At 44.7% G+C, this 70682-nt stretch overlaps 1 protein-coding gene, 1 long non-coding RNA gene and 1 pseudogene across 2 annotated transcripts; 1 reads left to right on the top strand and 2 right to left on the bottom strand.

Annotated features, from left to right (window-relative positions):
* The first annotated feature begins 31255 nt into the window (after positions 1 to 31255).
* On the top strand, positions 31256 to 32010 carry LOC124680374 (metallothionein-like protein 1). The gene is made up of 2 exons (XM_047215446.1): positions 31256 to 31401; positions 31577 to 32010. Exons 1-2 carry the CDS (start codon positions 31349 to 31351, stop codon positions 31749 to 31751), a joined length of 228 nt encoding a protein of 75 aa, XP_047071402.1. The 5' UTR covers positions 31256 to 31348; the 3' UTR covers positions 31752 to 32010.
* Positions 32011 to 38823: 6813 nt separating this feature from the next.
* Positions 38824 to 41582, bottom strand: LOC124680376 (annotated as a pseudogene).
* LOC124680377 lies at positions 41583 to 42778 on the bottom strand. Its single transcript, XR_006995506.1, has 3 exons — positions 42665 to 42778; positions 42076 to 42162; positions 41583 to 41667 (listed from the first exon to the last, which is right to left on the bottom strand). It is a non-coding gene; the product is annotated as an uncharacterized LOC124680377 (long non-coding RNA).
* Between the last annotated feature and the right edge of the window lie 27904 nt (positions 42779 to 70682).

Here is a 70682-nt window from a genome sequence, read left to right on the forward strand (position 1 = left end):
ACAGCAACTCACAAGGGTAAGAACACCAAGAACAACTAGAACAGGAAGAACATCCAGAGCTGTTCAATCCATTCCATAAATCACCAGAAACAAATCAAGCATCACAAGTCAGCAGGAGGAGCAGGGCAAGTTTCACACATCATCCAGAAGCAAACCCTCTACACCAACACATTTCTAGGAGCTGGAGTGAGGTATACCCAAAGAATCATGGGCAAACATCTGTTTTGCTCATAAACAAGCATGTGCATCAATCACACATAAGCCATAGGGTGTGAGTACCCTGTTTGTGTCATCATATGGCTACCAAGTCAGTGGTGCAAGCAAATATGGGTGAAGCAAATAGGAAATCACCAAGGGAACACTGGTTAACCAAAACAGTGGTTTAACCAAAGAAATCCATCAAGGAAATGATCCTATCCATTCAACCAAAGTCACTCAGCACCTAAGGCCTAGCACACCATCAGACAGATAGACAACTTGTGCCTATTCTTGTTTGTCAACAGCAAAGACCACTGGAAATCCAACAAGGAATTGTCTAGTGATGCATTCCCTAAGCCACAGCAAACCAACAAAGGTGGGAGCTACCTAAACAGCAATAAATTGCTGTCAAGGTCACCTCAACCACTTAACCAGTCCAAACTAATAAGCCATGCACAGTTACCATCACCCAGTAGGGTTCAAAAGGAAGGCTAGGGTACACAACCAAGTGTTGGCATCCATCTAGCCCTGCCAAACTCAATGAAATGATCATTACTGCAGAGCAGTTCACATAAATTATCCATGTGATCAAGCCAAACTAGATAGATAATTGAAATACACAAGCAACCAGTGGTATAGACACTTGCAAATAACCCAGAGGATCACTGCAAGCAACAGCAGACACTTGATCAGGCAAGGCCTGCACCAGCACAAGGCATGGTGATACACAATCACCAGGACAAGCACTAGACAGTCACAGGCAGTAAGTTAAGCAAGCAATAAACAAGCAGATGATGATCACTTGATCACCAGAGCTTGCTAAAGCATGCTAAAGCCTGTTAGAATTAATTCTAGCATCCACACATGGACCAGATAATTAAATGAGCCACAGGACATGAACAAATGTATCACAGATAAGCAAATGAGCTAATTATAATTGTATCCAGAAGCACACCACCACTGGATGGTGTTGCCTAGCCAACAGCAATGCTCAATTGAGCATGTCCATGAATTAAAGCACAAATAATATCACATCAAGAGCACTCGCACTTGCCAAAGGCAAGGATCATGCAGCATGATCAAGCCAGGGGCAAGCAATTGCATATACAGGAGAGGCATGGTATACAGAGCAACAGCAGGAGCCACTAAATTAAACAAAGCACCACAGTATGCTCATGAGCAAGAGCTCATGAGTTATAACAGCAAGCTATAGAGAAGAACAACACACACAGAAGAAGTAGATGCACATCAGCAGCCTATGCATAGCACAGCAGCTAAAATCCATGGCCACAGCAAAGAGCACAGCAGCATACGCGCATCCATAGCAAGCACAGCGCAGAGCACATAGGCGCAGGAGCAGCAACATCACAATCAGACGGATGCCAGGGCATCCAGAGGAAGGAGAAGAGGTAGAACAGGTTGCTGAGGAGGAAGGAGGAAGAGAGAACACTTACAGGCGAAGCGGAAGAGCGCGGCCACGGCGGCACACGCCGGGGGCACGGCGGCACACGCCGGGGGCACGGCGGCGCCAGGCCAAGCCAGGCCACGGCAGCGCCGCAGCAATGCCCGCGCAACCACGGCGAGGCACACAGCAGCGCCTCAGCGCCAGGAGCGTCGGCGGCGACGAAATCGCCGCAGCACACCACGGCAGGCGTGCGGAGGCGATGGGGACAAGTCGAGGAGACGGCGAAACACGGATCGGCGCGGTGGATCTGAAGCACCTTCGAACGACGGTTCAGATGCACCACATCCGCCGGCGGAGACGGCCGGAGTTGGCCGGAATAATTCGGCGGAAGCGCAGGCGACCACGGCGTCGCGGGAGCGAGAGAGCTAGGGTTCGCGAGGAAGAGAAGGGAAGGGGACGGGTGCGTCCGACCGAGCCCAACGTGCGGCTCGGGTTAGGGTTAACCCGCTGGGCCACCCTGACAGATGGGCCCAGGGGCATTTTTGGTATTTCATATTTCCAGTTAAAACAGAAACTTTGAAAATGCATAGAAAATGTTAAATAGCTCTAAAAAATAATTAAAAATATGAAAACCACTCAGAATAAAATTCTCTATCATAATAAAACATGAAATGGAATTTTTGAAGACAAACATGATTAAGCCCAAATTTAATGATTAAAATAATCATTAAGATCACACCTTATATTTTTCAATAATGGAAATAAGTCCATTAATGCTTTTGGACTCTAAAAACACCTTGACAACATTTCAAGGTTATATTTTACCATAAAAAAAGTATCCCTAAATCATTCTTAGTACCAACCTCTCACATGAAATGATAAAAACACCGGAAGGGGGGAAACAACCCTAAAAGCTGAATCATGCATAATTGCTTCTTTAACCATTGCCCTTATCGGACAATGATGCTATTTTTCAGCAACAGAGGACAAGGGTCAGTCCACACCATCCAACTGCAACACTTTGCGGTGTTCAGGCAAGTTCATCACTTGCTCATGTCATTTGAGTATTTTTACCAAATTACTTGCAAAGTACTATGTTTATCACTATCGCATGAAAAGCAAAAACCACTATTTTCATAACTATGAATATGACTAAGTGGTGGGCAATGGAACCATGGATTGTGTTGATATGGTGGAGGTTCCATTGCAAGGGTTTATATCCATCTAGGATTAAGCAACAAATGTCGTCCAGTGATTCTTGTGCCGTAACAACCGTGTTAACCATAAGATCCGGAGTGGGACGGAGTAGTCAAAAGTGTTTCCACCTCTCGTTCATCAACGGACGCGCTTACCGTAGTACACTTGTAATCCAAGGGGGCAAGCGGTGAGGCTGGGGAGTCCTAAGTCCCCACGGCATTGTCCGTAGTACACTTGTCGCCCGAAGGAGCAAGCGGTGAGGCTGGGGAGTCCTAAGTCCCCACGGTATTGCGGTCTATGATGGGTTGCAACGACCGTTGAAGGTATCAGTCCGTCGTGCCTGGTATTAGTCGAGGACGGATGGTATCCTTGGATACGCTGATCGGCGAGGACCCAAGGTCGGAATTGCAACAAAGGGTGGGTGTTCGAGGTAGCGGAGGAACATGATTGGCTAGACCTTATACCGAGCCTCACACCGAAGGAAGTGTGGACAGGAAAGCTGCCCGGTTGGCACCAAGGTTAAGATCTCTTATGGGTAAAGCAACACACCTCTGCAGAGTGTAATGAATCGTGACCTGTCACTCCCTGTTCCGGGATTTGGAACTGCGAACGCTGCCGGAAAGGAACTCCATGAAGTTCTAGTAAACCAGTGAAGGCTGACGGACATAGTTCTTTGGAATAAAAGCAACCTCTTGAAGAAATGTTTATCAAAACCTGCATTGGTATTAGACTTTCTGGTCTAATATCGTAGCTAGTGCATTAAACACCTCTTTTCTATAATGAACTTGTTGAGTACGCTCGTACTCATACCACTCTTAAATCTCTTGCTTAGATTGTCTGAACCATCTGGAAGAGGACAACGACAACCCTGAAGGAGCCGAAGTCATCGGCTATGAAGAACCAGACCTCTCTAGAGGTGTTGAAGGTATAGACTACCTCATAGTCTACGGAACCGGGGAGGGTTCCGGAGGAGAGCAAGCTTAGACCGATCAAGTAGTAGTAGTATTCGAGCAGTATGAACTCTAAGTACTTAACTGCTCGAGGGAATAAATGTATAATCTAGTAAGACTCTTATATTGTAAGTTAAGTTGGGTTCGCCTCGAACCCAGGAGTATCCCTCTTAGGACCCAAGAGGAGCTCCGAGATGATATGTACATGATGCTTGTAATAATAAATGAATGAGTTATGGACCTGCTATGTTCTGTTGTACTACTCTGAGGGATGTAATATTTGCGGATTGGTACTTCGTGAATGTTATATCAACGACCGGCATACTACAACATGCAGTGGTATGCAGGGTCACCACAGTTGGTATCAGAGCAAAAGCTTTGACCTTAGGTTGGAACCTAGTAAACGGGACAGAACGTTAGGATTCAAATAGGATTAGTAAAGAATTCTCTAAAAATATGGTGTATATTCACTTGTGAATAAAACGATCATATCCTTTAGTGCGATAATTGTTTATTATCTCTATTATGATGCATTATTACTAATATTATATTCTTTCTTATCTACAACCAACTATGGCAAGTTCACGTTCGGGACGTAACGTGAAAGTGAAGCCGTCAAACTTGAGTGAATACGATGGAGGACTCGCAGACATTCTTCGTGCTATGTTACTTGAATTTGGGTGCGATCCCCAAATCCAAGTAATGAAATACTGGTACTACGACGGTCCAGTATTGGCGAAGTGTAGGGTAGGACTAAGACTTCCAGAATCCCTAGGAATGAGTGTAGTGATGCCAGCAGGTGAGGCGAGAACCATCAACACAACCTACCACATAGCCATAATGAGAGCCATCACTGATATTCGGGAGCATAAGACGAAGGAGCTTATGGGTTCCGAATTCGCTTATATTCCTCATATGGAGGAGGAAGATGATCCTATGCTTAACCACTTCAAGCTTGCAAAACGCACACCAGCAGAAGCCGCTAAGTACATGGATAAAAGCCGCAACCTACTGTCATTGTTCTTTCAGTTGAACCGACATTTGTCGGGAGCAATTGACACAATGCTGGAAGAGTTCACTGAGCCCAAGGAGGAGACTAAGGGGAAAGAACCAATGGAGGGTGAGGTACACACACCAGTTTATTCAGCTGGTGATTACATTAGTATTGACCATCCCGAACAACAAACCACACCCATTACACCTAGGTATTTTCCTAGTAGTTCCCATGGAGGATATGAGGGTGGAGAGGAATCCGAAAACAATCAGCGTTCCGAGACTCCTATAGAAAACTCCACAGGTTGGCGTTGGGGATCAGATACTGGAACCCATAGTGATTCAATTAGATATAATCCTGAGATGAATGAGGACGCCACAACCCAGAACCAGAACTATCAGGTTAATAGGGGAGACGATGAGGAGTATCCGATACTGATCGAGTCGGATACAGATGGTGGAAATACCTATGGCGGAGTCACAGGGGAGTACACCCGATGGGTGGATTATGATGCATTGAATGACCAGTTCATGAACACAGATTTCTCCCTGGGATCATCCTCTGATTCCGACTACCAGCCGACGGGAAGACCCTATGTTCCAGATTCTGTCAGGAGGACTACACGTTCGACCGGATGGAAGCCTGGGATGTACCGGGAGTAAAGTACGACTAGAGACCACCAAGGGAGGCGAGACTACAATACAGTAGTACCACATGTATTGTAGTATGTAATATTTTGTAGAAATTTGTACATATACTTCAATAAGTGAGTTTGCATACTCACATCGCTACTAGGTATTGTAATAAACCACTTAAGTATGTATATACATGGTATATGTTTTGTATGATTTGGATTTGCTTCTTGATTTCCATTGCGTGACTAGTTCTATGCACAAAGTTGAGGTCAGAAAACTTGCGCATGGAGTAACTATGAGTACCACTTTGTGTTGCAGAAGTAGGGGATATGTCGGGATTTACGGGTGAGGAGAGTGAAGCACAGCGCCTCGAGCGCGAGGCCAAGCAGAAGGAAGAGGCTGATGAAGCAGCCAGAAACCAGTTTCCACCACCACCACCACCCATGACGCAGCAGAATTTCCTCCAGTACATGCAAAAGTTGGAGGAAAGGCAACGTATGACTATGGAGCAGCAAAACAAGTTCTTCCAGGAGCTGCTTCAGCAGAACAGGGTGGAGAGGCCAGAAAACCAGGGAGTCACTTTGTCAGACTTCCAGAACACAAAGCCAATATCCTTCGCATACGCGCCCGAACCAATGGACGCGGAGGATTGGTTGATGGATACTGAGCGGAAGCTCAATACTGTAGGATGCAACGACCTGGAGAAGGTCAGGTATGCAACACACTTGTTGTGTGGACCCGCCGCATCGTGGTGGGATAACATAGTAGCCATTTATCCGGCTGAGAAAGTATTCACCTGGGAGGAGTTCAAGAGGAAGTTCAGGGAATCCAATGTCCCTGAGAGTATAGTGGAGTTGAAGCGTCGAGAATTTGAAAGTCTCGAGCAAAAAGATAAGGCCATCCTGACTTATGTCAGGGAGTTTTCCAAACTGTCTCGGTATGCCGTGGAGGAGGTCAACACCGAGGACAAGAAAAAGAAGAGGTTCTTGCGGGGATTAAGTCCCCAGTTCAAGGTACAACTCAGAATGATGAGAGCGACAGAGTTCCAGGAGTTGGTGGATGCAGCCATCACTCTTGAAGATGATTTCAAGCAGCTGCAGGAGGAAAAGAGAAAGAAATCTAAATTTGAGCCTAAGAGATATATCAGCAACAAGCCCAATACCAGCTTGAGTTTCAAGCCAAGGTACAACAACAACAACAACAACCAGAGGAGGAACCAAGGATTTCAGCCTGGAAACCAGATTGTTTGCCGTAGCTGTGGAGGCAAGGGACACTTTTCCAAGGATTGCAAGAGGCCAAGGATAATATGCTTTGATTGTCGCGAGGAAGGACACATGCTTAGGGATTGCCCTAAGAAGAAGAATGGAGGAGGCCAGTCAGGAGGAGGAGGAAGCCGAGGAGGAAACACCGGAGGGAACTGGAAGAACAAGAAAACCTTCGGCAAGTTGAACTGCACCAGCTTGGAGGAGGTGGTGAACTCCGATCAGGCAGTGATAGGTACGCTTCAAATACTTACTCATCCTGGCAAAGTACTTTTTGATACTGGTGCAACTACATCATTCATTTCTCAACAATTCATCATCAAACATGGGATTAGTTGCACTAAGTTAGACACACCTATAACCATACTTTCTGCGGGGGGAACGATAATAGTAACCCATACCAAACAAGGACAAGTCATTATAATCAATAAATGCGCGTTTGACGCAGACCTGTTCATTTTACCGATGAAGGACATTGATGTCATTCTTGGTATGAACTGGTTAGAGGCAAATTGAGCCTTGATAGACTGTGTGAACAAGACAGTGTCTTTGAAAAGCCCCGATGGAAGTAGAATGATCTACCAAGGAGATAAGCATACACAGATTGAAGTAGAGCTACAGTTGAATAGCATGAAGGAAGTAAAGTCTGGAGGATATACCGTAGTGAATGAATTCCAGAATGTTTTTCCTAAGGAATTACCCGGAATGCCACCAGATAGGGAGATAGAGTTTACTATCGACCTAATTCCAGGAACAGCTCCGATTTCTAAAGCACCATACAAGATGGGGCCTAAGGAGTTGAAAGAACTCAAGGAACAGTTGGATGACCTGGAACAGAAAGGATTTCTTCAGGAGAGTATATCACCATGGGGATCACCTGTGATATTCGTGGATAAAAGAGATGGAGGCTGAAGGATGTGCGGAGACTACAGGAATCTGAATAATGTTACTATAAGAACAAGTACCCACTTCCTAGAATAGAAGATCTATTTGATCAAGTTAGAGGCTCGGGAGTCTTTTCCAAGATTGATCTAAGATCCGGTTATCATCAGATAAAGATCAAGAAGGAAGACGTTCCGAAAACAGCCTTTGTCTCGAGGTATGGACATCATGAATACCTAGTAGTACCTTTTGGATTAACCAATGCCCCAGCAATCTTCATGAATCTTATGAATAAGATCTTCATGCCATGCCTAGACAACTTTGTCATCGTATTCATCGATGATATCTTGATATACTCCAAAGATAAAGCTGAACATGCTGAACATCTGAGGATAGTGTTGCAAACACTAAGAGAACATCAACTCTATGCCAAATTCAGCAAGTGTGAATTTTGGCTAGATCAAGTAGAATTTCTTGGTCATGTTATTAGCAAAGATGGAATAGCTGTTAACCCGAGCAAGGTAGCAGCAGTTTTAGATTGGGAAGCACCCAAGACTGTCAAAGAAATCCGAGGATTCTTAGGAATGGCAGGATACTATCGGAGATTCATTGAAGGATTCTCTAAGATAGCAGGACCAATGACTAAGCCGTTAAGGAAGAATACACCATTCGTGTGGTCTGATGAGTGTGAGAAGAGTTTTCAGACTCTGAAAGAGAAACTCACCACAACACCGGTGTTAGCAGTCCCGAAAGTTGGCAAGGATTACACCGTGTATTGTGACGCATCCAAACATGGATTGGGTTGCGTACTCATGCAAGATCGGAAAGTAATATCTTATGGATCGAGGCAACTCAGACCTCATGAAGTGAACTATCCAACACATGATTTAGAGTTAGCAGCAGTAGTTTTTGCACTTAAAACTTGGAGACATTTTCTATATGGAGCCAAGTGTGAGCTCTATACGGATCATAAGAGTCTCAAGTACTTCTTCACTCAGAAGGAACTCAATATGAGGCAGAAAAGATGGCTTGAACTAATCAAGGATTATGATTTGACCATCAATTATACTCCAGGAAAGGCTAATGTTGTAGCAGACGCCTTGAGTAGAAAGAGCACTGGAGGAGTGGAACAAGAATTATCACCGGAGTTGAGGAAGGAAATAAGTCAAGCCCAGATACAACTTTGGGAGAAAGAAGCTCATGAAGGACTATCGACTTTACAAGTAGCCGATGAGCTAAGTGTTAACTTAAAGAATGAGATAATTATGGGTCAATTGGACGATCCATTCATCGTGGAGGAGATGAGAAGGATTGACGAGGGTAGACCATCAGAATTTCACCGAGGAGAGTCGGGATCATTATGGTTCCAGAAAAGGATTTGCGTTCCGGATATTGATGAGATCAAGGAAGTTATACTCCGGGAAGCACATCAAACACCATACTCTATACATCCGGGAAGTACAAAGATGTACATGGATCTCAAGGAATTATTCTGGTGGAATAACATGAAGAGAGAGATAGCACAATACGTGGCAGAATGCCATACCTGCCAAAGAGTGAAAGCTGAACACCAAAGTCCGACAGGAAAGTTACAACCTTTACCAATTCCAGAATGGAAATGGGAGGAGATAGGAATGGATTTCATCACCGGACTACCCATGACTAATAAAAAGAAGGACATGATATGGGTAATCGTGGACCGGTTGACGAAAAGTGCACACTTCTTAGCAGTAAACCAGCAGGATAAAGGAGAGAAACTCATCGATCTTTACATCAAAGAGATTGTGAGTAAACATGGAGTACCCAAGAAGATAGTGTCAGATCGAGGATCCGTGTTTACATCAGCATTTTGGAAACAACTCCATGAAGCTTTAGGATCCAAGTTAGACTATAGCACCGCCTATCATCCTCAGACATGTGGACAAACAGAGAGAACAAACCAGATATTGGAAGATATGCTTAGGGCTTGTGCCCTAGATTTCGGAGGATCATGGGAGGAGCACTTACCACTAGCAGAGTTTTCCTACAATAATAGCTATCAAAGCAGCATCAAGATGGCACCATTCGAAGCTCTGTATGGAAGGAAGTGTAGATCACCGATATGTTGGTATGAAGCAGGATCAAGCAAGGAGTTTAATCCAGATTATGTTAAGGAAAAGCAGCAGATCATCGACATTATAAGAGATAGGCTGAAGATAGCCCAAAGTCGACAGAAGAGCTATGCAGACCAAAAGAGAAGGACATGGGAGCCACAAGTTGGAGACATGGTATACCTTAAGGTAAGTCCGATGAAAGGTCTTCAGAGATTCGGAGTAAAGGGAAAGCTGAGCCCTAGATACATCGGACCTTTCAAGATACTGAGTCAGAACCGAGGGTTAGCCTTTGAATTGGATCTACCGGGAAGGTTAGCTCAGGTACACAATGTATTCCATGTGTCTCAACTCCGGAAATGTTTAAAGACCCCAGATGAGCCAGTATCACATGATGAGCTCGAGTTACAACCAGACTTGACCTACATCGAGAAGCCAGCTAAGATTCTCGAAGAGAATTGGAAACAACTCAGGAATAGAGCCATTAAGTACTGGAAGATTCAATGGAAGCACCACCCCGAGAGGGAAGCCACCTGGGAAAAGGAAGAAGACCTGAGGAAATCATACCCCGAACTCTTCAGGTATTACAACCACAACTTCGGGACGAAGTTTTCTTTAAGGGGGAAAGGCTGTAATGTCCCAGGTTTAGATACAATCGAGGGGTAGATTTTAGAAAGGGATGTGCACTGCATCGTAAATTCTGGGGAAATTTCGCGCTTTTAAAAGAAAACTGCATCGAAGGGGGACAAGTTTCTCTCTCGACACCTTACAGGGTTAGGGTTTCGAGAGTGCGACAAACTTGCTTCTCATTCAACTAAGTTAGGGTTTTGAGAAGAGAGGAGAGTAGTGCATTACAACTTAAGTTGCATGATTGAATTCAAACACAAGTTATATTTGAATTTCAAATTCAAACATCATATGAACATCTCATAATTCAAATTTGAGGTAATTCATTAAACAAATTATAAATAATAAAGAATATAAATAGTACAATTGATATATAAAGCTCATTAGAGAAAATTGGAGCTTTATTGATAATCACACAAGATACATTGTCTTTACAATATTCAGATTTGGAATATAAAATATTACAACACATTACAAGAATTGACAAAATGGAAAAAGAAAGAAAATTACAATGAAATGATCTATCCTAAACTACTAGTTGATCTTCATAAGATCTTGGATCAAGATGATCTTGCACTTCATCTTGATCATCACCTTGATCCCTGCAAACACACACAAAGCAAACACAAGTTATGCCAAGTGGCATTGCCACTTGGCGGGTTAGCAAAGAAATAATGAACTTGAGAGGATATTATCAAGATCAGCCGAGCTGATCCACCAAATGGACCAAGTCCCAACAGGGAACCACACATGCAGCTCACAAGGCTATGTGCATGCACAACAGCACACACAAGCCAGGGGAGTCACCAAAATGGTGCCAGGCTCAGCTGTCGACCAAGAGAGCCAAGTGAGGGCCATATAAAACCTTTTCCACCGCCAGAACTCAATCAGTTCATCAACAGCAACTCACAAGGGTAAGAACACCAAGAACAGCTAGAACAGGAAGAACAGCCAGAGCTGTTCAATCCATTCCATAAATCACCAGAAACAAATCAAGCATCACAAGTCAGCAGGAGGAGCAGGGCAAGTTTCACACATCATCCAGAAGCAAACCCTCTAAACCAACACATTTCTAGGAGCTGGAGTGAGGTATACCCAAAGAATCATGGGCAAACATCTGTTTTGCTCATAAACAAGCATGTGCATCAATCACACATAAGCCATAGGGTGTGAGTACCCTGTTTGTGTCATCATATGGCTACCAAGTCAGTGGTGCAAGAAAATATGGGTGAAGCAAATAGGAAATCACCAAGGGAACACTGGTTAACCAAAACAGTGGTTTAACCAAAGAAATCCATCAAGGAAATGATCCTATCCATTCAACCAAAGTCACTCAGCACCTAAGGCCTAGCACACCATCAGACAGATAGACAACTTGTGCCTCTATTCTTGTTTGTCAACAACAAAGACCACTGGAAATCCAACAAGGAATTGTCTAGTGATGCATTCCCTAAGCCACAGCAAACCAACAAAGGTGGGAGCTACCTAAACAGCAATAAATTGTTGTCAAGGTCACCTCAACCACTTAACCAGTCCAAACTAATAAGCCATGCACAGTTATCATCACCCAGTAGGGTTCAAAAGGAAGGCTAGGGTACACAACCAAGTGTTGGCATCCATCTAGCCCTGCCAAACTCAATGAAATGATCATTACTGCAGAGCAGTTCACATCAATTATCCATGTGATCAAGCCAAACTAGATAGTTAATTGAAATACACAAGCAACCAGTGGTATAGACACTTGCAAATAACCCAGAGGATCACTGCAAGCAACAACAGACACTTGATCAGGCAAGGCCTGCACCAGCACAAGGCATGGTGATACACAATCACCAGGACAAGCACCAGACAGTCACAGGCAGTAAGTTAAGCAAGCAATAAACAAGCAGATGATGATCACTTGATCACCAGAGCTTGCTAAAGCATGCTAAAGCCTGTTAGAATTAATTCTAGCATCAACACATGGACCAGATAATTAAATTAGCCACATGACATGAACAATGTATCACAGATAAGCAAATGAGCTAATTATAATTGTATCCAGAAGCACACCACCACTGGATGGTGTTGCCTAGCCAACAACAATGCTCAATTGAGCATGTCCATGAATTAAAGCACAGCCAAAGGCAAGGATCATGCAGCATGATCAAGCCAGGGGCAAGCAATTGCATATACAGGAGAGGCATGGTATACAGAGCAACAGCAGGAGCCACTAAATTAAAAAAAGCACCACAGTATGCTCATGAGCAAGAGCTCATGAGTTATAACAGCAAGCTTAGAGAAGAACAACATACACAGAAGCAGTAGATGCACATCAGCAGCCTATGCATAGCAGCAGCACAGCACAGTAGCTAAAATCCATGGCCACAGCAAAGAGCACAGCAGCATACGCGCATCCATAGCAAGCACAACGCAGAGCACATAGGCGCAAGAGCAGCAACAGCATAATCAGACGGATGCCAGAGCATCCATAGGAAGGAGAAGAGGTAGAACAGGTTGCAGAGGAGGAAGGAGGAAGAGAGAACACTTACAGGCGAAGTGGAAGAGCGCGGTCATGGCGGCCACGGCGGCATACGCCGGGGGCACGGCGGCGCCAGGCCAAGCCAGGCCACGGCAGCACCGTAGCAACGCCCGCGCAATCACGGCGAGGCACATAGCAGCGCCTCGGCGCCAGGAGCATCGGCGACGACGAAATCGCCGCGGCACACCTCGGCAGGCGTGCGGAGGCGATGGGGACGATACGAGGAGACGGCGAAACACGGATCAGCGTGGTGGATCTGAAGCACCGTCGAACGGCGGTTCAGATGCACCACATCCAGCCGGCGGAGACGGTCGGAGTTGGCCGAAATAATTCGGCGGAAGCGCAGGCGACCACGGCGTCGCGGGAGCGAGATAGCTAGGGTTCGCGAGGAAGAGAAGGGAAAGGGACGGGTGCGTCCGACCGAGCCCAACGTGCGGCTCGGGTTAGGTTAACCCGCTGGGCCACCCTGACAGATGGGCCCAGGGGCATTTTTGGTATTTCATATTTCCAATTAAAACAGAAACTTTGAAAATGCATAGAAAATGTTAAATAGCTCTAAAAAGATAATTAAAATATGAAAACCACTCAGAATAAAATTCTCTATCATAATAAAATATGAAATGGAATTTTTGAAGACAAACATGATTAAGCCCAAATTTAATGATTAAAATAATCATTAAGATCACACCTTATATTTTTCAATAATGAAAATAAGTCCATTAATGCTTTTGGACTCTAAAAACACCTTGACAACATTTCAAGGTTATATTTTACCATAAACAAAGTATCCCTAAATCATTCTTAGTACCAACCTCTCACATGAAATGATAAAAACACTGGAAGGGGGGAAACAACCCTAAAAGCTGAATCATGCATAATTGCTTCTTTAACCATTGCCCTTATCGGACAATGATGCTATTTTTCAGCAACAGAGGACAAGGGTCAGTCCACACCATCCAACTGCAACACTTTGCAGTGTTCAGGCAAGTTCATCACTTGCTCATGTCATTTGAGTATTTTTACCAAATTACTTGCAAAGTACTATGTTTATCACTATCGCATGAAAAGCAAAAACCACTATTTTCATAACTATGAATATGACTAAGTGGTGGGCAATGGAACCATGGATTGTGTTGATATGGTGGAGGTTCCATTGCAAGGGTTTATATTCATCTAGGATTAAACAACAAATGTCGTCCAGTGATTCTTGTGCCATAACAACCGTGTTAACCATAAGATCCGGAGTGGGACAGAGTAGTCAAAAGTGTTTCCACCTCTCGTTCATCAACGGACGCGCTTACCGTAGTACACTTGTAATCCAAGGGGGCAAGCGGTGAGGCTGGGGAGTCCTAAGTCCCCACGGCATTGTCCGTAGTACACTTGTCGCCCGAAGGAGCAAGCGGTGAGGCTGGGGAGTCCTAAGTCCCCACGGTATTGCGGTCTATGATGGGTTGCAACGACCGGCGAAGGTATCAGGCCGTCGTGCCTAGTATTAGTCGAGGTCGGATGGTATCCTTGGATACGCTGACCGGCGAGGACCCAAGGTCGGAATTGCAACAAAGGGTAGGTGTTCGAGGTAGCGGAGGAACATGATTGGCTAGACCTTATACCGGGCCTCACACCGAAGGAAGTGTGGATGGGAAAGCTGCCCGGTTGGCACCAAGGTTAAGATCTCTTATGTGTAAAGCAACACACCTCTGCAGAGTGTAATGAATCGTGACCTGTCACTCCCTGTTCCGGGATTTGGAACTGCGAACGCTGCCGGAAAGGAACTCCATGAAGTTCTAGTAAACCGGTGAAGGCTGACGGACATAGTTCTTTGGAATAAAAGCAACCTCTTGAAGAAATGTTTATCAAAACTTGCATTGGTATTAGACTTTCTGGTCTAATATCGTAGCTAGTGCATTAAACACCTCTTTTCTATAATGAACTTGTTGAGTACGCTCGTACTCATACCAATCTTAAATCCCCTGCTTAGATTGTCTGAACCATCTGGAAGATGACAACGACAACCCTGAAGGAGCCGAAGTCATCGGCTATGAAGAACCAGACCTCTCTGGAAGTGTTGAAGGTATAGACTACCTCATAGTTTACGGAACCGGGGAGGGTTCCGGAGGAGAGCAAGCTTAGACCGATCAAGTAGTAGTAGTATTCGAGCAGTACGAACTCTAAGTACTTAACTGCTCGAGGGAATAAATGTATAATCTAGTAAGACTCTTATATTGTAAGTTAAGTTGGGTTCGCCTCGAACCCAGGAGTATCCCTCTTAGGACCCAAGAGGAGCTCCGAGATGATATGTACATGATGCTTGTAATATAAATGAATGAGTTATGTACCTGCTATGTTCTGTTGTACTACTCTGAGGGATGTAATATTTGCGGATTGGTACTTCGTGAATGTTATATCAACGACTGGTGACGTTGCCTAATCGACGGTACCTCGGAGGAGGGATCCTCACGAGGGGGAGAAGAAGTAGGGGCCATAGGGCGGAGTGCACACGGGACGGTGGTACGCGAGTTACCCGGCCCGGAACACCCGCACGATGACGGGGCCTACTGCTGCTTGTCCGGAATTATCCGGGCGCTTTTGCGTTGTTACAATGAGTTGTGGTTGTGTCTCTAGGGCTCCCGGATCCGGCTTATAAAGGCGCACGGATCTAGGGTTTACATGGAGAGTCCTAGCCGGATTACGGATAGACTAACTACGGTACAATATCTTGCCGTGCACGTCACGGATCCGCCTTCCATACACGTCGTCCCGGATCCGGGTTCCTCATGGGCCTCCATGGATCCGGGTTACTCCTATGTCGGTACGGATCCGGCCTGCCGATCCTGGACCGGACTTCTTCCTTCATGATCAACGACAGACTCGGGCCGCCCGATGGGCCACATGCCTCATCACCGTCTCGTGGGCCACCCGGGCTTGCCGGATCTAGGCACTGTCGATGGTACACCTATGAAGTATACCCACAACAGTAGCCCCCAGAGTTCTCCGAGTTTCGCCTGCAGCTTCCGCCTTGCTAGTTCATTATAATCTCCGGCAAACGTTGGTAACGCGGAGAAACTTGAAGAGCTCCAACTTTGCATTTTCTTCTTTTTTCCAACTTATAGCCGGAAAATGCTCCCACCCCGCGGGACTTCATCCATCGACGTTAAAAAGAACATCTCCGGGTTACTCCCTGCTCGAATGAGAAACAACTTATCTTCACGCAGTTACCCGGAATCTTAAAAAGACTCAAACGGTTCCGCCAATTCTGGCGCTATTTTTGCGCGATTCGCGCGGTAACTTATCTCTAGCCATTTTTACTGCTAGGGTTTGGGACATGTGTCACACATCCAACGGCGCGACGCTTGCGTTCCGACCACAGGATGCGGAACACGAATCTCATTCCCACAGCCTATAAATACCAGCCGTCGACCCCTTTACCCCTCATTCACCCCCTCCTCTCCTCTCTCGCGAGCGCCGCCCGAGAGTTTCTCCGCCGCCGTGCCGGAACCCGCCGGAGAACCACCGGAGCATCACCGGAGCGCACCCGCCACCGCAGTGTTCTTCGTGTTCATAACTCCGACGAGCTGCCGCAACTCCGGCCACCGCACGCCATTACGGTAAACCTCGAACTCAACTTTCGCACCGCAGTTGGTAGGGATGAACTTGGGGAAGACGAAGTGGGATCCGACTAAGGAAAGTTTCCGCCAACCTTTTTCTCCAGATGTCTTCAACGACTCCGCCTCCGAGCTCAGAACCGATCATGGCGACGCCAATCTCCTCCGCCCCTCCTCCCTTCGCCCCAATCAGGCTGGATCCTTCAAAGGATTCCGGCAAAGAGGCTGAGGGGACCTCCGCTCACCCGGAGAAAACCTCCGAGGCGGGCCAGACGGAGCAGCAGGCGGAAGAGGCTGCCAAGAAATCCAAAGCTCGGAAGCGCGATTCGAAGCTAAGGGAAAATGGTGGCCCCGTACCACCACCGAAACGGAACCGAAGAACCTCGAGGCGGAGGGTTTCCCGCAACCCGGAAGCTGGAGGTCGGTTCCACTAGAACCAACTCCGGCTCCTAAAGATGACGAGATGGTGCTGACGAAAGCATTAGTGGAGCGCGGATTCTCATTTCCGCCTTCAGACTTCTTCCGAGAGATTCTGAGGACGTATGGGCTCCAACCCCACAATATATCTCCAAACAGTGTGCTCGCCATTAGCAACCATGTCGCTCTCTGCGAAGGCCACCTCCGCGTGACTCCAGAACTTCCTCTGTTCCAATATTTCTTCACTGTCAAGAAAGAGAAGATCCGCCAAACTTCCGAACTGCCAACTTGCGGATCCATCACTTTCCTCCTCCGCCCGGGTCGCGCCTACCCCCACACCGATCGCCATGAATCCGCGAGGTACTGGTCCGGAGGCTTCTTCTACCTGAAGGACGTCTCCGACCCGGCGAGCGACAAAAAACTTCCAACATTCAAGAACAGCCCCGCCAACGAGACTCCGGCATGGACACAGTGCCCTCACCTCTCCGACTCGCCTCAGCTGAACCGCGCAGTAAGGCGGATCTGCAAGCTCACGGAGGAGGGGCTCACAGGGAAGGATTTGACCCTCTCCTGGTTTACCAAGCGGATCCAGCCGCTCCAACACAGGGACCGCTTGATGTTTGAATACACAGGGCGCGAAGACTCAATGCGCGCCACAAAAGATAATCTGTCCGCCGACGCTATTGATAAGAGGATCCGGCTCCTCCTCAAAATCCCACGTGAACTCCATGTTCACGTATGCAACAAAGACATCCACACGGAGGGATCCGGAACCGCGGTACGGCATCTGGACTTGATTTATTGTTTTTCTTCAAACTTTGTCTAAGTTTTTATCTTTGCATTAGCTCGAAGCGCTTGAAGAGAGTGAACTCGGAAACCTCCTCCGAGTCCCATCTACCGGTAACCCGGATCCAGAAGCCGCATCGGAGGCGGAAGCTCCTGAAGCCAGCCGCCCTGCGAAGAGGAAAAGGCCAGCCCCTTCCAGCTCCCCAGCGAAACGCCCCCGCGAAACACTCAGTATCGCGGCTACTCGGAAAGCTGAGGCGGAAAAGAAGCGCCTCGCGCTGATCAATACCAGCAACAAGGGGCAGCCTGCCATCCAGCACTTTTTCAAGCCTTCCGGGTAAGCGTCTCCTTTCTGAGATCCAAGTTCCAGTTTTAACACTTGTTCTTATATTTGTATGCTTTTCCTGTAGTTCCGGAAGCCAACCTCCCAAGGCCCCAAGGGTCACCAAGAAGAAGGTCAAGCCGTCTCCGGCTCTCGTCCCTATCACTCCTGAGGTGGAAGTTCCACCGAAGGCTTCATCTGCCAGCAAGCCGGATCCGAAGGACGTCATTGACCTTGACGACATTCCCGAGGATCCCGTTTACCAGGGCGACTCCGCCAAGGGGACCTCCTCACCCATTCCTCCGCCTGATCAGCCAAGCTCCGCTTTCGCGGGGCCAACCGGAGAAGAACGGGAGCAAAAGGCCAAGCTACTTCAAGTTACCAACGCGACCCGCGTCAACCTCCAACCAACTCCGTCCCTCCAAAAGCTTACCCTTGCAGAACGTCACGCGAAGGTTTCCGTCATGCTGAACACGGTATGGGGAAAACCGGAGGAGGAGGTGCGTGAACTCGCCGATCTGGAGGAGAACCTGAAGGATTTTTTCGCCAAGCACAGGGAAGTGCGTCAGGTAATACTAGCCCCCAAGCATTGGGTGATATAGTTCCGAATAACATGTATTATCCGATGCTTTCCCAAAATGTACTTTAGACGGAAATTTAAAATTTTTATATCTCAAACTGAACTCCTCGCTAGCCCCCAAGATTTTGAATATCCGGCTAACTCCCTGCTGCTTCACAGACCACACGGAAATTGCATGAAGATTTGCGCATCCATGTGCTGGAGCAGATCACGGAGATCGAGGGGCTGCGCCAGAACGCGGAAAACAGCCAAAAGGCTATCCAGCTGCTTGAGACCCGCCTGAAAGGTACAAGATCCGGATTTTTTACTTTTTGTGTTAAGTCATAATGCATGATGCATAATATGTGCAACTTGTCCGCCTTCGAAGAATCCGCTAAGCGCTCCTCGCTTGATGAGCTTTCCGCCAAGGTCACGGTGCTTGAGGCGGAGAACGAGTCCCTCCAAAACTTTATGAAAGAATCCTCAAGCAAAGAGACTGAAGCGAGGAGGGAACTCTCCGAGAAGCATTCCCGCGAGAAGGCGGAGCTGATTGACAAGCTGGAGAAAAGCCAAGGCCGCGTGATCTCCACACTCGCCAAGAACAAAGCCCTGGAAACGGAGGCGGAAGCCATCGACAAACTTATCTTCCGTAAGCATTCTTCCGCGTCGTTGCTCCGACCATCTTTCATGTTTTCTCTGACGGAACCGAACCTCTTTCTTCCACGAGCAAGTCTTGGCTTTGAGTGGACGAAAGATTCAAACCCGACGAGGACGGAAGCATACGAGGAAGTGCGGAACTCAATTGATGCGCTGTTTGGAGCCTCGTCGCGGAATTGCCACGGCTCTATCGCTAAAGAAGGCCAAAACCTCAGTCATCGATACGATGACCAATCTTATGCGACAGGTGCCGGAGTTCATCAAGGACTGGCAGAAATCTTCAGCGCGCGGAGCCGCCTCCTTGGTCCTCGGCCACCCGCAAGGCTTTCTTCCCTTCACTCAATCTGGCGCAAGTTGCCCGCGGAGCCCCGAGAGTTCCGACATGAGCGCCCTTCTCGCGGAAGCCGAAGGCTATGAAGAGCTGTTTGTCGGGCGAGTGGATCACTCGTTACGGTACAACAAGCACAACCTGCCGAAGGTTTTTCCGACGCGGAGGAGGAAGCAAGCGAGCCGAGTTTTATGGGGAAGGATCCGGGTCCAGCAACGAGCATTCCGGAGGAAACTGCGGAAACGACTCGAAGCCGGATCCGATGACGATGACGACGGCTCCGGCTACCGGCAGTCCGAAGAGGAGGACTCCGAGTAGAGTTCCTGTTTGAAACAATGAAACAAGTTGCATCATTTTGGCCCCAGCGAGGGTTTGTAATGAAACTTTAAATTCTTAAGTAGCTAGGAACGAAACGATTATGCATGGGGCGGAAACACTTATCCTGCTATCCGTTTAATATTATGTGCATGTTTCGTTTTATGTCGGAAAGCAAGTGCTGAGCTCGTTATTTTCCGGCTTGCCCGCTTGACCTTCCACGAGCCGGAAAACCTTAGCCGGAAAATGCTCGCCAGCGGCGACGAAGCCCAATGGCAATCCGTCCATAACCGCGGAAACAAGCCCCCAGGCATAGGTGCCGGAAATCGCTACTAGGAATCCACGAGTTCGCAGCATGATAACAACTTAATCAGAAAACTTAAGCTTACGTCCTAAAGGACGATTTTAGAAATCACAACTTTTATACACGCCTAGGCGGAAAACATCCAGCTCTGCGGTTTTAGTCGGAAAAAACATACATGATCTAAAATGAATAAGTAAAGGAGGTAAAAGACTCAAAGAGTGAACCATAGGCTTTATTTCATTGATCATGTATAACTATTACAGAGTTTGTAACTCGGAAAAAATGCTAAGTGTAGAAAGGACGTAGCTGTGCTATATTCCAAGGGCGATCTGTTTCATCGTAGATGTCATCCGGATCCTCACGCTTGCGTTTCCGGCGCCAGTTAGCGGGTCTATCCCTCAGCTCGCGGAAATCAACAAGGTAGTACGATCCGTTATGAAGCACTTTGCTAACGACAAAGGGTCCTTCCCATGGAGATTGCAACTTATGGTCTTTCACCTGTCGAAGGCGGAGGACCAGGTCTCCGGCATGAAGGAGCGTTTCCGAACTCGACGACTGTGATAGCGTCGGAGCCTGTCGGTAGATGGCGGAGCGCTGGTCAGCTAGGTTCCGGGCTTCTTCGATCAGGTCCACAGATAGCTGTCTGGCCTCGTCAGCTGTTTCATCGTTATAGGCGGAAACTCGCGGTGAATCATGGATGATGTCGGAGGGAATCACGGCTTCGGATCCGTATACCAGGAAGAAAGGGGTAAACCCTGTTGACCTGTTAGGGGTAGTTCGCAAACTCCACAAAACAGCGTCCAGTTCGTCGGCCCAAGCTCCGGCTGCTCGTCGCAGCGGTTCTTCAAGGCGTGGCTTGATTCCTGATAATATTAGACCGTTAGCTCTTTCGACTTGACCATTGGATTGTGGGTGAGCCACAGATGCAAGGTCCAATCGAATCCCCATTGTCTCACAGTAATCCTTCAATTCTCCACCGAGCGAAGTTTGTGCCATTATACGTGATTATCTTGTGTGGGATGCCGAATCTCATTACGAGGCTGATGACAAATTTTAGTGCCGTAGCACCGTCGGATTTTCTCACCGGCTTGGCCTCGATCCACTTGCTGAACTTGTCAACGGCTGACCGGGAGGTATTCACAACCACCAGGAGATGATCTTTTTAACTTACCAACCATATCGAGCCCCCGGACCGCAAATGGCCGGGTGATAGGTATGGTCTTCAGCTCTTGGGCTGGAGCGTTTGGTTGAGTAGCGTAGTACTCGACAACCTCGGCGGGTCTTGACTATCTTATCGGCGTCTTCTTTAGGCTGTGAGCCAATAAAAACCTAGCCGAAAAGCTTTTGCAACGAGTGATGCGGGAGCGGCATGGTGCCCGCAGTCCCCTGCGTGGATCTCTACGAGGATTTCAATGCCATCTTGATTTGAGACGCACTTGAGAAATACCCCTGTTGCGCTTCGTTTGTAGAGCTGTCCGTCAACAATTGTGTAGGATCGTGCTCGTCTGATGATCTGGCACGCGAGGACCTCGTCCTCCGGCAACTTCTGATCGATGAGGTAATCCAGGAAAGGCTGTGTCCAAGCCGGAATGGTGGCCAACACCTCTTTAGCCGGGGACACTGCCACTTCTGGGTTTTCCGGGTTAGCGCCCTTCACAGAGGGTATCCGGAGATGCTCTAGGAAAATTCCAGGCGGAATTGGCTTTCTGCCGGATCCGAGCTTGGATAGCATATCTGCCGCTGTATTGTCGTCTCTTCTGACGTACTTGACTTCGTATCCGAGGAAGCTCTTGGCGATCTCGTCAACTTCGTCTCTGTAGGCCGCCATGACGGAATTTCTGGCGTTCCAGGTTCCGGCTACTTGCTGTGCTACCAGGTCGGAGTCTCCGCAACAAATGATGTGCTTGATCCCTATTTCCTTAGCGATGCGCAGTCCGTGTAGTAAAGCCTCATATTCCGCCATGTTGTTTGTAGCTTCGAAGTGGATCTGCAGAACATACTGCAGTTCTTCTCCGGTAGGGGACTTCAGGGTGACTCCGGCTCCTGAGCCTTGATGCTGCTTGGATCCGTCGAAGTGCATGACCCATGTTTCGGTTCCGGCTCCGGACTTGCATCCGGAGCTTCGTCCAATCTGCAACGAAATCTGCCAAGACTTGGGATTTGACCGCAGTCCTTGGCTTGTAAGCGATGTCGAAGGCGGATAATTCGATGCCCCACTTAGCTGTTCGTCCTGTTGCGTCAGCGTTGTTGAGAATTGTTGACAGCGGAGCTTTGCTCACAGCTCATTATCGGGTGCTCTTGGAAGTAGTGTCTCAGCTTCCGGCTGCCTAGGAAAACTCCATAAGCTAGCTTCTGAAAGTGAGGGTATCTCTGCTTTGATTCTGTCAGCACCTCGCTAATGTAGTAGACAGGTCTTTGGACGTCATATTCGTGACCCTCCTCCTGTCGCTCCACCACGATGACGAGGCTGACGACTTTGTTGGTAGCCGCCAGATAAAGGAGCATTGGCTCTGACTCTGCTGGGGCTGCCAAGATAGGTGGGGAGGTAAGTATTTCCTTCAACCCACGAAGAGCTGCGTCGGCTGCGTCGTCCCAGACAAATTTGTCCGTTTTCTTCAGCAGCTTGTACAGAGGTAGCGCCTTCTCGCCAAGACGGCTAACAAACCTGCTGATTGCTGCGACGCAACCGATTAGTCGTTGCACATCTTTGAGACAAGTTGGTCGTTTGATGCACGGGATTGCCTTGATCTTTTCCGGGTTCACCTCAATGCCTCCGTGAGAGACTATGAAGCCAAGGAGTTTTCCGGCTGGTACGCCAAAGACGCACTTCAGCGGATTCAACATCATCTTGTACCTGCGGAGGTTGTCGAAGGTTTTACGTGAGGTCGCTGATCAAGTCGGATCCTTTCCGGGTCATGACCGCGATGTCGTCGACGTAAGCGTGCACGTTCCGGCCTATTTGGTCCTTCAGGCATCGCTGCATCGTACGTTGGTAAGTAGCACCTGCATTTTTCAAACCAAAAGGCATAGTAACATAGCAGTAAGTACCAAACGGGGTAATGAATGAAGTCGCCTTTTGGTCGGATTCCTTCATCCGGATCTGATGGTACCGGAATACGCATCAAGAAAACACGAAGTTCCGCCCCGCCGTCGAATCAATGACTTGGTCAATGCGCGGCAGGGGAAACGGATCCTTCGGGCAATGTTTATTCAAGCCGAGTAATCGATGCACATTCTTAGTATTTCGGTGTTCTTTTTGGGTACAAGGACGGGATTCGCGACCCAATCGGTGTGGATAACTTCTATTACAAAACCTGCTTCTAGTAACTTTGCTAGTTCCATTCCTATGGCGCGGCGCTTCTTATCTCCAAAGCGTCGCATAGCTTGCTTCACTTGGTTTAGCCCCGGGTTTATGTTGAGGTAGTGCTCGGCGAGTTCCCTAGGTACTCCGGACATGTCGGAAGGTTGCCATGCGAAGATATCCATGTTAGCGCGGAGGAACTCGACGAGCGCGCTTTCCTATTTGGGGTCCATGTTGGCCCCGACCGAAACCTGCTTGGAAGAGTCACCCGGAATGAGGTCGTGCTTCTTGGTTTCTATCGCGGGCTTGAAAGAGGTTTTACTGCTCGGAGATCTGCTTCTTGGTGGTCTGCATCTCGGTCGGATCCACCGCGGCCCTGTAGCCTTTCAGCTCTTCTCCGGATATGACAGACTCTGCGAAGGCGGCTTCGCCCAACTCGCACTCATGAGCCTTCTTGTAGTCTCCGGTTATGGTGATCATACCATTGGGACCCGGCATTTTGAGCTTGTTGTAGATATAGCACGCCCTTGCGTGGAACTTGTGGTAGGTGGGCCTGCCGAAGATGACATGGTAGGAGCTCTTGAAGGGCACAACTTCGAACGTGATTTTTTCTTCGCGGAAATTATGAACATCGCCGAAAGCCACGGGAAGTGTGATGCTGCCGAGGGAGTTCGCCTTCTTACCCGGAACCACGCCGTGAAACTCAGTTGTCTTTGTGTTTGAGCTGTTCCTTGGTGAGGTTCATCCGCTCAGAGTCTCCAGGTACATGATGTTCAAGCTGGCTCCGCCATCCATGAGGCACTTGGAGAAGTCATACCCGTCTATGCGGGGACTCACAACCAAGGCGTAGTATTCTTTTGGCACAATGGCGGGATGATCTTCCCTATCAAATGTGCACGGAACTTCCGACCACCTGACATACTGCGGCACAGCCGGAACTGTGGCGTTCAGGATCCGGGTAGCTGATTTTGTAGCACGGACTGTGGGGGTTCCGAGGAAGGTGTGGTAAGCCCCCACGCTCTTTTTCTCGAAGGGGTTGGATTTTCCTGCGGATCCGGCTTTGGGATCCGGCGAGTTATCATCCTCGTCCATCGCCTCGGAACTGTCCTCCTCCTTGTCCTTGTTCTTGCCCTTGCCTCCTTTGCCGCGTGGGCGGTGCTTCCGGGCTCGCTTGTATCCTGCCTCCGGGTCGTTCTTGAGGTCGTTGACCCACTTGCAGTTGCGGTTGGTATGAGTGGACTTCCCGTAGCCGGATCCAAGTGGGCCGGGCAGGGGCATGTCTCTGTACTCCTCGTAGGTTTGCGGGCGCGGGATCCGCCGCGGTGACCTCGGTGCCATGCTTGCTGACCCCTGCCGGCTCCGCCTCCACGGCCGCGTCCTCTTCCGCCTCCCGAACCTCCGCGTTGGAACGCCATGGCGACCATCTCGGATCCGCCACTTTTCCGGTCATCGGGGTTTTTGCGCTTGTGGCCGTCTGTTGTTACCGTTATCACGGTTCTTCTTTTGTTGGTGCAGGGGGATTGTCTGTAGCTGCGATATCACCGCCTGCGTCGTCATCGGCGGCAGTGTGATCACCGGCAATGGAGATCATTTCATCCAAAGTCGGTTTGTTGGCGTTAGCCAAACATGTAAGCTTATGCCTCAGCAATCCTCCTCTCTCGCAGTCCACCAATAAAGGCGTACATGGCGGTGGTGTGATCGACGTTTTCGCACTCGTTCCTGCATGCCAACCATCGTGTGAGGAAGTTTCTTGAGGTTTCTCCCTTCTTCTGGATACAAGCTTGCAGGTCGCTTGCTGTGGCAGGTCTTTTGTAGGTGCCCCTGAAGTGTTTCTCAAAAGCGGTCTTCAGGTCGAACCAGCAAAAGATGGAGTTCTTCTCGAGGTCGCTGAGCCAGATCCGGGCTGGTCCTACAAGGTACAACTGGAGCATGCGGCAGGCGATGTTAGGGGTTCCTCCGGCGAAGGTTACTGCATTGTAGTAGTCCTCAATCCAGGTATCCGGCCTTTCGGTGCCATCATAATGCTTTAGATTTCCGGGTAGCTTGAGGGAGCTCCTTGGCTTTGGTTCCTCTCGAATCATCCTGCCAAAGCACTTCGGACCAATGTAGTCGGTTCCGTACTCGTTAAGGCGGTCCCGTGCGTCGCGCGAGCCGTGGCGGGGAGACTTTGAGCGCGAGCGAGATCTCCGGCCATTGCCTCCGCCTCCACCTCCGCCGCCACCGCTAGGTGGTGGTGAGGGAGACCTGCGAGGTGGGCGGTCGACTTCTTGCTTCCGCCATCCGAATCTCCACGACCTTCCTGGTGGCGACTCCGGCTTCTGTGGCTGCCTTCGCCCTGGCGCTGGCTGCCCTGGTCATTCCGGCGAGGCTCCGGGTCACGGCTCCGACGAGGCTCTGGGTCGCGGCTCCGACGAGGTTCTGGGTCGCGGTTCCGGCGAGGTTCTGGACCGCGGCCTTCATTCCGACTCCTTCTGGGCTCGGGCTCAGGAACATTGTTCTGGTTCCGGCGAGGTTCCGGCGAACGCTCCCTGTTTCTGTTTCTTGGCAGCACGTTGTCGCGGATAACAATCGCACCGTGCCCTATGGGCCTGGTGTTTCCGACCGGACTACGGCGGCGAGGGGGTCGCGGGTAACCGTTGGGCGGAGGAGAGGGGTTGCGGTATCTGTCTCGTCCGGAGTACATCGCATCCTTTCCCTTTCTTGGATCCGACGGAGGCGTCTGTGATGGGACGGGGATCGGATTTGGGTGTTCCCTGGCCCTTCTTCTGCGCTCTGAGGATCCGGTGTGTGATTCATCGTCGGGATGCCGATCGGCGCGGGCGTCCTTCTGCGCGGTGGATACACAGTTATCCGGATTGGATTCCAACCTGCGTGAAGTATCTGCCTTGCTCTGCTGCTGCATTGCTGAAGCGACAAGTGTGCGGAGATGGTTGATATCAACTTCTTCGTCCTTCTTCTTCAGCAATTCCGCTGCTTTTAGCATGTTGTCCTTTGGAGTTTCCAGCGGCTGGTGAACTGCGGGCGTGTTGAAGGCTATCCTGCGAGGCGGAATTGCTTCTCTGACAATACGATCAGCCTCCGCCTGCGCGTAGGTCATCTTTACTTCCCACTCAGCCCTCATGCTCTTGACGTGCTCGAGTGTGTTAGTAATCTCGCGGTCCTGTCTGTCGAAGTTTTCCAGCCAGGCTGCATGATCTGCCCTTCCTATCTTTAATGCAGCTTCGGTGTCGGCGAGCCTCTTGGCTGTGGCCAGCATCTCCTTTCTGGCGGTTTCTAGAGCCTCCAGATCTGCGGCGTGGCCCGGAGTTATAGGTGTGTTAAGAACTGCTCGCGCGGCCACCTCTTCTGCTGACCGGATTTCCTCCGAAGGAGAATCCCTTTGGGGTCGCACCCGAGACATTGGAGATCCTTGTTGGGATGGTTCGGATTGGCTGACTTGGTCTCCAGATCCGGTTTGTCCCAGCGTCGCTACCGTTGCGAGAACACCGTCGGCTGGGCGGAGTTGACCTCAGGCTGATCGCCGAGACCATACTCCTCCAACTTGCGGACGAAGTCATCAGATTCCATGGACGGGGTGTCCCCGGAAATTGGGCTCAGATTGCCCAAGATCGATTCTTCAACCGGAGCTTCGCTTTCTCCGACAGGCTGAGCCTGATCCGGATCTGCGCCGTTTTCCGGTGCCTCTTCCTGCTCGGGACCAGCTCCGACCGCTTGAGGGGCGGTTCCGGCGGTATGGGCCAAGAAGTGTACGAAGTGACACCTTTGCTTCTCTAACACCTGGGAGACCCAGGCGGATCTGCATTGGTCTTCCACCTTTGTTTCCTGCTCAGGGGCGGATTGGGTGGGCTTTGAAATTTTCAGATCTAAGGCGGAATCTTCCTTGGGAAGCTCCTGCGTCTCAGATTGGATCTTCGCGACAGCGTCCAGCTCTGCGGCGGTTGCGTCTGCGTTACTTACCAGTGGGTTTCCGTCGGAATCGACGGTTTCCCCGATGAAGATGTGTATGCCGCCAACTGGGATGATGGAGAGCTTGACGGGGTCGGTTTTAGCCGGAATCCAACACTCATCCGGAGGGACGATCGGCAGATTTCCGGCGTAAAGGACACGCCCCACAGCGATGGTGTCGTCGTAGCTTCCCATGGCGGAACCCTCCCGGTTCCGGCCTCCGGACGCCGCAGGCCCCACGGTGGGCGCCAAGCGACGTTGCCTAATCGACGGTACCTCGGAGGAGGGATCCTCACGAGGGGAGAAGAAGTAGGGGCCATAGGGCGGAGTGCACACGGGACGGTGGTACGCGAGTTACCCAGCTTCGGAACACCTGCACGATGACGAGGGCCTACTCGCTGCTTGTCCGGAATTATCCGGGCGCTTTCGCGTTGTTACAATGAGTTGTGGTTGTGCCTCTAGGGCTCCGGGATCCGGCTTATAAAGGCGCACGGATCTAGGGTTTACATGGAGAGTCCTAGCCGGATTACAGATAGACTAACTACGGTACAATATCTTGCCGTGCACGTCACGGATCCGCCTTCCATACACGTCGTCCTGGATCCGGGTTCCTCATGGGCCTCCATGGATCCGGGTTACTCCTATGTCGGTACGGATCCGGCCTGCTGATCCTGGACCGGACTTCTTCCTTCATGATCAACAGCAACTGGGCCGCCCGATGGGCCACATGCCTCATCACCGTCTGTGGGCCACCCGGGCTTGCCGGATCTAGGCACTGTCGATGGTACACCTATGAAGTATACCCACAACAAGCTGGCATACTACAACATGCAGTGGTATGCAGGGTCACCACAGTCATGAAAGCCGAGATCGGTGGAAGAGCAATGGTGGCCGGATCTTGGTGGTGAGGTGAAATTGGCTTGGTGCTTCGTGACTTCAAACAACAACTTGTATGTGGAGGCGACTGCACAGGAGAAGTTGAGAGTTCTATATTTCAGGGTGAAAATCCAAGGTCTGGCCTTAATTGGTTGTGCCTGGCAATGTTCTTGTTGAAGGCATTGTTTTGAGAGTGAGGACTTTCTTCATATGGAGAAGCTGATCTTCTGGTGTTGTCTTGGTGGTGTCAGAGTTGATGTTTCAAGTTTCTGATATCTGTAGCGGGACTTTTTTTTGTAATTCTTCTATATTTTTTGGCTGTGTGCATCCTCTATGCCATTAGGGTATGATGTTGTTGCAGAGGCTGGGTGTAATTGGTATCTCCATGAGATTAATATATGCTCTTTATCGAAAAAACTATTAGACTTGCTCTAACACACTATGATCTTTCAGTGGCGAACAAGGGTTTCTGGAGATTTAAGTTTCCATTAAAGAAAAAAACTTCACTCCAGATGTAGGGGTGTTATATTAACCAAGTAACCTAGATAAGAAAAAATGTCATGAAAGTACAAAATGTTATTCCTACCATAAAAATGACAACATTAAACATTTGCTTTTGGATGCCACACTTCTCTGTCCATGCGGTTTATAGTTAAAGTCGCCTCTAATTTGTACACACTAACACACCTCGTAATGTGTCACATATGTTCGGGAGCTGATTGCATGGTGCAGATTTAAAAAAAAAAGTGTTGTTATCCTCGTTTGTAGCGGCATGAAAGCTATCTTTTCAGTCTAGGTTCAAAGTGTTTCAAACCAACATGTGACATCAGCCATATCTCAACACTGAAAGCAATCATCTGGGTACAAGTGGCTAACATTTGAACCTCACAAGCCACATAAGAAATTTTAAAACACTGGGCATTGTTAGCTGATGTTGCCAATTAATCAAAAAAATTAGTTGAATTCAACAGAATGTTAAAAAAATTGTCATTTACTTTTTTGTTGAAGGCACATATGATATGACCTCTCATATTCACAGGCATGGTTCACAAACCTACTCTCAGTGTCTTCCTTTCTTAATGGAGGAATGCAATTATTGGAGTCAATAGCTCGCAACATAGAATCGCTGGTACGAGAGATCATGAACAAAGTTCTCCAGTGTTTGATACACATACTATTTTTGAAACTATGATTCATAGGAAAATAGTCCTCATTGAGTTTCCAAATATTAGATATTCTATGTGCGGTGTTTCTCTACTACTCAAATATATTTAGTTAAGAAAGTGTAAAACTAGTTAGTAAATAATGACGTGACATGATATTTGTTAGTGCATTGCGATGAATTTTTCTATATTATGCATGGAAATGGGACATCTCCTTCTAGATTGTTCCATATCATAATAAGATATCTCCTACTGGATTGCCAACGTACTGAATGTGATATTTTATTGTTGTCCTAGTATTAGAATAACAAGAACAAACATGTCTCAAACTAGCATCATCATTGTTGCTAGAAAAATTCTTTTGTAGTAGTTTTGTTAATGCTTATTATTTTGATTGAGGACCGCTCTTCTTGAGACATACTAACTATGGCATGCAATTGAAATTGAAATAACAATTGCTTCTAGCACAAGTATACATGATACATATAAGAGTTCAGAGGTTCACATGAATATACTACCTCCATCCCAAAGCTTAAGGTTTATATTATTTTTAGAAATTCAAACTATGTCAAGTTTGACTAAGTTTTTATCAAAAATTATTAACATGCAACATACAAAATTAATATCATTGAATAGATAATGAAATATATTTTCGTATGATATCTACAAAATATTATATTTGTTGATAGATTGTTCTAAAAGTTTGGTCAAACTTTACTTGGTTTAATTTTTCAATAAAAATAAGCCTTAAGCTTTGGGATGGAGGTAGTATATAATAAGAATTTTTGTGCAATTACGAATACTCCCCACAATATTATTAAACATTTTGCGTTCAGTTGGGTAATATATATGCATGGTTGTTGCGGAAATTGCAAATATAGCTCGGGCTACATGTAGCCTGTTTTTTGAAAATTCTGGAAGTAGTATTTTAAAGCTTCAAAAATTTCTGAAAAATCCAAGATGTTGATAATGGTGTATTCTACGAACTTGCAAAATCTCAACTTGAAACATCTTATATTTTTGGCCACATAAAAAGATAAAATCTGATAAATTTTGGAGGTTTCAAAATTCGCACTGTTCACTATTTCAGAATATCACTTTTGTATTTTTTTTTCTATAGCCTGAAATAGAAGGTATTTCGATTTGAGATTTTTCATGCTGATAAAATAGAATATTGCCTACATCTAGATTTTTTCAGAATTATTTGAAACTTTGAAATAGTATTATTTTCAATTTTTCTAAAAAAAGTGTAGCTGGGGCTACAAAACTCCACACTCCTTTCGTTGGCCCTGTGGATGTATCCTGAAGATTCCGGAGGGAACTAGAAAATACAAATACTAAGATATTACTACTTGTCTGTACGATGCGGCAAAAGAAATTTCGAGAAGCAACAAAGAAGGTCCATTTCTTGCCGTCTTGTGGTTGTCATAAGGATACAATATGATGTAAATACTAAACAGTGTAAACTCGTAAGAAGGAAAGAGAAGTCAACTACGCATTAATATTCTGAAAGCCATGGATAGATATTTGAAGGTAAAGAAGATCCATACGTTGGATTTGCTGTCGTGCTAAACTACTATTAGGTCGCCCGAAATTTACAGAAAAAGCAACCAGAAAGATGAGATCATGATTTGTTTTCTTGCTGAACTACTATTAGCCATTGTATTTAATCTTGTCTTGTTGTCTTTGAGCCTAGTTTTACCAGTTACCGCAGTAACACAAGATCATGACTAGAAGTCACCTCCCCAAGGATCATTAAAATTATCTAATGGTGAGAACTTGTCGCTGCCGAAAGACAATTGATCTTGAGAAACTGGACAAGATGCCGGCGTACGTATAGCATCGTGGCACGCATCGATACCTTAGCTAGAGTGCCCTCCTCCTATACGCTAACCCGGCTATAAATAGTGGTGCAGGTGTGAGGGCTATACATACAATTCACCATCTTCTCTAATCCCAAAAGCCTTCTTCTTCGCCATAATCTCATCCTTGACCAGTTAGATATTTGGAAGATGTCTTGCAGCTGTGGATCAAGCTGCAACTGCGGCTCAAACTGCAAGTGCGGGTATGGATGTTTCTCTTCTCCAAATACTGTCCTGCTATGAGCTTACCCTGGAATCTTGGTAAAATACTAATATGCAGAGAGAAAACCATTTCAGTCCGTTACTTGATCGAGATTTAATTTTCTTTGATGGTAGAAAACTGATTTGATTTGATTATCGGATCGTTTATCGTTGCAGCAAGATGTACCCTGACCTGGACGAGCAGGCCAGCATCACCACCCAGACCCAGGCCGTGGTCGTCCTCGGCGTGGCTCCTGGGAACAAGGCCGGGCAGTTCGAGATGGCCGCTGGCGAGTCTGGCGAGGGCTGCAGCTGCGGCGCCAACTGCAAGTGCAACCCCTGCAACTGCTAAGCTTCACGCGCTGCGATGCAACGCACTTGTGTGATGGTGTGAGAGTACATGTACGTAAATAACAAGAAACATCTGACGGAATCGAGCAAGTACGTGCGCGGTGTGTGTCTACTAGCTCGCTCTGCTCTGATCTGCTCTTTGTGTCGTCCTTCCTTGTGTTTGTGTGTGCTTGTGTCTCTGTAATTGCTTCATCTATCTCCGACCATGGAGTATGGAGTGATGAATTAATATACAGTACAAGAAAGTCAAGTTTGCCTAATCAATTGAGCGAAATTTCTACTTCAATTAAAACACAGCTCTCTGTAATTGGTTCAAATCTTCCTCTCATGTTCTTTTTTCACTCAAAAAGAAGAAAGAAAGAATCTTGCTATCGGGCTTACTTGTCATTGTTTGGACATCCTTTTGAATGCTGGATGATAACAACAGATAAATATACAGCAAGAACTGATTATTTTTGGATTCTCAGGTCAATTGCAAAGTAAGAAATAATACAGAGTTTAGTTTTATCAAAATACTACCAGTTCAGAAGCAAAACAAAACAAAAACACTCCAGCAGTGTTATGTTCGAAGAAAAAGCAACCTCTAGTCTAGAGTCCAGATACAGAACCCAGGATTTCAGTAAGCTCCAAATATCAGGAGACAATCAAAAGATCAGCAGCTCACTGCTTTTCTTTATTTCCACGCCCCGATCTCCAGACGTGCAGCTATTCAGTAACACTACGGCGGCCGTCGGCACAGCTTGCGTTGTCTTCGGCACAGGCTTGTGCCGATGCCGACGGCACAATAACGCCTCGGCACAGGCAAAGTTGCCGTCAGCACAGGCTGGCCGTCGGCACAGCATCCTGTGCCGACGGCAAAGCCGTCGGCATAGAAATAACGCCGTTTGGTAATTCTGGCTCAAATTTTAAAAAAAAAAAAATTCAAAAAATTCGAAAAAAAAAATTCAAATTTTTTTAATCTCTCACATGCACCATTTTAACTCTAACTACACTTAATATTATGTCAAATTCCACTCATGGTCAAACTTCCCGGTGAGTCACCCATCCTCACACTACTCCACCCCTAGCACGCTTAACTTCTCGGTTCCATTTAGACTAGATTCCATGAAAGAAACGACACCTTGTTGATAATAATACCATATCAATACTATTAACCCTTATTACTTGATGTTGCACATCATTATTTTTTGAATTCCAAACAATTACCTACATAAACTACAAGAATAAGTATATTAATCTTGAATTCAAATGGACAATAAAATGATTTTTTTCTTTTTTTATTTAATATGGAATAATTAATATCTTTAAATTTGTAAATCAAAATTTGACAAATAATATGTCTAAATCTATTAGAAAAATGAGAGGAACCCAAATATGACATCTATATCATATTTTGAATCTAAAAATAATTTTCCAAAAATTCATGAGCATTAGATCATGTACCAGTAGTTCAAATCTGGCCGGCCTCCTACCGATTCGGCAGAAATTTGTCTTTTTCATGAGAGATGGACGGAAAAGTTCCAGATACACCGGTTGGAAAATTTTCCATCTTAGGTGGTCTACTATTTTTTTAAAATGTGTTGGTACCAATGTGAAACTTTAATTTGGTGGTTGCTTCACAAAACATCGCGTTTTCGGCACCTCAAAAATGGAAAATGGTTTTTTCGCGCGATGAAAAGGAAAATTTCCTCCTGCAACATGTAAGACATCTCAAGATACACATGTGTGCATAATATAGGCACATTATGACAAACTATGCCGCGATTCTATCTATAACATTGGTCGTTTGACCTAAATGTCATGAAACCTCGAACATGATAGCTCATTTTGTGAAGGATTTTTTGTGATGTTCGCAATTTTCCAACTTTAATATTTTTCCTTGCAACTATGACGTATAATATGACAACACGCGAAGGTTTCACATTGTTTGGATCATTTTTGAATTTTTTATGCCTGTTTCAAACTATATTCAAAACGGCGGGCATGAAGATCCTTTGCCCGGGGCTGAGGCTCGCTAAACTTGCACTGGATCTCTAATGAAATAGCATGTTGTGAATCTAAAAATAATTTTTACAAAAAATCTTGAGCAATATATCATGTACCTGTAGTTCAAATTTGGTCGGCCTCCTGCCGATTCGGCAGGAATTTGTCTTTTTCATGAGGGGTGGACGGAAAGATTCCAGATACACCGGTTGAGAAATTTTCCATATTAGTTGGTCTAGTATTTTGGAAAAATGTGTTGGTACCTATGTGAATCTTTAATTTGGTGGTTGCTTCACAAAACACCTCGTTTTCGGCACCTCAAAAATGGAAAATGATTTTTTCGTGCGATGAAATGGAAAACTTCCTCCTGCAATATCGTAAGACATACCAATATGCATATGTGTGCACAATATCAACACATTATCACAAACTATGCCACGATTTTATCCATAACATTGGTCATTTGACCTAAATGTCATGAAACCTCGAACATGATAGCTCATTTTGTGAAGGATTTTTTGTGATGTTCTCAATTTACCAACTTTAATATTTTTCCTTGCAACTATGACACATAATATGACACCACGCGAAGGTTTCGCATTGTTTGGATCGTTTTCGAATTTTTTATGCCCGTTTCAAACTATATTCAAAACGACGGGCATGAAGATCCTTTGCCCGGGGCTGAGGCTCGCCAAACTTGCACTGGATCTCTGATGAAATGGCATGTTTTGAATCTAAAAATGATTTTTACAAAAAATCTTGAGCATTATATCATGTACCTGTAGTTCAAATCTGGTCGGCCTCCTACCGATACGGCAGGAATTTGTCTTTTTCATGAGGGGTGGACGGAAAGGTTCCAGATACACCGGTTAATAAATTGTCCATCTTATGTGGTCTAGTATTTTTGAAAAATGTGTTGCTACCAATGTGAAACTTTAATTTGGTGGTTGCTTCACAAAACACCCCGTTTTCGACACCACAAAAATGGAAAATGGTTTTCCGTGCGATGAAATGGAAAACTTCCTCCTGCAACTTCGTAAGACATCCCAAGATGCACATGTGTGCACAATATGAGCACATTATCACAAACTATGCCGCAATTCTATCCATAACATTGGTTGTTCTGTGTGAAAGCCATAAAACATCGGATATGATAGCTCATTTTTGAGAAGGTTCTTTGAGATATTTTAAATATTGCAAGTTTGATATTTTTCCAAGATAGACCTTATTTTTCTGAAAATTTTGATATATTATTTGTATTTTTCTGAATTATAATGGTTTAGTTATGATTTTTTGAAGATTAATGTGGTAAAATGGAAAATAGCTATGCCGACGGCTTTCCCGTCGGCACAGGGCTGAAAATATGTGCCGACGGCTTTGCCGTCGGCACAGGCCTAACGCTGTTAGCTCGCCGTCAGGGCGGAGAGGCTGTGCCGACGGTTGCCGTCGGCACAGACCTTCATGTGCCGACGGCTGACCTGCTGGCCTGGCCGGATCGAGTCCTGTGCCGACGGCCCCGATATTTTGCCGTCGGCACAGGATCTGGCCGTCGGCACCTTGACTGGTTCCCGTAGTGTAACCACCCGGATCTTGTAACAACTGGCAAGGCTTCAGGGAGTTGTGAACATCACAGATTTTCCATGGATTAGCACCACTCGGTTTACCCCCACGTCAAATTCAGAGGCTCCTTGACCCGGCGAGTTGCCAAAGCCTCAAGCCTCGAGTTGATCCAGCACTCCTGTCTCCCCCTTTTCAAGAGGAACTTTCGATTCCTTGGTGGAAGAACGAATCAGCTACCTGACCTGCTTAACTTCAATCCACTTCTTATAATTCAAATAAACTCATTGCTGCAACGTCAAAGTACCCACATTTGTGAATCATACATAATAAATATAAAAGAGGTTTGCTTCAGAAATAAAGTGAAAAGAGTTTGTAATAGGGTAGCGCATGAATTATCTAAAAAAATTCACAATGGGGAGCATAGCCCCGGCCTGTGCATACAAATGATGCACACAGCCTTATGAATTACCTAAATTGCCTATGGGTTCTGGAACCGGCCAGGAGTGGATTCTGCAAAGCCCTCCAATGGTTTTCAAATTGCTACGCCTCAAATGTAATCCATTGTTTAGATAATTTATGAACTCTCTTTACCCTAAAAAAGGAGGAAAATATGCTCACCAGCCACTATGTGTGCTTGCCATTGAGGACGCAGCTGGTCCGGCGTTTCGGTGGGGTTTTTGCGCCAGTGCGCCAATCTACTGCTGGCATTCGAGGGTGATGCCAATGACACCAACTCCAATGGCTTGATGGTGCCAAGGTGTCTTCCAACAGGTGGGTGGCCCTAACAGTAACAGGCCATGGAATTGGCATCGTATTAGAGTTGGCTTCATCAACAGTGTGCTGTAACAGCAGTCACCCAGCCCAGTTGAAGTGTCGAGTACAGTTGCAGTGGCTTGTGATGTCTATTGATATGATCACATGACTCAAAGCACAAACAGAGCTTCCCCAGCTTGTGCATTTTTTGTTGTCTGGCACTATATGTATGGAATCTGTGGCATTTTAAAAGGTAGGGGGGTAGGGCGCTTTCAGTGAAATGCCTTGAACAATATCACTGTAATGTAATTACGTCATAACAATGACAGGCAATCACTCGTAAGTTTCAGAGGAAGATTATTATTTTTTAAACATAAGCGTCGAGAGCCCAGCTTTAAATTAATAAAGCCCTCAACCGGCTAGGATACAACGTTGCTGATTACACAAACTTGAACAAGGTAAAAGAAAGAGGCAAAGCCCTAGAGAAACTAATTCCACTCGGCAGCGCCACCAAAGAGCCCACAAGAACAAGCTACAGAGAACTGCCACGGACGGAAAGAGACGTGTCAAGCGAAGAGGAGAAGCACCAGCGTCAAAGAGATGAAGATCCGGCTCCGAGACCGCCTCACCTTGCTACTGCCGAAGGAGGGACCCTTCCATCCTCACCGGCCAGCACAGAACATACAGACGGTCGAGCGCCCAAAAAAGCCTTGAGCTTGCTGACTGCCGCCACCACCTCACCAAAGACAAACCCAAACCGCACCACCGTCATTGCCACCACATCGATAGCCCTCTGTCCCCTCAACCCAAAGCGGCGCCTCCAAGGAGGAAAACGACGCAATGCGCCATCGTCGCCTGTCCGTAGCCTGAGTTTTCACCCGGGCAGAAGAGGAAAAGGGGGAGGTTACCTCACCAGCCCTTCAAGAAGGAGAACAGCGATAGAATCGTCGGTGCCAGCCAAGAGTTTCCCCCGGCTACTCCCCACATAACTCGCACGGACGCAGAACGGGCAATACGAGGACCAACCCATGCCGTATGGCACAGAGAGACCGAGCAGTGGAGACACCAACGTACAAACAAAGAAAGCGCCGGAGCACTACTACGCCGCAACCAGCCTTCCGCCGACTCCTCACCGTCCACACATGTGATATTTGATAAATCATGATTGCAGTATGTTAAAGAACTAATAAAATTTCTATGTTTACTTTTGCTACTATGATGCAAAGTACATGCATTAGGACATGGATCCATTCTCACCTTAATATCCTGCAAAATTAGGCCTGAACGAAATCAATGAATTTTCAAGGTGAAGTGCAATCTAGTGCCCTCCTAGTGGAGTAGAGATGACAGGGATAATACGGTTCAGGGATTAACATGTTTATCTAGTATACACATGAACATAGTCTCGGAAGTTGGTTTAACCACGTTGAATACAACCCTCAAAAAGAGTTGAAGAAAGTAAGAGTGGAAAATACACTTGCTTGAAGAAAGGAGCGAAACTGGCGTTCTCGAAGAACTCAAAAGCTGGACCAAGATGAAAATGTAGTCTTCTTATTATAGTTTTGAGCCAAATATGGCAACCGTACGGAGTCAAAATATGTCGCTTTGATATTCAAGGGTAAGTCATCATCTTGAAACTTCTATCTCGTTTTGAGTCAAATATGACAACCTCTATTTATTGCTTTAGAGTCTCCATGAAAACGATATTCTTTTTTATTACATCGATGTACCTAGCACTAAGAGCATGTACAATAAATGCTCCGAGCACGCACTGCCCGCAGAGCCTCCACGCCGCCGACGAACGGCCGCGCCGCCACGCCCCCTGCTCAGCGCCGCGCCTCCAAGCACCGATGCCGCCCGTGCCGCCATCACCGCGAGGAGGAGAGAAGCCGCCCCGCCAACGCCGACCGAGCTTCGCCCGGTGGCGCCTCCTGGCGGCGGCGAGGCAGGAGAAGAGGAGGGCGGGGCTGGCGGCGGCGAACTAGGGTTTCGCCCTGGGACTCGCGGGAGCCCACGACGAAACGTTTTCCAACAAGGCTCAACGGCCGGTACTCAAGGGGAATATTTTATGATTTGCCACACTTTTTTTCGAACACATGACCACCATATGTCAGTGAGACATAAAATGGCAAATGATAGAAGTGCAAAGAAAAGTGTGGCAAATTATCTCAAAGAAGATTATCACAAAGGCCGAATCCAATAGCAAAATTTCTTATTAGTTCTAGGCATTACCAGAATATATAGGCAATACCACGATTTAAAATCACAACAATACTAGGGTCGAATACTTTTCTTTCGACGGCCTAACTTTTTCGATAAAGGGAATATATTAATATCATCGACGACCTAACTAATACTAAAGAAATGAAGGTGTTAAAGTTGCACGAGGGAACTGGTAGTCTGCCATTTGTGATAGAGATGGATTGCTTGGAGGCAGTGGCCATGATCAGGAGTGAGATGGAGGATCGTTCAGCCTCAATGTTCATCCTCAGGGAAATTAAGCACCTTTTTCAAGGTGTCTTGGAGTTCAAGATCGAGCATATTAAGCGAGAACAGATCTTGGTGAGGAATGTTCTTGCTAACAAAGGCCGAGCAGAAGCTATGGCAAACTTATGGCGTCGTTCGAGTGCAGTAGATATTCCTGAACTCTGTATTAAGAATTGTACTCTTGTGCCTTAAATAATATACTTTACATTCGCAAAAAAAAAAAAAAAAACTGGTAGTCTGCAGTTGAATGACTTACATACTTGTTCAAAACAGTGGATTCTGCAGTTGAGTCAATGCCGTCGGAGAGTATGCCGCCACTGCATCCCTTGAGTTCTAGGACACTGGCGCAGCAACGTCAGAAACTCATTGGTGATTTCCCGAAATGATAGATATTTGACGTGCACGAGGAATTCAATGCCAGGTGGAACCTCCACCATGCTTTCAAGGTTCACTAGTGTTAATATTTCCAGCTTCAACATGGCACCTTTCTTCACCTCTAACACCTCCAGATTTGGCAGGTCTCTCAATCTCAGATTCTTTAGCTCGGGAACCACCCAGCAAGAAATATCATCTGCTTCCCATTGTACACTCTGGTGAGCATTAGGTCAGTCAAATTTCTCAATGGAGAAAACAATGGTAAGGGGTCTTCTGTCATCTGGGACCAAGATATAGATAATGAATACAAGTTCTGCCCCGCAGTTTGGAAGAGAGGAGACTCTTCCAACATGCCTTCCGCTAACCGGCCAGTCAAACTTAGCCTTTTCAGGTTTGGCGGTAGGCCATTCAACCGAAGAACCTCATTGTTATCGCTTGCATTCACATGCAAGTAGGACAGATATTGCATATCTGCTAGAGAAGCACAGACACATCCACAGTAGGTTCCTTTCACATTCCATATCTCCAAGCTTCTTAGTTGCCTCAGCTCCCCCAATTGTCTAACGGACTCATCCTGTGCTTCCAATGACAGCAGTGTCTGCAGGTTTGTCAGGTTCTCAAGGCCCTTGGGGATGCATACACCGGTTCCGCACTGGAAATCTCTCCTAAACCGATCGCTCGGTTTGTCAGAAAATATCTGCCTAAGCTTCTTCAGTTTGCCAATCCCTCTAGGGAGCTCCTTTACATAAGATCCAGAAAGGTCCAGTGTCAATAAATTTGAAAGTTTCTCGATAGATTTGGGAAGGAGCTTCACTTTTGAACCACGCAGACCCAAATAGCGGAGGTTGAAGAGATCTCCGATAGCATCTGGAACCTTCTCGATAGGTAGGCCACTTAACTCCAGCACTGACATATACCTGGACTTCTCTACTACTAGAGGCAGTAGAGTGGATGATGGAATACCGATGTCGAATGCGATAATAGATCGAAGACGGTGTACACCCGACACTGACTGATATATATCCTTCTTTAGTTTGTGTATTACCAGTCGACGTGCATCACTCTCATCAAGAGATTCAGTATATTTATCCTCCTCATAAACAACACCGAAACATTCTCTGTGACACAAATCTACCGCCAACTCACGTACAAAATCATGCATCCGGAATGATTTTATCCTACCAGATGAGTTTCTTTCATTAATCTGAAGAAGATTTCTGTGAACTAACTCTTGTAGATAGCCTTCAGCCACTTCCTCCATTGTGCTCTCACCCCTTCTCTTGATGAACCCCTCTGCTACCCACAACCGTATTAGCTTTTTCCTTTTCAAAAGATAGTACTTTGGAAATAGGCTGCAGTATAGGAAACAACTTTTCAAGTATGTTGGAAGGTAGATGTAACTCAAATAAAGGATATTCCTGACATGTTCCAGGCTTGGATTGTTAATTAGTTCCCAGTCGAGCTGGTCATGTATTCGCTTCAGTTCCTCCTTGGTCTTGTCACGTATGAAGAGTAGCCTGCCAATAGAAACAATTGCGAGGGGTATGCCCTTACACTTGCTAACTAGTTCATGTGCAAATTCTGTCAGTTCCATAGGGCACTCATAGTTTGTATCCCTGGGAAAAGCCATCTTACAGAAGAGTTCCCACGACCCATCCTTCGATAGAGGATTTAGTGTTAAGACATATCGTTGAGAAGCAAGTCTAGCAACATTGCCTTCCCTTGTTGTGATTACCACTCTGCTGCCCTTCAGGTTACGAATAAAAACTCCAGACAAGTCAAGAAATGCTTCTGCAGTCCAAACATCATCCATCAGGATCAAATACTTACGTTGCTCTAAAAAATTCTTCAGTGTCCCTTCAAGACTTGAGATGTCCATGGTCTCAATATTAGATGGAACACTGGCTTTATCACTGAAAAGCTCCTTGATTAAATTCCTCAATACATCTTCTCTAGAATAAGTTTGAGAGATGGAGACCCAAGAGTAGCAGTCAAAATTTTCTTTCACCTTCCTGTAGACATTTGCAGCCAAAGTTGTTTTACCAACCCCTCCCATGCCATGCAGCACTATCACAGAGCGTTCCAACTCATCACCTGCCAACCATTGCTCGAGCTTTTCCTTATTTTCATCAACCTCCACAAGATCTTCTTCATCAAGGGAACGTGAAGTGTTTGCTAGATACTTGGACTGCTCAACAATGTAACTTGAGTCACTCATATACCCAGTTGCTACTACCGAAACCCATCGATCTTTAGCTTGAAACAGGTGCACAAGATTGACCTCTGCTTCCTTAACCAAAGAAGCTAACCTGTTTAGAGAGAAGAAAACATTTGGTCGTTTGAATCCTTTCTTCAGATAAGTACTCCATCCAGTGTCATGCTTCTGACCAACAAGATGCAAATACTCGTCCACAATGTCCTCAATCCCATGCACAAACATTCTCACCTCCTCCACCCAAATTTCATATGTCCGATTGTTCGAATTCCGTATGTCCATTCGGCAAAGATATTCATGAATTAGTCTGAGCTCCCTTCTGATGCGGCTCATGCTACCTTGAAGCTCTGTTAGCTGTGTAATAAAATTACTGAACTGTGAAATAGCCTGGCTCATTGCTTCATGCCCTAGAGCAACACCAATCTTTGTCACTGCTAGGAGAATCACAGCCTCAGCCATTTGCTCCTCAAGTCTGAGCTGAGACAGCTATGCTGAACAGCAGGCAGCGTACCTGTGTGTCTTCAGATATTTTCTATAGCATAGCCTAAAAAATTGAAAGGTATATTGCCATCAAACAACCGTACTCCACGAAACATCAGAATTTGCCAAGGAGGATCATGAATTATGAGTTACAAATAAAATTGAACGACAAGAAGTATAACTCCTAAGGTGCTACTTCCTACAAACATTTCACGGAACTAGAAGAAAATAAATCGATTCATTATACCAGCATCTAAGTGGAAAACGATTTAATGGGCTAACGGCTACTAAAATCATCGGAAGCTAGGAATTTGGGTAGTTTGGGTTTGTAGAATCGTGCAGCTTTCAGGAATATTCGTGTTGGTTGGTGGTCGGAAAGCTCTTGTTTAAGACCGAACAAAAACATATATGTACCAACAAACTTTGCAGACCGATACATGCATATTGATCAAGGGTAAAAACTGACGCATACCTGCCAAGGTAGGCTCCTGCTCTGATGAGAAGAACTGTCGTCTGTCTATCCGATACCTCCAATGAAAAGCTCCCCCGAGGTTCAGATCTGTTGAGTGTTGATAATTAGATTTCAGTCAAATGTTTATTTACCTGTTATTCATCTGACAATCGGGCCATAAAGATCTAGCAATCCTCACAAAGCAATAACACATACTGAAAATGTGCAGTTTTTTTTTATAAGTTTTGCCATGCTTTGTGAAATTTGATCAAGTATCCGTGCCTTTCTACAAGATATAATCCGATAAGTCCCATTAGATTTGATTTTCTTAGCGGAAGCAACATCACACAAGAAATCAGATCAAATCAATTCATTTCTCTAGGCCAACGCTAGAAATCGAAGCCAACAACTGACCAAGACATGAAGCAATGCTTCGAAAGACGCCTAAGGTCGAGGCCATGGAATGTCATATAGAAGAAATCAAGCTTAATTTGGTTCAGATTTAGTGATACAAGTTCAGATTCGTGCCCACATCCTACAAACAGCACAGAATGGGCACGGATCACACCTGTACCGGCGACTTTGCTAGCGGGAAAGTTGGCTGGCTTACCTTGTCGTCGGCGCTGCCGGGAGTCTACTTGGCTTCGGCCGCGACGGACGGGAGACTTGATCGGCAGCTGCAGGGAGCACCGGGGCGGAGAAGAGGCATTCTCCTCTCTAACCCTCACCGGCGGTACAGTACATTAGCCTGCTGGCTCGCTCCTGCTGGTTCCACCTTTTTTTCTTTTTGAGAAAAGTACCACAGGTCAAAGGTTAGAACACACACACGCGGCACTTGCTAGAAGGACCCAGAAACACACGTGTCGGGAAACAATTGCAGGAAAGACCCTCAAAAAATGAAAAAGAAAACTACGCCCTTGAAGGTCCCTGCAAACTCAATCTTCAACGCTCGCCGCCGACCACCGCCACCGCCGAAGAGAACGAAGACGAGCATCCGCTAGTCCAAGATCCGCCGGAGCACTATCGCCAAAGTGGCTTTGTGAGCCGATTAATTTGTCCGCCACGAATGACGGAACCTAAATCGTTGGGGCTCGTCGGCTGGGGAATAACCCCATGCCCACCGGACCGCTGATCCGTTGACTCCATCCAATAACGTCGAGGGAGAAACCCGGATCTGCCCGCCATCTTCCACTTGCCCCATATCAGAGCACCTGCCTTTCGAAGGTCGCCATCGTTCTTGCCCCCCGAGGAGAGGGCAGACGTCGGCCGATTCACTCTTGTGCATACCTTCCAGGCCCTCACGCTGGAGTAAGTGACGTCGAGACGATGGGGAGCCCGAAGGACAAATTCCACGAACCTGGCCGCCGCCACCGCCTCGCCGACCAAGTTCAGGAAGACACATCTCGCCGCTTCCTGTAAGAAAAAGCAAGAAAGCAGCGCTGCCTTCTCCTCAGCACCACCATTGGGGATAACGCCAAGGTGAGATTGGAGCAGCAACGCATCTTATTCCTAGTGACGCTGTCATACTCACTGATACGTCTCCGACGTATCGATAATTTCTTATGTTCTATGCCATATTATTGATGATACCTACATGTTTTATGCACACTTTATGTCATATTCGTGCATTTTCTGGAACTAACCTATTAACAAGATGCCGAAGTGCCGCTTGTTGTTTTCCGCTGTTTTTGGTTTCGAAATCCTAGTAACGAAATATTCTCGGAATTGGACGAAATCAAGACCCAGGGTCCTATTTTGCCACGAACCTCCGTAAGACCGAAAGGGATACGAAGTGGGGCGACGAGGCGCCGCCACCATAGGGCCGCGCGCGCCGAGGGGGGCCCGCGCCGCCCTATGGTGTGGGCCCTCGTCGGCCCTCCGACTCGCCCTTCCGCCTACTTAAAGCCTCCGTCGTGAAACCCCCGATGCGAAAAACCACGATACGGAAAACCTTCCGGAGACGCCGCCGCCAATCCCATCTCGTGGGATTCTCGGAGATCTCCTCCGGCACCCCGCCGGAGAGGGGATTCATCTCCCGGAGGACTCTACACCGCCATGGTCGTCTCCGGAGTGATGAGTGAGTAGTTCACCCCCGGACTATGGGTCCATAGCAGTAGCTAGATGGTTGTCTTCTCCTCATTGTGCTTCATTGTTGGATCTTGTGAGCTGCCTAACATGATCAAGATCATCTATCCGTAATACTCTATGTTGTGTTTGTCGGGATCCGATGGATAGAGAATACCATGTTATGTTAATTATCAAGTTATTGCATATGTGTTGTTTATGATCTTGCATGCTCTCCGTTATTAGTAGAGGCTCTAGCCAAGTTTTTTCTCTTAACTCCAAGAGGGAGTATTTATGCTCGATAGTGGGTTCATGCCTCGCATTGACACTCGGGACAAGTGACGAAAGTTCTAAGGTTGTGTTGTGCCGTTGCCACTAGGGATAAAACATTGATGCTATGTCCGAGGATGTAGTTATTGATTACATTACGCACCATACTTAATGCAATTGTCCGTTGTTTAGCAACTTAATACCGGAGGGGGTTCGGACGATAACCCGAAGGTGGACTTTTTAGGCATAGATGCAGCTTGGATGGCGGTCTATGTACTTTGTCGTAATGCCCAATTAAATCTCACCGTACTTATCATGACATGTATGTGCATTGTTATGCTCTCTCTATTTGTCAATTGCCCGACCGTAATTTGTTCACCCAACATGCTTTTATCTTATGGGAGAGACACCTCTAGTGAACTCGTGGACCCCGGTCCATTCTTTTTATACTCGAAATACAAATCCGTCGCAATACTTGTTTCTACTCGTTTTCTCTCGCAAACAATCATCTTCCACACAATACGGTTAATCCTTTGTTACAGCAAGCCGGTGAGATTGACAACCTCACTGTTTCGTTGGGGCAAAGTACTTTGGTTGTGTTGTGCAGTTTCCACGTTGGCGCCGGAATCCCTGGTGTTGCGCCGCACTACATCCCGCCGCCATCAACCTTCAACGTGCTTCTTGGCTCCTCCTGGTTCGATAAACCTTGGTTTCTTTCCGAGGGAAAACTTGCTGCTGTGCGCATCATACCTTCCTCTTGGGGTTCCCAACGAACGTGTGAAATACACGCCATCAAGCTCTTTTCCGGCGCTCGTTGCCGGGGAGATCAAGACACGCTGCAAGGGGAGTCTCCACTTCGCAACCTCTTTACTTTGTTTTTGTCTTGCTTTATTTTACTTACTACTTTGTTTGCTGCATTATATCAAAACACAAAAAAATTAGTTGCTAGCTTTACTTTATTTACTATCTTGTTTGCTATATCAAAAACACAAAAAAATTAGTTACTTGTTTTACTTTACTTAATATCATGCATGTTTTTATTTCACTAGTTAAGCATAATGGAAAACAACAAAAATATAAGAGATCTTTATGAACTTTATCTTGAATTAGGACATGATGTGTTTGAAGAGAGAATTAAAAAACCCATGGAACTTTATATGCATGCTAATGGGAATGTTATTACTATGGATGCTTTGAACACCATTGTTGCTAATGCTATGGAAAATTCTAAGCTTGGGGAAGCTGGCTCGATGAGCATGATCTTTTTAGTCCCCCAAGCATTGAGGAGAAAATTTTCTTTTATGATTACAATATGCCTCCTATATATGATGATAGCCACTTTGTTGAATTTGCTCCCACTACAACTAATAAAATTGACTATGCCTATGTGGAGAGTAATAATTTTATGCATGAGACTCATGATAAGAATGCTTTATGTGATAGTTATATTGTTGAGTTTGCTCATGTTGCTACTGAAAGTTATTATGAGAGAGGAAAATATGGTTGTAGAAATTTTCATGTTACTAAAACACCTCTCTATGTGCTGAAATTCTTCAAGCTGCACTTGTTTTATCTTTCTATGCTTGTTGCATTATGCTTCATGAACTTGTTTATTTACAAGATTCCTATGCATAGGAAGCATGTTAGACTTAAATGTGTTTTGAATTTGCCTCTTGATGCTCTCTTTTGCTTCAAATACTATTTCTTGCGAGTGCATCATTAAAACTGCCGAGCCCATCTTAATGGCTATAAAGAAAGAACTTCTTGGGAGATAACCCATGTGCTATTTTGCTACAGTACTTTGTTTTATATTTGTGTCTTGGAAGTTGTTTACTACTGTAGCAACCTCTCCTTATCTTAGTTTTGAGTTTTGTTGTGCCAAGTAAAGTCTTTGATAGTAAAGTAAGTACTAGATTTGGATTACTGCGCAGATCCAGATTTCTTTGCTGTCACAAATCTGGGTCTACCTCCCTGTAGGTAGCTCAGAAAATTAAGCCAATTTACGAGCATGATCCTCAGATATGTACGCAACTTTCATTCAATTTGAGCATTTTCATTTGAGCAATTCTGGTGGCCTAATAAAATCCATCTTTACGGACTGTTCTGTTTTGACAGATTCTGCCTTTTATTTTGCATTGCCTCTTTTGCTATGTTGGATGAATTTCTTTGATCCATTAATGTCCAAGTAGCTTTATGCAATGTCCAGAAGTGTTAAGAATGATTGTGTCACCTCTGAACATGTGAATTTTTATTGTGCACTAACCCTCTAATGAGTTGTTTCGAGTTTGGTGTGGAGGAAGTTTTCAAGGATCAAGAGAGGAGTATGATGCAATATGATCAAGGAGAGTGAAAGTTCTAAGCTTGGGGATGCCCCGGTGGTTCACCCCTGCATATTCTAAGAAGACTCAAGCGTCTAAGCTTGGGGATGCCTTGTTTCTTCATCGACAACATTATCAGGTTCCTCCCCTGAAACTATATTTTTATTCCGTCACATCTTATGCACTTTGCTTGGAGCGTCGGTTTGTTTTTGTTTTTTGTTTTGTTTGAATAAAATGGATCCTAGCATTCACTTTATGGGAGAGAGACACGCTCCGCTGTAGCATATGGACAAGTATGTCCTTAGGCTCAACTCATAGTATTCATGGCGAAGTTTCTTCTTCGTTAAATTGTTATATGGTTGGAATTGGAAAATGCTACATGTAGTAATTCTAAAATGTCTTGGATAATTTGATACTTGGCAATTGTTGTGCTCATGTTTAAGCTCTTGCATCATATACTTTGCACCCATTAATGAAGAAACACTTAGAGCTTGCTAATTTGGTTTGCATATTTGGTTTCTCTAGAGTCTAGATAATATCTAGTATTGAGTTTTGAACAACAAGGAAGACGGTGTAGAGTCTTATAATGTTTACAATATTTCTTTTATGTGAGTTTTGCTGCACCGTTCATCCTTGTGTTTGTTTCAAATAACCTTGCTAGCCTAAACCTTGTATCGAGAGGGAATACTTCTCATGCATCCAAAATCCTTGAGCCAACCACTATGCCATTTGTGTCCACCATACCTACCTACTACATGGTATTTATCCGCCATTCCAAAGTAAATTGCTTGAGTGCTACCTTTAAAATTCCATCATTCACCTTTGCAATATATAGCTCATGGGACAAATAGCTTAAAAACTATTGTGGTATTGAATATGTACTTATGCACTTTATCTCTTATTAAGTTGCTTGTTGTGCGATAACCATGCTTCGGGGACGCCATCAACTATTCTTTGTTGAATATCATGTGAGTTGCTATGCATGTCCGTCTTGTCCGAAGTAAGAGAGATCTACCACCTTAATGGTTGGAGCATGCATATTGTTAGAGAAGAACATTGGGCCGCTAACTAAAGCCATGATTCATGGTGGAAGTTTCAGTTTTGGACATATATCCTCAATCTCATATGAGAATAATAATTGTTGCCACATGCTTATGCATTAAAGAGGAGTCCATTATCTCGTTGTCCATGTTGTCCCGGTATGGATGTCTAAGTTGAGAATAATCAAAAGCGAGAAATCCAAAATGCGAGCTTTCTCCTTAGACCTTTGTACAGGCGACATGGAGGTACCCCATTGTGACACTTGGTTAAAACATGTGCATTGCAAAGATCCGGTAGTCCAAGCTAATTAGGACAAGGTGCGGGCACTATTAGTATACTATGCATGAGGCTTGCAACTTGTAAGATATAACTTTCATAACTCATATACTTTATTACTACCGTTGACAAAATTGTTTCATGTTTTCAAAATAAAAGCTCTAGCACAAATATAGCAATCGATGCTTTCCTCTTTGAAGGACCATTCTTTTTACTTTTATGTTGAGTCAGCTTCACCTATCTCTCCACCTCAAGAAGCAAACACTTGTGTGAACTGTGCATTGATTCTTACATACTTGCATATTGTACTTGTTATATTACTCTATGTTGACAATTATCCATGAGATATACATGTTACAAGTTGAAAGCAACCGCTGAAACTTAATCTTCCTTTGTGTTGCTTCAATACCTTTACTTTGATTTATTGCTTTATGAGTTAACACTTATGCAAGACTTATTGATGCTTGTCTTGAAGTACTATTCATGAAAAGTCTTTGCTTTATGATTCACTTGTTTACTCATGTCATTACCATTGTTTTGATCGCTGCATTCATTACATATGTTTACAAATAGTATGATCAAGGTTATGATGGCATGTCACTTCAGAAATTATCTTTGTTATCGTTTTACCTGCTCGGGACGAGCAGAACTAAGCTTGGGGATGCTTGATACGTCTCCGACGTATCGATAATTTCTTATGTTCTATGCCATATTATTGATGATACCTACATGTTTTATGCACACTTTATGTCATATTCGTGCATTTTCTGGAAATAACCTATTAACAAGATGCCGAAGTGCCAGTAGCTGTTTTCTGCTGTTTTTGGTTTCAGAAATCCTAGTAACGAAATATTCTCGGAATTGGACGAAATCAAGACCCAGGGTCCTATTTTGCCACGAACCTTCCGTAAGACCGAAAGGGATACGAAGTGGGGCGACGAGGCGCCGCCACCATAGGGTCGCGCGGCCGGAGGGGGCCCGCGCCGCCCTATGGTGTGGGCCCCTCGTCAGCCCTCCGACTCTGCCCTTCCGCCTACTTAAAGCCTCCTTCGCGAAACCCCTGATGCGAAAAACCACGATACGGAAAACCTTCCAGAGACGCCGCCGCCGCCAATCCCATCTCGGGGGATTCTGGAGATCTCCTCCGGCACAACCCTGCCGGAGAGGGGATTCATCTCCCGGAGGACTCTACACCGCCATGGTCGCCTCCGGAGTGATGAGTGAGTAGTTCACCCCTGGACTATGGGTCCATAGCAGTAGCTAGATGGTTGTCTTCTCCTCATTGTGCTTCATTGTTGGATCTTGTGAGCTGCCTAACATGATCAAGATCATCTATCTCGTAATACTCTATGTTGTGTTTGTCGGGATCCGATGGATAGAGAATACCATGTTATGTTAATTATCAAGTTATTGCATATGTGTTGTTTATGATCTTGCATGCTCTCCGTTATTAGTAGAGGCTCGGCCAAGTTTTTGCTCTTAACTCCAAGAGGGAGTATTTATGCTCGATAGTGGGTTCATGCCCGCATTGACACCGGGACAAGTGACGTAAAGTTCTAAGGTTGTGTTGTGCTCGTTGCCACTAGGGATAAAACATTGATGCTATGTCCGAGGATGTAGTTATTGATTACATTACGCACCATACTTAATGCAATTGTCTCGTTGTTTAGCAACTTAATACCGGAGGGGGTTCGGACGATAACCTCGAAGGTGGACTTTTTAGGCATAGATGCAGTTGGATGGCGGTCTATGTACTTTGTCGTAATGCCCACTTAAATCTCACTGTACTTATCATGAAATGTATGTGCATTGTTATGCTCTCTCTATTTGTCAATTGCCCGACCGTAATTTGTTCACCCAACATGCTTTTATCTTATGGGAGAGACACCTCTAGTGAACCGTGGACCCCGGTCCATTCTTTTTATACCGAAATACAAATCTGCTGCAATACTTGTTTCTACTCGTTTTCTCTGCAAACAATCATCTTCCACACAATACGGTTAATCCTTTGTTACAGCAAGCCGGTGAGATTGACAACCTCACTCGTTTCGTTGGGGCAAAGTACTTTGGTTGTGTTGTGCAGGTTCCACGTTGGCGCCGGAATCCCTGGTGTTGCGCCGCACTACATCCCGCCGCCATCAACCTTCAACGTGCTTCTTGGCTCCTCCTGGTTCGATAAACCTTGGTTTCTTTCTGAGGGAAAACTTGCTGCTGTGCGCATCATACCATCCTCTTGGGGTTCCCAACGAACGTGTGAAATACACGCCATCACTCACCACAACGGCGTCACAAGAAGCCCTGGTCCTACCCGTATGTACAAGCCTGACGCGAAACAGTTCGAAGAAAAGATCTTCCCAATATAATGGGACAAGATGCATTGCATTCAATATCCAAGACAACAAAATCAACGGGGACAAGGTTATTGTTAACCATAATACGAACATTATCAATCCTCCCCAAAGGTTTCTTTATAGCATTATCAGCAAGATTAACATCCAAATAACAGTTTCTCAATGGTGGCAAGTCAAGCATATCATAGATTTTCTTAGGCATAACAGAAATACTTGCACCAAGATCACATAAAGCATTACAATTAAAATCCTTGACCCTCATCTTAATGACGGGCTCCCAACCATCTTCTAACTTCCTAGGAATAGAAGTTTCAAGTTTTAGTTTCTCCTCTCTAGCTTTTATGAGAGCATTTGTAATATGTTTTGTAAAGGCCAAATTTATAGCACTAGCATTGGGACTTTTAGCAAGTTTTTGTAAGAACTTTATAAGTTCAGAGATGTGACAATCATCAAAATCTAAACCATTATGATCTACAGCAATGGGATCATTGTCCCCAATATTTTGAAAAATTTCGGCAGTTTCATCATAAACAGTTTCAGCAGTTTTAGCAGTTTCGGGCAATTTTGCACGCTTTGCACTAGGAGTAGAAACATTGCCAACACAAATTATTTTATCATTGATAGTAGGAGGTGTAGCAACATGTGAAGCATTAACATTACTAGTGGTGGTAATAGTCCAAACTTTAGCTACATTATTCTCTTTAGCTAGTTTTTTGTTTTCTTCTCTTTCCCACCTAGCATGCAGTTCAGCCATCAATCTAATATTTTCATTAATTCGAACTTGGATGGCATTTGCTGTAGTAACAATTTTATTATCAATATCCTTATTAGGCATAACTTTCAATTTTAAAAGATCAACATCGGAGGCAAGTCTATCAACATTAGAAGCAAGAATATCAATTTTATCAAGCTTTTCCTCAACAGATTTGTTAAAAGCAGTTTGTGTACTAATAAATTCTTTAAGCATGGCTTCAAGACCAGGGGTACACTCATATTATTGTTGTAAGAATTCCCATAAGAATTACCATAACTATTACCATTAGCGAAGGATATGGCCTATAGTTGTTACCGGAATTATTCCTATCAGCATTGTTGTTGAAATTATTATTTTTAATGAAGTTCACATCAACATGTTCTTCTTGGGAAACCAATGAAGCTAAAGGAACATTATTAGGATCAACATTAGATCTACCATTCACAAGCATAGACATAATAGCATCAATCTTATCACTCAAGGAGGAGGTTTCTTCAACGGAATTTACCTTCTTACCTTGTGGAGCTCTTTCCGTGTGCCATTCGGAGTAATTTGTCATCATATCATCAAGAAGCTTTGTTGCCGCCCCCAAAGTGATGGACATAAAGGTACCTCCAGCAGCTGAATCCAATAGGTTCCGCGAAGAAAAATTCAATCCTCGCATAAAAGGTTTGGATGATCATCCAAGTAGTTAGTCAATGGGTAGGGCAATTCTTCACCAAAGATTTCATTCTCTCCCATGCTTGAGCAACATGTTCATTATCTAATTGCTTAAAATTCATTATGCTACTTCTCAAAGATATAATTTTAGCGGGAGGATAATATCTACCAATAAAAGCATCCTTACATTTAGTCCATGAATCAATACTATTTCTAGGCAGAGATAGCAACCAATCTTTAGCTCTTCCTCTTAAGGAGAAAGGAAACAATTTTAATTTTATAATGTCACCATCTACATCCTTATACTTTTGCATTTCACAAAGTTCAACAAAATTATTAAGATGGGCAGCAAGCATCATCGGAACTAACACCTAGAAAATTGCTCTCTCATAACAAGATTCAAGAAAGCAGGTTTAATTTCAAAGAATTCTGCTGTAGTAGCAGGTGGAGCAATAGGTGTGCATAAGAAATCATTATTATTTGTGCTAGTGAAGTCACACAACTTAGTATTTTCAGGAGTACCCATTTTAGTAGTAGTAAATAAAGCAAACTAAATAAAGTAAATGCAAGTAACTAATTTTTGTGTGTTTTTGATATAGAGAACAAGACAGTAAATAAAGTAAAACTAGCAACTAATTTTTTGTATTTTTGATATAAGAGCAAACAAAGCAGTAAATAAAATAAAGTAAAGCAAGACAAAAACAAAGTAAAGAGATTGGATGTGGGAGACTCCCCTTGCAGCGTGTCTTGATCTCCCCGGCAACGGCGCCAGAAAAAGTGCTTGATGGCGTGCAAGACACACGTCCGTTGGAAACCCCAAGAGGAAGGTGTGATGCGTACAGCAGCAAGTTTTCCCTCAGTAAGAAATCAAGGTTATCGAACTAGTAGGAGTCAAGGAACACGTGAAGGTTGTTGGTGGCGGAGTGTAGTGCGGCGCAACACCAGGGATTCCGGCGCCAACGTGGAACCTACACAACACAATCAAAGTACTTTGCCCCAACGTAACAGTGAGGTTGTCAATCTCACCGGCTTGTTGTAAACAAAGGATTAGATGTATAGTGTGGATGATGATGGTTGTTTGCGAAGAACAGTAAAGAATAATTGCAGTAGATTGTATTTCAGATGTAAAGAATTGGACCGGGGTCCACAGTTCACTAGTGGTGTCTCTCCCATAAGATAAATAGATGTTGGGTGAATAAATTACAGTTGGGCAATTGACAAATAAAGAAGGCATAACAATGTATATACATATATCATGATGAGTACTATGAGATTTAATCAGTGCATTACGACAAAGTACATAGACCGCTATCCAGCATGCATCTATGCCTAAAAAGTCCACCTTCAGGTTATCATCCGAAACCCTTCCAGTATTAAGTTACAAACAACAGACAATTGCATTAAGTATGGTGCGTAATGTAATCAACACAAATATCCTTAGACAAAGCATCGATGTTTTATCCCTAGTGGCAACAACACATCCACAACTTTAGAGGTTGTCGTCACTCCCTGCATTCAATGGAGGCATGAACCCACTATCGAGCATAAATACTCCCTCTTGGAGTTACAAGTATCAACTTGGCCAGAGCCTCTACTAGCAATGAAGAGCATGCAAGAACATAAACAACATATATGATAGATTGATAATCAACTTGACATAGTATTCAATATTCATCGGATCCCAACAAACACAACATGTAGGATTACAAATAGATTATCTTGATCATGATAGGCAGCTCACAAGATCTAACATGATAGCACAATGAGGAGAAGACAACCATCTAGCTACTGCTATGGACCCATAGTCCAGGGGTGAACTACTCACACATCGATCCGGAGGCAATCATGGCGATGAAGAGACCTCCGGGAGATGATTCCCCTCTCCGGCAGGGTGCCGGAGGCGATCTCCTGAATCCCCCGGGATGGGATTGGCGGCGGCGGCGTCTCTGAATAGTTAGTCCTCGGCTTCTCCGCCGCCCGTCGCTCCATCAGCTACGCGGTCGCTAGAGCTCGGTAGGTCGCCGCGTCTTCCAGTAGCCGCTGCTGCAGCGCCTCGTTGGTGACATCCGCAGCCTGCTTTAGCGTCTCGAAGGACGCCACTAAGGCTCTCTGCTCCGCCGCCTTCTCCTCCAAGACAGGCATGCTCCAGTTGAAGTTTTCGCCATCGCACTCCTCCTCTACAGTTGTTGCCTCCTTGCGTGCGTTGCTACTCCGCGTCAAACGCCGCGTGGGCCGTCCGCTCCTCCTCTGCCTCCTGCTCCGCGTCATCCATCAACTTCGCGTACATGGCCACGTCGATGACGTTGTCCGCGCTATCTTCTTTCTCGTCATCGGAGTTGTCAGTTAGGGAAGGTGGAGTCGGAGGTGGAGGCACAATAGGCTGGACGCGTCCGGCGCTGCTCATGGAAAAGGTGGAGGAGAGGTGCGAGGCGGCGCTACGGTGGAGGCTGTGCGGCGGCTAGGATTTTTGTGGACGAGATTTGTTGGGGCAGCCGAGCATGCACCCCTCTTTATATATGCCGGAGGCAGCCGAGGGGCGCGACACGTGTGGCATCGCCATTAAGCTCGTTAGAAGAGGTGGGCGGCGGCCGCTCGGTAGGCGAGGCATCACCATTAACGTGGCGCAGACTGCCAAAGTGACGCCTTGTCGCCAGCATTGGCGCGACTGAGAAGATGCATCGACATAGGTCGCTGCCAGGCTGGCCCGTGGGAGAAGCGAGTGGCCACGCGGCGCGAACGTGTAGCGTCCGCCAAGACGCATCTGAGGTGCATATGTGGACCGCGTTTGCGCCTCCGCGGACAGTCCGTCACTATGCGTCGGGCCGCTAGATTTGGGGGCAGACACATTTTTTGACCGCGTAGTCGCAAACGGGCGCTTGGAGATGCCCTTAGGGCGCAACAGAAATGCACCCGTCAAGATGATATGGGGCAGAGTAACTGAGACCTTGCATGGTATAGGGATGTCCATTTGTGGGGCCCACATATTTAATGCACTACTAATTTAAAAACTCGCACAACTTTCATAAGAAATGCAATTAAGTTTTTGTTTTCATATTCGACTTCCTCCCGACAAGCTCTTCGAAATGAGTATAATATTCAATATTTTAAAAGTTATTTCGTGAACTGGATCTATAGATTTCTCTACTATTTGGGCATGTAGTCTGGACACTATGTTCACGTAGTCTTGCGGTATGTTGTGATGATTTTATCAAGGGATTTCTATTTTCGTGCCCTCGGTTCCTTAGTTGTGCTCAGTTTTCCCCAGCTCCTTAGTTTTTCCTCAGTTTTCCCCAAGACCTTGTCTGAAACCATCACGGATGCTATAACGGCCGGTTGCCCGACGGTTGACCGTTATCTTCCGACTAGTGGGGCCACGTAGAGCCCGCAAAGACACGTCGGACCATCCATCTTTGTTTGACCGTAAGCATCACCGTATCCCCGACCAAAACACGCACGAGTGGGGCTTCGGTATATCGAATGACAAGTGGGCCATGGCGCTGATACAAGGGGCAATACACGGGTAGGAATAGATTTTTAAACGGAGCTATACAGTGATGGCACGGAGGAGGTGGCCTGCGGGGTGCCGAGATGAGATCGACGTCCACAAAGAACTGCATGAGGTGAGACCAGACGCATTAGATAGATATGAACTAGACGCGTTTAACCATGCAAAGAAGAGAAGAAATGGTCGACGACATCGACGACTACCTCAAAACTTTGACTGACCGTGTCCGACACGAACGCGAGCAATGTAGAGAAAACTAGTGTCTCTCCTTTCTAGCGTGTATAGATGGGTGCTAGAAGAGTGTGGTGGCGAAGGGAAAGACCTCGCGGTGGTCTGTGGCGTCCAGCATAGCGGGGCGGCGTGGCCGTGCCCATGTCGGCGTGGATGCATGTTCGGCATTGGCATCAGCATGTACGTTCGGCATTGACCTCGGCGGTATCTCTGGTGTGTCAGTGATCGAATGAGGGGACGGGATTGAGGGTGCATCCCGACGGTGACCTAGCAGTGGCGTCGAGCATAGCCGTTCTGACCATGCCGATATCGGCATCGGCAAAGTTTGGAGGCTGTGGTGCTCGAATCAAAGAGGGATTTGTTTCTTGTACGCCAAAAGTGATTTGAAACAAGTTTCGTGTTGAAGGTTAGGTAACGAAAGTTTGTAACTAAGCATCATGTTGGGCAAACTTTTTTGACACTTTTTAGATAGGGTTCCTTGTTGTTACACGTATGGCATCAGGTATGGCAAATTTGGGATCATTTGGAGATGTTCGAAAAAATCACTTTGCTTAAACGCATGCCGTTTCGTCTCACTGAAACCAACTTTTCTAACAAGGTGATTTATTCTACCTCCTCTAAATGACCTCAAATTTCATACAGCTGATCTTCTATACATAGATAGATAGATTGTTTCGTTTTTATATTTTTCGAACTTTTTATTTCCCTTTATAATATCCAATTGATTTTCGAGGTCAAAACCTCGAAAAACAAGCATCATGTATGGCATCATTTTCGCCATAAATTTCAAATTTTGTGAAACTTTCCCTTTTAGATATTCCTTGTTGTTATAGATATGGCATAATGTATGCCAAATTTGGTTAGGTCTCACTGAAACCAGCTTTTGTAACAAGTTAGGTTTTTTCGACCTTCTCAAAAGGGATTTTTTTCTACCTTCTCTAAATGACCTCAAAAATCATACGAGACGATCTTCTATACAAAGATAGGTAGATTGTTTCGTTTTTACATTTTTTTGAACTTTTATTTCCCTTTATAATACCCATTTGTTTTCAGGTCAAAACCTCAAATACGAGAGATAGATAGATTGGTTCGTTTATCATTTTTACCGTGAATAGTAATGGCTACAAGAAATCGGTAATGGTCTATCAATTTTTGCGTGAAAAGTAATGGATACAACAAATCGGTGATGGTTTATCATTTTTTGCGTGAAAATTAATGGCTACAACAAATCGGTGATGGTTTATCATTTGGGATTTTCGTGAAAATTAATGGCTACAACAAATCGGTGACGGTTTATCATTTTTTGCGTGAAAATTTATGGCTACAACAAATCGGTGATGGTTTATCATTTTTTGCGTGAAAAGTAATGCCTAAAAGAGTTTATAATTTTTAGCGCGTGAAAATAAATAAAGAAAACCGCCCTTTAGCATACTTAGAGAGTGGAAGGTAACCGCCGACGAGAGAGAGAGAGGGTTATCCCGCCCGTTAGATCATACGATCAACGGTCGGCGGGCACGATCCGCGTGACATGGGCTAGACCAATCGGGGCAATGTTGCACGTGTGAGAGAATTTGTGGAGGGAGAGGGCAAAACTGAGTAGTATCAAGAAACCAAGGGCACCTATGTAAAAAACAGACTAAGGGATTCAAATATGAGATTTAAAAAATGGAAAATGCGTGTTTTGTACAATAAAACCCATCTTGGCCTATCTCAAACTATTTGCAATACAAATATACATAAGTGTGAGAATTGTGGCCTCATTTAGACAAAGTATGTTTTGGGGAAAGCTGTTTTGGGAAGGGCTTATTGTGGAAAACCATGCACCTTCATAGCTACTAGGTGATTTGAGAAGGCCTTTGAGAAGTGGCAATTTGTGGTAAAACTTGATTTATCTATGACTTATCTATGTTTTGAGAACTGGCAATTTGTGGTAAAGACTCCATGAGTATGTGCCACTATTTTTCGGAATTTTTTGCACATTAAATGACTCATTTAACTAGTTAATCCCATTTGTTGACTGTCCGTTGACCAACTACTTGAGGGTAAAACTGAGCATATTGCACTAGCCAGTATTAGCACTCAAGGGGAAAACTGAGCACACAAAAAATGCTAGTATAATGCTCGAGGTTATACCTGAGTATATCTAAATTTCCAGGGTTAGACTCGAGGACGCGTGTTGCGGTGCGAAATGAAAGACGTGCAATTGTTGACGCGTAGACGCCGGTCGCGGTGCAGAAGTCGAAGACGTGCAATCGTGGACGCGTGGCGCATTGCAGAAGTCCAAGACGTGCAGACGTGCAGCGGTGGACGCGTAGGACGCGGGTCACATTAACCACCCCTTGCCTTTATAGACGCCTCCTCCCACTATCTCTGTCACTCTCACTCGCCTACGCAACGCCGCCCCTCTCACGTCCCATCATCTTCTCCAAAGCAAAAAACCCTCTCCCTCTCCCTCTCCTCTCGCCGGCGAGATGGACAAGGAGAATGCCAATCCCATCGTCCACGGCGCCGTCGGCTCCAAGCGCGACGCCTCCCTCTTCGACGTCGTCCCCTCAACGGACGTCGCCGCCGTCCCTCAACGGACGTCGCCGCCGCCTCCGCCGGTGCATCGGAGGCTGCTGCCGCCGGTCGCGGCCAGATCCCGCCGGGATGGGACCCCTACGAGCCGGTGCCGTACGTCCCGCCCCGAACCGCTACGACACCTCCATAGAGGACCCATGGAACGAGGTAACTACGGTTTGCTTCCTTTTTTTGTTCCCCATTCCTTTTTGAACCCTATTTGTGCTGGTGTAGATGGATCTGTGGATGGATGAGTATTGGGCTAATATTTGCGCCGATTTTATTCCATTTTGCTTTGATCCCTCCTTGATTTCGTTTAAGATTTGGGGTTCGGCCGTTCGGTTAATTTATGCAAGTAATAATGGGATCTCAATCGGTTAATTTATGCAAGTAATCATAGGATCTCAATCAGTTATTTTATGCACGAATCAAAAGATATCAACCGTTTAATTTGCAAATAATCTGGAATGTGTTCAAGTTCAGATCTAAAATCTGTTTCTTTGCCTATGATGAATCGGTGGGCACAGATTTTTACAGGGAGGGTTCAGCGAACCATTTCTGTGTACAAATCTGTTGTGCATGAGCTTTGGTTCGCTTACACCGTCCTCGTAGACATATAATCGTGTCCACTCTAACCGAGGCTGCCTCTGTTTTTCCTAACTTTGTTATCATGCACGTTTGCAACTCATTCACTAATAAATTCCCGTTTGATATGGATCAGCTGTCTGGCAGCGACGTCGGCAGCAACGACGAGCACCATGACGTCAAGACTCGCCAGGTGCTGCGGAGGCTGCAGGTCGGCCAGTACGTCTCCTACCTCGACGTCGCCAAGGGTGTCTACAGGTGCCCCTTCGCACTAGGAGGCTCGGCGGACCGACTTCAACCGCGTCCTCACGCATGCCGAAAACATCAGCCACACCAACCCCAAGGTCGGCGCGTCGGTGAACCCCAACTCCTTCCGCGCCAAGCACTTGGCGCTCGGCATGCACCTCCGCAGGCATCCGGCGGGTGGAGATCTCCGGCGGGCGCATGCCTCCGCTCAAGCCCAAGGCTCCCAAGGGGAGCAACAAGTGGAGGCAGAGGCGGATGGGGTAGGCGGAGTCCTCGGACGTGTGCTCGCTGCTGCCTCCTCCATTTTGTTGTTGGGATCCCTTTGTTGTTAGCTAGGGATCCCTCGTTGTTATGTTGTTAGTATGATGGTACTGTACTCGCTGTGAAGAACCTCGAACCCTACTATGTTTGGCTGCTGAATGCAGCTTATTATCTATATTATCTATCCCTATTCTACTATATGACCTTGTGAATGTATCGTACATTCCCCGTAGATTTGCTTCTAGATTTAACTACATACATATGGACTAGATGGAGTACTAGATTGGGCTCCCTACTAGATTTGCTGCCATATTGGGCAAACAACGAGGGCCAAAAGGCACAAATAATAATTGAAGAAAGACAGAAACGCAAGCTTCTCTAGATTTGATACTAATTAGGTGAAAAAAAGGCAGAGAAAAGGAGGCAGAAAAGGTACTCTCAAAAGGGAAATGCCAATGGCCGAGAGAGACAAAACCCAGCTCCTGCTCACGTGCAACCAAACGCTATCTCTTCCTGTCCCACGCGGTCCCTTTCTACCAGCCCCACGCGACGCGGGCCCACACGACGCGGCCCCACACGTCAGCACGGAGCGGTCAACTTAACGGGAATCCTGCCGTCTGAGCTGCCTTCTGCGGGTTTCAAACAAGCACTTGGGGAAAACTGAGGAAAAACTAAGGAGCTGGGGAAAACTGAGCACAACTAAGGAACTGAGGGCACGAAAATAGAAATCCCTTTTATCAAATCCTTTTGAGTTTGTTTGAATAGTACATGAGGTACTGTCAAGAGTACTGTTGTTTTTTACACACATGACAACTGTAGATTCCCTTTTCACGTGGGGATCATCGACCCAAATCTCGAGGAAACCTGAATAGGAGCAGTGGCTATGATATGAACTCCGCCCCATTTCAACCAGACCAACTGCGTGTCCTAGGGCACAATGGATAGGGTGCACCCCATTTAAAGATCTGGGGAAACGCTAGGGGTTTGGATGGGGTGGAACGGGCTAAAAATTGTATTCTACATTTCGTTTGGTGTTCTGGTCGCACCCCTGGGTGCATTTTGGGCCTTTTGATTGTTGGCCTGCGAGAATGCAGAAATAGCTACGATGATGCAAATTTGTGTGTTTGGTTCAATGCAACGCACGGTTACCTCTACTATTCAGTGCTGAGCTTAACGTAGCACATCGTCATGACACAAAGCACAACCTAATCGGACACAACGATGGAACAAATGAACTATGGCCATATAAAATCGAGCCCTAGCTACATACGAATATTAGTTGTTCAGTTAACCATACCCATGGAGCTTATTTGTTCACCATCAGTATAGGCATATAAACCGAGCCCTAGCTACATACGAATAACATTTTAACATTACAGACCGGGGATTGTTCATCAATGGAGATCAAGTGGAGTGCAAACCTTCTTCTTGTTGTTGTTGTCTTCTTCTTGCTCCCTTGTCATCCGTAGACATCATTTATGAGCATCCACATTGACTGAGCCATTCGTTCCTCTTGTTCTTCGAACCCTGAATGTCGCCCTGCTCTACACCATGGCCACCCCTTTTGATCGATTCCGGTCAACAAGTGTATCTCGGCAATAAATCTCAATTCTCATTTGAATTATCTATGTTAAGGCAAGATAATTTTTATGAGATAGGAAAAACTGAATTGGAACCGGTGAATAATGGAAATTAACCTTTGGAGAGATGGCAACACAAAATAAGACATATTAGGATTTTTTGAGAGGCTAGGCAAAAACTTAAGTGGCAAATATAAGAAAGAGAAAGAACGTCTCATGACTGCCATTGATGACTTGGATCTTAAGGTTGAATCCGTACCACCAAGTGTGGCTGAGAGCGAGGCTCTAAGGAAAGCCAATGAAAACTTAACAACACTTAGAACAGATGAGGAGATAAAATGGGCCCAAAGAGCCAAAGTTAAACATCTTCAAGAAGGAGGAAAAAATACGAAATATTTTCATTGGATTGCATATGGGAAGCATAAAATGATTTTTTTTCATCTTGAACAAGATGAAGGAACCATAGTGGGAGAACAAAATTTAAAAATATATATTACTGAATTTTTTGGGGAGCCATCACATTCGAACGTCACTTTGTCAGAACATATTACTCATGATATACCGCAGTTAAATGATGAAGAAAATGGCATTCTCACGGATGCCTTCACAGAGAAGGAAGTTCATGAGGTCATTGTCAAATGATGTTAAATAAGCACCGGGACCAGATGGGTTTCCAACTGAATTTTATTAATTTTTTTGGAAGCTATTAAGAGAGATTTGATGGAAATGTTCTCTCAATTGCATAGTTCTTGCTTGCAGCTATTTAAGTTGAACTTTGGTGTCATTACCCTCTTACCCAAAAAAATGTGGTATAGATAGAACAATATAGACTTATCTGTCTTCGGAATGTCAGCTTTAAGATCTTCACAAAGGTAGCTACAAATAGAATTACTGATATTGCAGATAAGGTGATAAGACCCACTCATTCGGCATTCATGTCTGGTAGACATATTTTAGGGTGTTGCATGAAAGTATCGATGAGCTTCATGGCAAGAATCTGGCTGGTGCTCTTTTTAAAATATATTTTGAAAATGCATACATTAAGGTAAAATGGTCGTTTCTGCAACAAACATTGCGCATGAAAGGATTTGCACCACTATGGTGTAAATTGGTTAAGCAATTTGTTAAATGAGGGAGTGTGGGAATACAGGTTAATTATGACATAGGTCGTTATTTTCAGAAACAGAAATGATTGAGACAAGGTGATCCTTTGTCTCTAATTCTTTTTTAACATTGTTGCTGGTATGTTAGCGGTTTTAATAGCAGGAGCTAAAAAAGATGGCCAGGTGATGACGTTGGGACTTCAAGTGCAGAATATTGTGCCAGAAGAGAATTTTTCCCACAAGGGTGACTCGAGGGTTTATATCGAACTCTCGGGGAATACCGTAAAGAGCTACCTCTCCCTCCATTTTTCTAGCAATCCTGCAAAATAAAATAAAGCGTTGTATCCCCAACTCCACCGTGTGGTTGTCAAGCACAAGGTTTCGTATAAGTAAAATAAATAAAATAGAAACTAAAGTAAAATAAACTAAGTAACTAAAATAAACTAAATAAAAACGGTAAAGGTTTGTTTGTTTTGGGGTTTTGAGTGGAAATAAGAAAGAAAAGTATTTTTGTATTTTCAGATTAAAATATTTCTGAAAATAAAAAGTAAGATAAATGTGATGGAAAGGTGTTTTTATGATTAAAATTGGACCGGGTTTCATGGGTTCACTTGACTATTCTCTCTCTTAAGTGTAGTGTATAATCAATGAGATATGAAAAAAATAACTCTAACATGTATAAGATAAACATTCATGTGGGCATCACGTCCTAACATAGATATGATGCAACACATCTCTCTTACACTCTACAACATATGAATAACTTCAATCAATCTTGTATTAAGAATTAACAGTGCATAGCTATAAGAACTTTGACATGATGTTTGAATATCAAATATGTTACCTTGAACAAACAAGATCATTACTTTTGTCACGTAATGAACATAGCACATGCAAACACTTTATCCCTAGTGAGATACAAAATAAAAAGGCAAAGTCATAATAGACCATGAATTTGTTGTCACTATTCAATCACTACAACCATGTTATTCCATCTAACACACACACACATCACCCCACACACGTTCTTGCATACAAGTTGGATCGGAACCAATACATAAGAGCAAGGTGCATATACAATATGCATCTATCAATACATCTTACACAAAGTATAGCAAAATCTCACAGTATCATATCATAGAATAAGATCCACCACATATATATTACAAATATGACCATAATCATTGTACTTAGAACTATGAAGAATATGAGAGAAATAGATCAAGCTACTGTCACAAACCCGTAGTCCAGTGATGGACTACCCCCCTTAATCAAGGTGATGATGAGGAAGATGTTGGAGAAGGTGGAGATCCCTCCGACGGTGGCTTCGGTAGAGTTTCCCTTTCTAATCTTCGCTGATGCAGCCTCTTTTTTCGTGTTTCTGTGGCGCTCTCCTCCCGAGAACTCTTCGGGGCGATATATATAGTGGTTTTTTGGTCCAAATATGTCAGTGGGTGAAAGAATCAAGCGATTTGGAAGATCGACGGCTGAAAGAGCCTGGGTGGCGTGCCCTACATGTCTGGCCGCGCCACCTGGCCTCTTTTGGGCCTCATGCCTCTTCATGTGTGATTCCAGGACCTAGGTTGCTTCTCCCGATGAAATAATGACCCTCTATAAATCCTAGCTCAATTTGACTCCGTATAGGTCTTTGAAAGTGAAAAATACACAAAACAGGGAATCCTTGTTCTGGAGAGTTATAAACCAAATAAAGGGGATCATTGGTAAATCTCCATATATCAATGAAAACATGGTATTATCATCATATATATTGCAAATATGTGGGAATTAATTCTAATAAAGGACAAAGTTCATGTACGCATTTTACATCCATCACCAGGTTGGTGGATTTATACCTCATCTAGTTGAGGGGTGTATCAATTTTGCAATGCTGATGATACGATTCTGTTCATGGAACATGATCTGGAAAAAGCGGTCAATATGAAGCTAATTTTATCTTTCTTTGAACAATTATCTGGTCTAAAGATTAATTTGCGCATAAGTGAGACATTTTGTTTCGGGAAATCCAAAGAAGAGGAGGAATAATACAAACAATTATTTGGTTTTGAGTCTGGGTCTCTCCCTTCAGATGGAATACCAATCTATTATAGAAAACTTAAACTATTTGAATGATATCAAGTCGAAAGTCGCTTCGAAGGTAAGCTTGGTTGTTGGGCGAGCAATATGTTAAAATACGGACATAGATTGGTCCTAATTAACTCAGTTCTTACTAGTTTGCCGATGTTTATGTTATCTTTCTTACAATTACCTAAAGGGCTAAGAAAGCCTCTTGAGTTAATGATCTAGGTTTTTTTCGGCAAAGTGAATGTAGTAAATAAAAATATCGGTTAATTAAATGGAATATTATTTGTAGACCAAAAGATCGGGGGGGGGGAGATTAGGTATTGAGCTACATCACGTTAAGCATAAATGTTTAGTCAGCAAATGCCTGTTTAAGTTACTTACCGGAGAGGGTGTGTGGCATGAGTTGTTACACAATAAATATCTTCCCTAGAAGACCTTGGCCCAAGTACAAGGCAAACCGAGTCATTCTTCATTTTGGAAAGGTCTTATGAATGTTAAAGATGAGTTCTTTAGCAGGGGTATTTTCAAAATCAGTATTGGTGCATCATTTAGGTTTTGGGACATTACTTGGCTAGGCCTTTCACCGTTGGCTGAACAATACCCTTCATTATACAATACATCGCAACAGAAACATGTGATTGTAGGAAATGTCTTGTCAACGACACCAATAAATATGAATTTCACGCAACGGATAATCGGTACTAGGTCGATCCACTTATGCCATCGACAGATGGGGGTTATGTTAGTCAATGAAACTGATTCTTTTGTATGGAAAATATCCACTCCAGGCATTTTTACTATCAAATCAATGTATACAGACCTAATGAATGATGACGCTCGATGTCTCACAAAATGCTTATGGAAATTGAAAATCCCACTAAATATAAAGATATTTATGTGGTTCCTAAATAAAAAAAAGTGCTGCTATAGAGATAATTTAGCAAAAAGGAACTGGAACTTGAGTAAACAATGTTGTTTCTATGACTCGGAAGAGGCTGTGAACCATCTTTTTATTTCTTGTCCTTTTGCTAGATTAATTTGGACAATCATTTTTGATACGTATGATATTTCACCACCAACCAATATCATAAATGTGTTTGAAAATTGGCTGAATGGTATAGACAACAAAACAGAAGCTAAAATTGGCATTGGCATTTCAGATGTATGTTGGTCAATATGGAATTATAGAAATGATATTGTGTTTAACAGGAAGGGTTCATGTAATTATTTGTAGGTTATCCATAAGGTTGTACATTGGATCCAGCTAGGGCGTTTCCTTTCCCCGGAGGATCACCGAGAATGTATGATTATTGGATGCAACCAGCTACTGATGGTTGCACATGATATTTTCAACCAGGCTAGGCGGCAAATTAATCTGATACAAGAGGTTTAGATTTTTAATATCCTCGCTTCTATTTCGATGGTTGATATTTGTATCAACCCTCTCTGATCTGTAATTTGTAAACCTTACTACTTTCTACTCTTTTAATAAATTGATATGTGCATCGAAAGATGCAGAGGCCGAGGTATACCCCCATTTCGAATAAACATCATCAGGAGTAACATCAACCTTGTCTGGGACATAATCATCCATACCTCGGCTTATGATTTAGTTGTGAAGGATGCAACATGCAAGAACAAGCTTTACTTGAGCGGGAAAAGTGTGGAATGGCTTCTCCTTGGACTTTGAACCTATTTTTGAATGCAACAAAACCCCTCTCGGTGGTAACTCTGAGGCTAGAGTGTCTAAGGTTGAACAACCTATCTGCATTCTATGGTCAATTCCTTGGACATAACTCGTTCAGATGATACCTAGTTTTCCTGAAGGGTGATAGGATTCTAGGTCGATAAGCATATCCTGCATCTCCAAGGTAGAACTTACCATCAGGGAGATGTATATATGCCATGTTGTCTGCTCAGGCTGTCTGTTAGAATGCTTGCATCATGGCTGATCCTTCCCAACCAGCTATACCATCAATTGCTCCAATACAATCATGTGATGATAACACCAAATAGTAAAGCTTTTGTGCATTGTGTTGTTCTCAAACAGTGTGCAAAGAAATATTTGTGCTCACCTTGAAGTATGGATACTATCTTTTGCTATTCTGTATCTTTCTTGGTGTTTCACCAGAAGGTGGCTTGATCATATCTTGCATGGGCTCCCCAATTGCATAAAGGACTTTGTTGAAATAGCGGGATACAGTCTCTATGGATCTCCTGAATGTGTAGTGCATAACTCTGAACCTTTTGTTACATAACAACTTTCTCTTCCACACAGGTGTGGACGCTATCCTTCGGCAAACCTCACTCCCTAAACCTCTTAAATATTTCATAAAAGGGAAATATTTTCATCCTCAACATCTAAGCAGCCTCTACATCATTGGTGTTGTAGATTAAATTCATATTGGCAATTCTCACTTCATCTCGGGCAAGCATCGGACCATAAGTCACAAGTGGATACGCAACTTGCACTTTGCTTGGGGATGTCTCTCCAAGAATTGAGAGTGGTGTTTATTTATGCAATAACGAGGTTGCACTTTGCTAGAAACACTCATGTTGGTTTTGTTCCTACACTTTGCCTTTATTATGTTTTCTCTTTTTGTTTATTTTATTTGAAGTCTTTAATAGCCTAGCTTTATCGCCAATTTTTTTTCTCTATATACCTATTCTCAGAAATACCAAAAATGTTTTCCTTTTATTCTTCGGCCTGAAAGCGTTTCCATTTGCCTCCTACAAATTTAATTGAAGATAGGATGTGCCCGAATTTCCAAGAAACACAACATACGAAAGAGGAACGTGAAATCCCTACGAGAGGTATGTCCTATGTCTCACACTTTTAATATTTGGATGTCTATTATAGCTAGTAGTAATTTTAAGACTATTATTCTAGTTGGAATAATTCTTGATAATTAGCGTAAATATTTTATATGTTAAATAATTTGATTAATGGATCTTTACTCTAGTTCTTTTAGTTAACCAAGTCTTGCCGTGGAAATAATATTGCCAAATAAGAAAAATTAAGAAGTGTGCAAATGAAGACTTGAGTGAGTTTAATTGTCTCGAAAGTTTTACCTTTGAAATGCTCAACACCATAGATGTTTTGATTGACTTGATAACACTCTTAGAAATGAATTGTTTGGAAGGAATTTGATGTCCGGGGGTAATTGAGAAGCATGCCAAAATGTGAACTTTTGATTAAAGTACGACATAGCTTTATGCGTGTCTGCAACACTGTCGCACTCCATGGTCGCCAACAAATCCTCTAGACCACAAACAATCTTTCATGGAGGAAACTCCTGGATTTTGGTTATTGAGTTGATAAACACTTGTAGAAACAATACTATAGTGGGTAAAATTTGGCATCTCATGGGCCTGCGTTATAAGCAAGTTGGAATACTCTAAGGGGCGACTTTGAGAAATCATAATGCTACGAGTACCCTTCCTAGTCTGCACATTCAGATTATACTCACTAAATTTTTGGCATCTTCTTGTTATTAAAGGACTAGAAGAGCAGAGAATATAAAAGAAGGGTTAGATAGCCATGATTTATTCATGTGGATGTTAATGAAATATTCTTTGGCTAAAGCTTCTGTGGACATGATCTCTCACTCTTAATTGACTTAACTATGAAATCTTTCTCTTGTTCGATGGCAAAGCTGAGATTTATCTAAAATAATTGGAGTAGAAACTTGTTCATCTATTTATTCTTGTTTATAACATCATTATTATGATTGTCTTGACTTATTAAAACATGCATAGTATTCTTGCCATTACTCTATCTATGTTATCTTTCAGATTGATGAAGTGATGCTGCATGAGACTACTATTTGTAAGTGATCTTGCTTTCTCATTATTTCGGTTTAAACACCGAGTTCTTTATGATCTATGGTTGCTTGCTCGAGGATAATCAAGGTTTAACCTTGGGGATGTTGTTAGCTGCATAATCCAACATTTATACTCCATGTTTAAATCTGATACTTGTCAAGAAATTGATAAAATATCTCTCTGTAGTTTTTTTTTTACCAAACATCAGTAGGAGAGGCTCCTTACTGTGGTACTATATTAAAATCATAATATTTACATCATCTCGGGTGCATACACCCACTTACATCAAGCTAAATAAATCAGATTCTATCTATAAAAAGTAAAAGTGTGTCTTGCAGGTTTTGGTTGACCCTGAACCTTAATAATCGTAAATCTGCAATAGTTCTAGCTTTCCAGGCTTCTGTTGAGGTATTTATCCCTTTGAAAATAATATTATTTCTCTCATTCCATATACCCCAAGCAGCAATGATGAATATCTCTCTGTAGTTGTCATTAATAAATGACTAATTACCACCGCGATGTGAAAATCTTCTCTTTAATTGTTTCCTTTCAGGAATATACACTTTTATGGCCAAATCTAGGCAAAATCACGAGATGCCAATACTCACAAGTCAAATGCATCGCCAATAAGACCTCCAGAGAGTTTAACAAGCAGTGATACGGGTAGATCCCGCCCGTATCGGGTGGCACCGCCGCGGCAAAGTCAACCCTAGAAACTTTCATGATGGGACCCATATATAATTCGACCCCCAGATGCCACAAAACAAGAGAGAGTCGCAGTCGCCAACACCACATCACATCTGAGGAGATCCATCGCCGAGCCAGCGCCATCACCATCTCCACATCAATTGCTCCACGTCCATAGCCATAGTCCATCTACTTATAATCTCGATCTCCGCGATTGACAATATTGTAAGACTATTTGATATATATATTGAATCCATCTTTGCAATGTTTATGATCTTGGATCTCGTTATGAGTGAGTAGTCCTCACGGGTTGCGGGGTTGGGTGAAGCCTAGCAGCGTTTAAGTGCATCTTTTGTCATGGGAATATTGTGTTGAGTTTGAATATGATTTTTTCCTTGTTTATCATCTCTTGTCTCGATTTAAAAACTTGTTAGCTACCCAAGGCCCGAGGATCGATCAAGGTATTGAGAGGGTATGAGTGGTACTTCAACCTCTAGATCGAAAGCTAGTGACAGAAGGGATTAGTAGAATAGAGGACCTGAGATCGATTTGGGGTTACGGTAACGTCACTATATGTAATGCTTTGGTATGTTTAATTACTTAATGACTGCTTAACAACCTGGGCTGCACAGGTGTGGTAGTGGACCAAAAGTCTATAGTCGTAGTGGCTGACAAAAGCTACAGAAAATTAGGAAGTGCAGCCCACAATATTTATCCTTATTTGAACATAACTCATGTTGCACTTATTATTATCTTTATCCGATATGTATGCATAACTGCATGTGAATCTTAGGCCCTGGCCTATCTCCATCCATAGATACACAACAACAACAAAAAAGACAACCAAGCTCTCAAGGTTTCGACAAATAATGTAGTCTTACACCTAAGCGAATTCTTCCTAATGTTCGATTAAACCTAGATCTTCTAAGAAAAAAGCTAGTATACTGTATACGTAATCCGGATCAAAAATATCAGACGCATCGCCCACAAGAATATAATCTAAATTGATTATGAAAAATTACGTTTATTATTATTATTATTATTATTATTATTATTATTATTATTATTATTATTATTATTATCTTTTATCCCATTTCATGTATGCACAACTGCATGTAAAACCTTAGCTAGACCTATCTCCATCCATTGATTCACAAACCCCAAGTAGACTTGAACGGCCGGTGAGACGAAGATTCCACAAGTTAATAAGGTTTTGCTTGAGTAAATCACCACAATAGCCACTTCCGAAGGATTGATATAAATCTAGATATTCTAGGAAAAAAGCAACTATATTACGTAATCGAAGGTATCAACCGCTGGTAGTTATTTTCCTAGCAGTGACAACATCCCACAGCTGCACAAACCACCTCCTTGCTTATCTGGGATTATCTCATGCCACCATATCGTCGGCTACCGCACGGAAATTTCTCTGGGTATGCCGCCGCACGGCGGGAGAACTACGCTGCACTGCTGCCTAGCGCCCCACATCTTGACCCGGGGATGTCACCCCGCCCCCGCCATCGGCGACCAACCTCTGCTTGGTTCTGCCCTTGGTAGTGGTGGGGCAGGGAGGCGTTGTAAAAATGTAAATTGGTGGCATTATTTCCCCATGGCACCAACTTGGCGCCACTACTAGTTGGTAGCACATGCTGCTACTTTTTATGTGAAGTGTCATTCTGCCCTATCAACGCTACTGTTAGGAATCTGGGGATTTAAAAACAAAAGGCCTTGCTGGGACATCCCATAAAAACAAAAGGCTTTCTGCTCCACATGGGACGCTCCATGGACACACGAACGATGCTCAACCGTCGCCTACCTCGCGACGGAAGTTATTGGCGTAGTGATACGTCCAAAACGTATCTACTTTTCCGAACACTTTTGCTGTTGTTTTGCCTCTAATTTGTGTATTTTGGATACAACTAACACGGATTAACGCTGTTTTCAGCAGAATTGCCCTGGTGTCTTATTTTTTTGCAGAAAATCAACTTTCAGGAAAATCCCCGGAAATAATTGTAATGGGCCTATTTTCACAGAAGACTTACGGAGCCAGAAGACGAGACGGAGGGGGGCCACTGTAATGTCCCAGGTTTAGAGACGATCGAGGGGTAGATTTTAGAAAGGGATGTGCATTGCATAGTAAATTCTGGGGAAATTTCGCGCTTTTAAACAAAAACTGCATCGAAGGGGGACAAGTTTCTCTCTCGACACCTTACAGGGTTAGGGTTTCGAG

Source organism: Lolium rigidum, unplaced genomic scaffold (assembly GCF_022539505.1).
Source record: "Lolium rigidum isolate FL_2022 unplaced genomic scaffold, APGP_CSIRO_Lrig_0.1 contig_14396_1, whole genome shotgun sequence".
NCBI lineage: Eukaryota > Viridiplantae > Streptophyta > Magnoliopsida > Poales > Poaceae > Lolium > Lolium rigidum.

Excerpts from the sequence above, each read along its gene's own strand:
- LOC124680374 (XM_047215446.1), top strand. The coding sequence starts at position 31,349 with ATGTCTTGCAGCTGTGGATCAAGCTGCAACTGCGGCTCAAACTGCAAG. Across the intron at positions 31,402-31,576 it reads GGCTCAAACTGCAAGTGCGG|CAAGATGTACCCTGACCTGG; the intron begins GTATGGATGTTT and ends TTATCGTTGCAG.